Below are 72,089 nucleotides of genomic sequence, written 5' to 3'. Positions count from 1 at the left end.
TCGCCTTTAGGTTCAGATAATCTAGCTCTAGGTTCAGATAACCTAGTAATAGCAAGACAAAATAAATAAGATTAAGAACCAATATTTTACTTTGTCAGTGGCACTGTACTGGACTCTCAGTTGTCCTTGGGTTGGGCTCCCATAGTCGTCCATAGGTTTAGATAACGTAGTAACCCTACTAGATTCGGAACTTGCTACCTCGGGCCTAGTTAGGGATGCGCGCATAGCAAGTACAGTTGTCAGGCCCATCAGCAGCATGATTATTATTTTTATCTACTTATGAAAATAGTTTTCAAACTTCACAAACCAGATATGTGAATATAGCTTAGCTTCAGTTTAGTTTTCTTATTGATATAGCAAATAGCTTTATGTTCAGTCTTTGATTGCCATGACTCGTATGCCCATATGCCACATTTTAGAATTTTCAGCATGATCATTAGCATGTATTTCGAATAGCATCTTTTGAAAGCATGATTTCTTCGAATGCATGTTTTGTGAGGTAGATGGTTCTTACTAAGCTCCCAAGCTTATAGTTTCCTTTTTCTTATACTGCATATAAAGGTAAAGGGAAGATGGATTAGAGGAGGCTGGAGGGCAATGCGATCAGATGTGTGTGAGAAGGAACTTGGAATAAAGATTCTTGGAGACTAGCAAGTCTAAAGACTTAGTATTTCTTATAGTGTTACTTTTCTGCACTTTTAGATGTTTAAGTGTCTTGAACTATGAAAGTATGCTTAGATTATTAGTTGTCCTGATATTAGATAGCTAACCATGAGTAATGACATGCCTAGTAGTGGTATTAAGCTTTTAGTTGATTTCTGAAGGTCCTGTACGAGTTCGGGTGGGATTTCTGCAGAAATCAGAAACCCCAATCGATCAGCCGATCGATTGAGGAGTTCTCAATCGATCAACCAATCGATTGGAAGAAATCCCCGCGTATAGAACGCTATTGAATCGATCATCCGATCGATTGGGAAGCGATTTGCTGCGTACAGAAAGCTGATGAATCGATCAGCTGATCGATCGGCCATGGATCGATCAGCCGATCGATCGGGAATTTAATTTCTGCGAACAGAGAGCCGTTGAATCGATCACTGGATCGATTGGTCAGCCTGGATCGATCAGTCGATCGATCCAGATGGGAGTTCCACGCACAGTAGCATGCGGGATCGATCCGTGGATCGATTGAGATGTTTCAATCGATTGGGAGAGCCTGTTTTTGGCTGGAGAGCTCTATTTTCAGTCCCTGGAGCACATGGAGAGTTTAGATTCCATTCCTTAGTATCTGTACAACAATGAAAAGGTAATTTAACATGAGTTACAGATTTTAATGGTCTTTAGCAGGGTGAGATTTTGTTTAGTACAGCTTTCCGCACTTTATAGTCCAGTTTAGCATAATGTGTGTAACGCCCGACCTTACAACCTAGTCAGTAGAAGGCGAGGCATTACAGGACAGCGACTATAGAGACAATTTCTGTTTCTAGCTTGGAAGTTTACGAATGTTCTCCTTCTTTGATGACGTATACTCCTTCCATGGATTGACTCTGTTGAGTTGACCATACTTCTTGATTGTTCTTTTTCTGTCATATTCAGATGGTTTCAACATAGCACTTTCGAGAGACTTATTGATTTCCTCAAACCTCTCCAACTTCATTGCCCAAAAAAAAATTAATTTTCTGGTGATAAGGTGAAGTCACTACTTGTAGAGCACTAAGAGTTGATCATCCTAATAGACTATATTATAAGAAGAAAGGATGTACACTACAATAAAGATAGCTAGAATAGTCTTCCTCAGTGGTATTTCTCTGAGAGAAAGAGGTAATTTAATTTGACCGAGTGGTCATACTTCTTGTCCAGAAAACTCAAACTAAGAGGTAGAGACAGATTGAAGATCATCAATTTTGAGCTCCATTTGCTCCAAAACAAGCGAATAAAAAATATTAACCAAGCTACCTACATCCACAAATACTCTGTCAATATTATAATTAGCCACTAAAACACATTACCAAAGCATCATTGTGGGGAATGATGATGTCTTTTAAGTCAATGGGACCCAACCCCAAGATGGGCCCAATTTCAACTTTAGGGGTGTAAACAATCATACATTCTTCTCAACTATATCTCTTACGAGATTGGTTGGAATCACATCGGCAGTACCTCTAGAAATCATATTAATCATTCCTTGAATAGGTGGATAATCTTGAATTACTCCTACTTGTGGTGGTGTTTACAACTTATTTTGAAGAGGGGAACAGGAGGTTGAGGACCCAGACGATTTTGTCTCGGGGGATGAGGAGGTTGTCCTTGTCGAGGAGGGGTTGGAGCTATCAAGATGTTTCTCATATGAGGATAAACTTCAATGATTCATTCTAACTCATGCTTCAAGCCTTTACAATTGCGAGTAACATGCCCAAATTCTTGATGAAATTCACAAAAAGCTGAGGAGGGTTGTCTTTAGAGGCATAGTTTGTAGAATCGTGATCCTACACAGAATCGATTTAGGATCAAGATCGGATCATAGAATCGTACAATCCTACCAAAACCCCTTAAAATCTTATCATACATGATTAATAATTAGAAAAAAAATACCTAAAATACTCATTTATATATAAATAGATAACTAATTTTGTATATATATGCAATCATTTACATTCAACACCTCAGATTACATTACATGTATAAATTTAAATTAACTTATAATTTAACTATCATTCTCGCATAGTAATAATATTTATATTTTCATATCATAAAATGAAAGGATATAAAATTTTTATTAACACAATAATAATAACACATTCAATGTCAAAAATATTTTCTTGGTTTAAAAGATAATTCAATTTAAAGGCCAACAAAGTACCTAACTTATATAACATAAGCTATTGAATCATTTGATTCAAATTGCAACGCCGAAAATAATCTTCTAAAGACTAGTTGATACACACAATAATAGATAATTGTTGGTTGCTACTCGGAAAACCTAACGGTTCCACTGTACAAAAATTTTGTACAAAGGTCTGAATCTTTTCCTAGCTACCATGTGTTCTTTTAAATTAAACTTAGATCGCCTGCGGAACTTAACACGTTTGATCCTAAGTTTAATTTATTTGTTCTTTTAGGTTTAGAATTAGATCTCCTGCGGAACTTAACATGTTCGATCCAAATCACCTAGGTCACGATGATAATTAAATATCTATTTCCAAAATTGGCTTCCAGTACTGCATGGCGAGGCACATGGCCTTCTTGGATATGGGAGCAACCACCACCGACTAGATAAAGCCTTTTAAGGAAATTAAATATTTAACCTTCCCATAGTAACCCTAAGTTAACCTCTAAGAACAATCAAATTACAAGGAAAATAAAAAACAAAAGAACACAATTTCGAAAACTAATTCAAAAAACTAGAATCGCATGCCTCTTGTATTTGGTATTTTTACATGGAGATAAAACTAACATGATGCGGAAAACAATATTAGTTATACCTTACTTAGTAGATAATGACCTCTTGATCTTCTACCGTATTCCTCTTATAATCTCGGACGTTGTGTGGGCAACGATCTTACGAGACGAGGACCACCTAGCACCTTCTTCTTCCTCCTTCAAGTTTCGGCCAAGCAAGACTTCCAAAGGATGAAGATCTTTTTCCACCAACCAAGCTCCAAGGGATGCAAGCTTTCTCTCCTTCTTCTCCAAGCTAGGATCCGGCCACCACTTGATCTCCAAGAGAGAAGAGAGTTTCGGCCACAAGGATGGAGAGAAGAGAAAGGGAAGAGCCGGCCACACCAAGGAAGAAAAGAGGGAGAAAAATAATAGAGGTTGTTCACCTTGAAGACACCCAAAACCCCCTCTTTTATAATCCTTAGCTTTGGCAAATAAGGAAATTTAATTACAATAAAATTTCCTTAACTTTCCTTGACATGAATTAATTAAGAAAAATTAAATAAAATTTCCTAATTAACCATGACATGACCGGCCACCTCATGGAAGAACAAATAAGACAATTTTCAATCAACCAATTAAAATTCCTTATTTGTCTTCGGAAATTTTAAAAAATAAAATTTCCCTTTAAAATCCCTTCATGGTGTTAGAGTGTATACTAAAAGCCTAGCTTTTGGTATAAACATTTATCTAGAAATAAGAATCACATTGGTCAAATGTCTACATTTATGATAAATGTAGTTGTTCAATTAATTTATATTGTAGATAACATGGTGTGTGGTGTCACACACAGAGGATCATGTTATCAGTACCTTATAAATTATAAACAGTAGCTCACGACCATAATGGAAAGGAACAAACCATTGGAAGGTCGTAGTGTAATTAGGTATTAGTTTATCTTAACTATATAATTACACTAGTACACTTAGAGTGTATTGAGTAGGACCATTAGAGGTCGTTTCTTTTATACTGACTTTATAAAGAAACAAAGACCTCAGTTATTATGGAAGTGTGCGCTCTTAATCCTAATATAATAACAAGCACATATATTTGATATTTATTTCTTTAATTTATCAATGGGTGAGATTTAGTTCGATGAATCAATAAGCCCGATAAGTTGGGAAATGATATCACTTACAGTGTGTGTTGTTGATTATAGAAGAAAACTGTGTCCTAGTGATCTAGGTTGAGAATGTCCCTAAGAGGAGCTCATAAGGATTGTCATGTTAAACCCTGCAGGTGGACTTAGTCCGACATGACAATGAAGTTGAGTGGTACTACTCTTGGAGCTAGATATTAATTAAGTGAGTTGTTAGTAACTTACTTAATTAGTGGACATTTGTTATCTTAAACACAGGGAGACTAACACACTCATAATAAAGAAGGAGCCCAAAATGTAATTTGGGATTGGTGCGGTAGTTCAATAATAGTTCTTTAGTGGAATGAATTATTATTGATGAAATTAAGTTGTGTGTTCGGGGCGAACACGGGATGCTTAATTTCATCGGGAGACCAAAACCAATTCCTCCTCTCGGTCCCTATCGTAGCCTCTAGTATATAGAGATTTATACCCACCGCATACCCACCTTCTTACCCATCCAATGGGGCCGGCCAAGCTAGCTTGGAACCCAAGCTAGGGCCGGCCAAGACCAAGTGGATGAGTCATGTAGGTGGCCGGCCAAAGCATGGGTCCCAAGCTTAGGTGGCCGGCCACTAGAATATTAAAAAGGATTTTATTAAAATTATTTCTTATGTGGATATCATGGTTTTAAAAGAGAGTTTAAAATTTAAATTTTCTTTTATAGCTTTCTACAAAAGATTAAGAGAAGAGATTAATCTCTTTCCTTATTTGTAGTTTAAAAGGATGGTTTTAATTTTTGGTAAAACTTTCCTTATTTGTAAATCATCTACATGTTTAAAAGAGAGTTTAAAATTTGAAATCTTTCCTTATTTGTTGATTAAAGGAGGATTTTAAATTGTATGATAACTTTCTTTTTTAACCATGTTCATGATTTAAAAGAAAGTTTAAAATTAATAATTCTCTTTTATTAGTTTCTACAAAAGATTAAGAAAAGATTTGATATCTTTCCTTATTTGTAGATTAAGAGAGATTTTAATTTTTAGAGATAACTTTCTTTTTATCCACATGTTTAAAAGAAAGATTTTAATTTATTAAATTTCCTTTTTATTAACCACCATGAAGGGAAAAATTATTTGAGAAATTTTTATAAATTTCCGAAAGCAAATTAGGAAGTTTTAATTCTTGTGTGAATTAAAATTTCCTTGATTAAAGGGATTAAGGTGGCCGGCCATTACAAATAGAAAAGAAAAATTATTTTAATTAAATAAATTTTCCTTTTAATGGCAAAAGAATTAAGGAAGTTTTTATTAAATTTTCCTTATTTGCCAAGACCAAGGATTATAAAAGAGGGGGTAGAGGAGGCTTCAAGGTGAATGTCTCTATTTATTTTTCTCCCTCTTTTCTTCTTTGGGTGTGGCCGGCCCTTTCTTTTCTTTCCTCTCCTTTGTGTGGCCGAAACTTTCTCATGGTGGAGTTAGCTTTGGTGGCCGGATCTAATAAGGAGAAGGAGAGAAAAGAAGCCTCTTTTCTAGCATCCCTTGGAGCATGGTGGTGGTGGCCGAACCTCTTCATCCTAGAAGAAGTTTTGATGGCCGAAACTTGCAAGGAAGAAGAAGGTGCTTGGTGGTTCTCATCTCGGAAGATCGTTGCCCACACAACGTCCGAGGTTAGAAGAGGAATACGGTAGAAGATCAAGAGGTCTTTCTAAAAGGTATAACTAGTAATTTTTCTTTCCGCATCATACTAGTTATTTTTGGAAATAATACTAAATACAAGAGGCATACGATTCTAGAGTTTCGAATTTGTTTTCGATATAGTGTTCTTTTGTTTTTCTTTCCCTTGTGATTTGATTGTTCTTTTCGGTTAACCTAAAGTTATTTTAGGAAATTAAATATTAGCTTTCCATAAAAGGTTTTGTCTAGTCGGTGGTGGTTGCTCCCATATCCAAGAAGGCCGTGTGCCTCGCCACGTCAGTACTGGGAACCAATTATGGAAATTAATATTTAATGGAATTAATAACTTAAGGTGATTTGGGTCGAACGTGTTAAGTTCCGCAGGAGACCCAAGTCAAAACCTAAAAGAACGAATAGATTAAGTTTTGGATCAAACGTGTTAAGTTCCGCAGGCGATCCAAAATTTAATTTAAAAGAACACATGGTAGCTAGGAAAAGGTTCAGACCTTTGTACAAAATTTTTGTACAGTGGAACCTCTAGGCTTTCCGAGTAGCAACCAACAATTGGTATCAGAGCTAGGGTTTTGCCTCTGTGTATTTGGTATTAGTTTAATTATGCACATGTCATACATAATTTAGGCAGGATAATAGTAGGATGTGCTAACTTTGTGGATGCAGGATCCAACTATTATGGCTTATAGTTTTATGTGTGTGATTGGACCCTTGGACATGTCAAGGGCATTTATATGTGTGTGCATGATTGTATTATAAAATACAGTAGGAGCTGTATTTAGTTTTATTAGGATTTTATTTTTGATCTAGATACATGTACATTCCTTTTATGGAATATAAGATCAAAATTGTAAAATTCTATTTATGTCGCGGATCGAATCTTGCAAAGCGTGGAACCTTCTAAGGACCAGAGGCGCAGCGGAACAAGGAGCAAGATGGATGCGACAGCAACACCCGGTGGCGGTGGCCAAATATGGCAGCAACTTGGGATGACAACACATAGAGGATAACTAGAGATAAAAGCCATAATAGTTGAAAATTAGATTTTCTATTTATTGCTTTTATATTGTGCTTGTGTGCATGTTAGTTTACAAGTTTAGTAGGCTAGCATAGTTAAAATTCCTCATTAATAAATAACTAAGTGGGAGAGGATTTTAAGTAAATCCCATGGTCTCCATTACTGGTTTGTAAGTGATGCAAACAAGCTTGCGTTGGCTCGAGTGCCTTCCTCCATAACGGATGAGCTAGTTTGCGGATCACTAGAACAGACTTTCATTTTGGATGACTATAGGAAGTTAATTAAGAGCGTGTGATCTTCCCCAGCAAAGGGCATAATCTTATTAATGGACTTAGTGTCAAGTAATGGTATACACTTAGACACATCTAATAGTATCCTCCCATCGGCTATTATTATTTGTGTGACCAAATGAAACCAACTATTAATTTGTCATAAAACTAGGTTGACAAGATAATAAAATTAAAGGGTTAAAACCCTCTTACAAATGATTGATTTTGATACGTCCACACTAACGTGGCATACAAAATTAACGGTGTTTGAGATAATTTTATTTGTCATAAAGTTACGTTGACAAGATAGTTAATGGGTAAAACCCTCCTCTTACAAATGTTGATTTTGTATACGTCCACACTAACGTGGCATGCAAAATTTACGGTGTTTTGAGGTGTTGGTAAATTTAAATAGTATTGTTAGAGGAATCAATATTATTTTAAATTTAGAAGTCTTGACCAAATATTTGATTAAAGATAGATCAACTATTAATTTTATTCGTCATAAAGTTACGTTGACGAGATAATAAAATTAAATGATAAAATTTCCTCTTTGAATTTGTATACGTCCACACTAACGTGGCATACAAAATTCATGGGGATTTTTAAGGAGTTGGTCTTAACCAAATATTTTTGTGATTCTTAGGATGATGGTCAATCCCTAGCTGATATACTTTAGGATAGACTTAGTGGTCCCAATTATAATTGATTGGAAATAGGATTTGGACATTAAGGTAGACTGTCCTCTTAGAACTAAGAACAATATAGGTGTATTTTATTCATTAGTTGAAACATGTTTAGTGGTGTTATCTACCAGAACCTGGAGTGTAGATACATATGTCATTAATCATGTCCGCAATTCATTGCAGGGTTCCAGGAAACCCGACAACTAAATGAAAATAAAAACACCGTCCACATGGGCACTACTGTAAAAGTGGCAGTTGTTGCAGTGGGAGATGTTTATCTTTTGATAAAAATAAAACATGGATTTTTAAGTAATTGTCTTTACGCACCAAGTTTAGAAAGAACTAGTTTTTAGTTTCTAAACTATTCAAAGAACATGATATTCTGTCTCTTTTAATAACAAAGTTGTTATTAAGAAAAAGAGGGAAGTTATCTGTTCTGGTACGTTGGTTGGCAATTTATAAATCCAATAACTCTCACGATGCAACAAATGGAAATTAGTAACACATCTTCTAACTTTAAGAGAAAGTAACCTTCGGAAATGAACCAATTATATCTTTGGCATCTAAGGCTAGGTTATATTAACTTGAGTATGATTCATTGGTAGCTGATGAACTTTTGGGTTCATTAGTAGTGGAAATCTTTCCAACCTGCGAGTCTTACTTGGAAGGAAAAATAACCAAGAAGCTTTCAAGTCTAAGGGGTATGGAGTCAAAGATATGTTGAAATTGGTTCATTCTGATTTGTGTGATCCTATGACTATCCAAGCAAGAGGTTGTTTCAAATATTTCATCTATTTTATAGACAACTATTTGATATACGGATACATTTACTTGATGTGCCACAAGTCTAAGTGCTTTGATTAGTTCAAAGAGTATGAGGCTGATGTGGAGAAATGTCAAGGTAAAAGTATCAAGACACTACGGTGAGATCGTAGTGGCAAGTACCTCTTGGGAGAATTTAGGAGTCACTTATCAGAAGTAGGGATTCAATCCCAACTAACTACACCTAGGTATATCCCAACAGAATGGTGTAGAAAAAGGAAGGTATAGGACTCTTATGGAAATAAGTAGATTGATGATAAGTTATTTAGAAAATTACCAAATTCATTTTAAGGATATACTCTGGAAACGGAAGTGAACATAGTACCTTCCAAATTTATAACTCTCTACTCATATAGAATTGCTGAATAAGCGTAAGCCTATTTTGAAGCATATTCGGATTCAGGTAGTCCAGCACATATGCTGAAGAGAGACAATGATAAGTTGGACAGGAATTCACTTGTTTGTGAGTTATCCTAGAGAAATGAAAGTAGGTTTATAGTCTTAAAAATCAGAAGGTTATTATTAGCATCAATGATCGATTTTTAGAAAAGAACTATGTAATAAACCTCATGTCCATAAGAAAATTTGTTCTTAAGGAAATAATAAAAGACATGTCTAATCTAGTACCAACTGTACAAGATGAGATACCACAAGGAAACTGCAACACGTATCACAAATGATACACAATTGAAGAAAGTGCCTCATCGTAGTGGGAGGGTTGTTAGGCAACCTAAAAAGATTTATGTTTTGGGAGAGTTTTTTGGACTCGATCCCTGGAGGACATGAATCTGATCTCCGGACATATGACGAAGCACTCCAAGTAAAGATGCAATATCTTGGCAAAGAGTAATGAATAACAGAATTAGAATATATGCATTCTAATAAAATCTGGAAGCTTATAGAACCACCAAATGGTATAAAAGCATTTGGGTGTAAAAAGGTATATATTAGGAAAAGAGGGATAGACAGGAAGGTAGAAACTCTCAAAGCAAGGCTAGATGAAAAAGGAAACTTTTTCACTGGTAGTCATGCTTAAGTCTATCCGGATTCTTTTATCTATTTGGCAAGTGGATGTCAAGACAGCATTCCTTAATGGAAGTCTTGAAGAAAACATCCATATAAAGCAACCAGAAGGGTTCATTGCAAAGGGCTAAGAGCACTTTGTGTGTAAGCTCAATCAGTCTATGGACTGAGGCAAAGCTTCAAGGTCTTGGAACATCCGGTTTATCAAAGTAATCCAGATCTATGGATTTAGTAACCGGATAAGTGTTTTGGATACAAGAGATGTGTTGGATGCGTGGTGGTATTTCTTGTACTATACTTAGATAACATTTTGGTAGTTGGAAACAATATCAAAATGTTGTGTAAGGGTATGATTGTCCAAACAATTCGATATAAAGGACTTGGGAGAATGTATATATTCTTGAGATCAAAGTAATAAGGGATCGCAAGAAAAGAATATTTTACTTATCCCAAGCTTCATACATCAGAAAAATCCCTGCTCGTTTTAAGCATACAAAACTCCAAGAAAGGTTTCTTACCTTTTCAGGATGGAGTAACTTTATCTAAAGATGTGTCTCTGTAGACTTCAAAGGAGATAAAGGAAATAAAGGCAGTTTTTTATGCTACGGGTGTTGGAAGCCTAATGTATGCTATGCACGAGATCAGAAATCTGTTTTGCCAAGGGCATAGTTAGCAGATATCAAAGTAACCCTGGACAAGGACAGTGGACTGCAGTAAAGCATATATTGTAGTACCTTAGAGGCACTAGAGATTATATGCTAGCTTACAAGGCAGTTAATTTAGTCCTTGTGGGTTGCATGGATTTTGACTTCCAATCGGATAGGGACAATAATAAGTCAACCTCGGGGTTTTGTGTTTACTTTAGGAGGTAAAATCATAACTATGGAAGAGTGATAAGCATAGGTGTTTTTCTGGACTCCACCATAGAAGCTTAGTATATGACAAGCCTCTGAGGTAGCCATAAAAGCTGAATGACTCAATAACCTCAAGATAGACTTAGATATGATTTCTGGTTTGTCCAAAAATTATTACAATTTATTGTAATAATGTTGGTGCAGTAGCAAACTCGAAGAAACCATAAGTCTATAAGGCAAGTAAACACAATAGAGCGCAAGTACCACCCAATACGAGGAATCGTATAAACGAGGAGAAGTTGTTGCCGCCTAGATTGCATCAGGTGATGACCTATAAATCCTTTCACTAAGGTCCTTAAGGCAAGAGCTTTTGATGGGCATGTTGAAGGGATGGGAATCAGATGTATGGCAGCCGATATGACAGCTTAGTCTTTTAGTATAAGTGGGAGATTGTTAGAGTGTATACTAAAAGCCTAGCTTTTGGTATAAATATTTATCTAGAAATAAGAATCACATTGGTCAAATGTCTACATTTATGATAAATGTAGTTGTTCAATTAATTTATATTGTAGATAACATGGTGTGTGGTGTCACACACAGAGGATCATGTTATCAGTACCTTATAAATTATAAACAGTAGCTCACGACCATAATGGAAAGGAACAAACCATTGGAAGGTCGTAGTGTAATTAGGTATTAGTTTATCTTAACTATATAATTACACTAGTACACTTAGAGTGTATTGAGTAGGACCATTATGTTGAAATGTATACTGAAAGCCTAAGCTTTGTAAACATTTATAAAGAATCACATTTGGTCTAATTGTCTACATTTGTTTGTAGTTGTTCATTTAATTTATATTGTAGATAACATAGTATGTGGTGTCACATACAGAAGATGATGTTATCAGTACCTTATAAATTATAAACAGTAGCTCACGACCAAAATGGAAAAGGAACAAACCATTAGAAGGTCGTAGTGTAATTAGGTATTAGTTTATCTTGACTATATAATTACACTAGTACACTCAGAGTGTATTGAGTAGGACTATTTGAGGTCGTTTCTTTTATACTGACTTTATAAAGGAACAAAGACCTCAGTTATTATGGAAGTGTGTGCTCTTAATCCTAATATAATAACAAGCACATATATTTGATATTTATTTCTTTAATTTATCAATGGGTGAGATTTAGTTCGTTGAATCAATAAACCCGATAAGTTGGGAAATGGTATCACTTATAGTGTGTGTTGTTGATTATAGAAGGAAACTGTGTCCTAGAGATACTAGGTTGATAATGTCCTCAAGAGGAGCTCATAAAGATTGTCATGTTAAACCCTGCAGGTGGACTTAGTCCGGCATGACAATAAGGTTGAGTGGTACTACTCTTGGACTTAGATATTAATTAAATGAGTTGTCGGTAACTCACTTAATTAGTGGACATTCGATATCTTAAACACGGGAGACTAACTCACTCATAATAAGAAGGAGCCCAAAATAATTGATTGGTGCGTAGTTCAATGATAGTTCTCTAGTGGAATGAATTATCATTGATAAAATTAAGTTGTGTGTTAAGCGAACACGGGATGCTTAATTTTATCGGAGACCAAAACCAATTCCTCCTCTCGGTCCCTATCGTAGCCTCTTATTTATAGAGTTCAATACCCACCTATACCCACCTTCTATACCCACCAATAAGGGGCCGGCCAAGCTAGCTTGGGAACCAAGCTAGGGCCGACCTAGGGTGGTCGGCCCTAGCTTGAACCCAAGCTAGTAGGGCCGGCCAAAATAAATTAAAAAAGAAATTTAATTTTAATTTTTATTATAATGTGGAAGATATAATTTAAAGAGAATTAGAATTAAAATATCTCTCTTGTAAAAGATTTACAAAAGATTAAAGAAAGAGATTAGATCTCTTTCCTTATTTGTAGATTGGAGAGATGTTTTATTTTCTCTTTAAAATTATTCACATGTTAATAAAATTAAAATTATAGATATTTCCTTTTATTAACCATGAAGAGATTTTAAAGAGAAATTTTATTTTTAAAATTTTGAAACAAATTAGAAGTTTTAATTGTTGATTAAAACTTGTCCTCTTTTGTTTTCCAATGATATGGCCGGCCACTTGAAATTGATTTGGGAAATTTTATTTTATTTCTCTCAATTAAATCAAGTCAAGGAAATTAAGGAAAATTTATTGTAATTAAATTTCCTAATTTGCCTAGGCCAAGGAATATAAAAGAAGGGGTGAGGGTGCCTTCATGGGAAACAACCTCTATTGTTTTCTCTCCCTTTTTCCTTGGTGTTGTGGCCGGCCATTACCCTCTTCCTCTTGTGGTGGCCGAATACTTCATCTCTCTTGGAGTTCTTGTGGTGGCCGGATACTACTTGGAGAAGAAGAAGAAGAAGGAGAGAAAGTTAGCATCTCTTGGAGCTTGGTTAGTATTTTGATTTTCTTCTTTGGTAAAGTTCTTCCTTTGTGGCCGAACCTTGCTTGGAGGAGAAGAAGGTGGTTGGTGGTTTCTCATCTTGGTAGATCGTTGCCCACACAACGTCCGAGGTTAGAAGAGGAATACGGTAGAAGATCAAGAGGTTTTTCTACAAGGTATAATTAGTAATTTTTATTTCCGCATCATGCTAGTTATTTATGGAAATAATACCAAATACAAGAGGCTTATGATCTAGTATTTCGAATATGTTTTTCGATGTTGTGTTCTTTTGTTTTCTTTCTTTTCTTTGTGATTTGATTGTTCTCTTTGGTTAACCTAAAGTTATTTTAGGAAATTAAATATTAGCTTTCTATTAAAGGTTTTGTCTAGTCGGTGGTGGTTGCTCCCATATCCAAGAAGGCCATGTGCCTCGCCACGTCAGTACTGGGAACCTTTTATGGAAATTAGTATTTAATGGAATTAATAACTTAAGGAGACTTGGGTCGAACGTGTTAAGTTCCGCAGGAGATCCAAGTTAAAACCTAAAAGAACAAATATATTAAGTTTTGGATCAAACGTGTTAAGTTCCGCAGGCGATCCAAAATTTAATTTAAAAGAACACATGGTAGCTAGGAAAAAGGTTCAGACCTTTGTACAAAATTTTTGTACAGTGGAACCTCTAGGTTTTCCGAGTAGCAACCAACACATTAGAGGTCGTTTCTTTTATACTGACTTTATAAAGAAACAAAGACCTCAGTTATTATGGAAGTGTGTGCTCTTAATCCTAATATAATAACAAGCACATATATTTGATATTTATTTCTTTAATTTATCAATGGGTGAGATTTAGTTCGATGAATCAATAAGCCCGATAAGTTGGGAGATGATATCACTTATAGTGTGTGTTATTGATTATAGAAGGAAACTGTGTCCTAGTGATCTAGGTTGAGAATGTCCCCAAGAGGAGCTCATAAGGATTGTCATGTTAAACCCTGCAGGTGGACTTAGTCCGACATGACAATGAAGTTGAGTGGTACTACTCTTGGAGCTAGATATTAATTAAGTGAGTTGTCAGTAACTTACTTAATTAGTGGGCATTTGTTATCTTAAACACAGGGAGACTAACATACTCATAATAAAGAAGGAGCCCAAAATGTAATTTGGGATTGGTGCGGTAGTTTAATAATAGTTCTTTAGTGGAATGAATTATTATTGATGAAATTAAGTTGTGTGTTCGGGGCGAACACGGGATGCTTAATTTCATCGGGAGACCAAAACCAATTCCTCCTCTCGGTCCCTATCGTAGCCTCTAGTATATAGAGATTTATACCCACCGCATACCCACCTTCTTACCCATCCAATGGGGCCGGCCAAGCTAGCTTGGAACCCAAGCTAGGGCCGGCCAAGACCAAGTGGATGAGCCATGTAGGTGGCCGGCCAAAGCATGGTTCCCAAGCTTAGGTGGCCGGCCACTAGAATATTAAAAAGGATTTTTATTAAAATTATTTCTTATGTGGATATCATGGTTTTAAAAGAGAGTTTAAAAATTAAAAATTTTCTTTTATAGCTTTCTACAAAAGATTAAGAGAAGAGATTAATCTCTTTCCTTATTTGTAGTTTAAAAGGATGGTTTTAATTTTTGGTAAAACTTTCCTTATTTGTAAATCATCTACATGTTTAAAATAGAGTTTAAAATTTGAAATCTTTCCTTATTTGTTGATTAAAGGAGGATTTTAAATTGTAAGAAAACTTTCCTTTTTAACCATGTTCATGATTTAAAAGAAAGTTTAAAAATTAATAATTCTCTTTTATTAGTTTCTACAAAAGATTAAGAAAAGATTTGATATCTTTCCTTATTTGTAGATTAAGAGAGATTTTAATTTTTTAGAGATAACTTTCTTTTTATCTACATGTTTAAAAGAAAGATTTTAATTTATTAAATTTCCTTTTTATTAACCACCATGAAGGGAAAAATTATTTGAGAAATTTTTATAAATTTCCGAAAGCAAATTAGGAAGTTTTAATTCTTGTGTGAATTAAAATTTCCTTGATTAAAGGGATTAAGGTGGCCGGCCATTACAAATAGAAAAGAAAAATTATTTTTAATTAAATAAATTTTCCTTTTTAATGGCAAAAGAATTAAGGAAGTTTTTTATTAAATTTTCCTTATTTGCCAAGACCAAGGATTATAAAAGAGGGGGTAGAGGAGGCTTCAAGGTGAATGTCTCTATTTATTTTTCTCCCTCTTTTCTTCTTTAGGTGTGGCCGGCCCTTTCTTTTCTTTCCTCTCCTTTGTGTGCCGAAACTTTCTCATGGTGGAGTTAGCTTTGGTGGCCGGATCTAAGAAGGAGAAGAAGGAGAGAAAAGAAGTCTCTTTTCTAGCATCCCTTGGAGCATGGTGGTGGTGGCCGAACCTCTTCATCCTAGAAGAAGTTTTGATGGCCGAAACTTGCAAGGAAGAAGAAGGTGCTTGGTGGTCCTCATCTCGGAAGATCGTTGCCCACACAACGTCCGAGGTTAGAAGAGGAATACGGTAGAAGATCAAGAGGTCTTTCTAAAAGGTATAACTAGTAATTTTTCTTTCCGCATCATACTAGTTATTTTTGGAAATAATACTAAATACAAGAGGCATACGATTCTAGAGTTTCGAATTTGTTTTCGATATAGTGTTCTTTTGTTTTTCTTTCCCTTGTGATTTGATTGTTCTTTTCGGTTAACCTAAAGTTATTTTAGGAAATTAAATATTAGCTTTCCATAAAAGGTTTTGTCTAGTCGGTGGTGGTTGCTCCCATATCCAAGAAGGTCGTGTGCCTCGCCACGTCAGTACTGGAAACCAATTATGGAAATTAATATTTAATGGAATTAATAACTTAAGGTGATTTGGGTCGAACGTGTTAAGTTCTGTAGGAGACCCAAGTCAAAACCTAAAAGAACGAATATATTAAGTTTTGGATCAAACGTGTTAAGTTCCGCAGGCGATCCAAAATTTAATTTAAAAGAACACATGGTAGCTAGGAAAAGGTTCAGACCTTTGTATAAAATTTTTATATAGTGGAACCTCTAGGCTTTCCGAGTAGCAACCAACACATGGTTGATAAAAAGAAATTTCTATAATTTTAATTTTTCATCATGTGAATAATTTACAAAGAAGAAAAATAAAATATCTTTCCAATCTACAAATAAGGAAAGAGATTTAATCTCTTTTCTTAATCTTTTGTAGAAACTTATAAAAGAGATATTTTAATTTTTAATCTCTCTTTTAAATTATATCTTCCACATAAGAAAATTTTAAAATTAAAATTCTTTTCTAATTTAATAGGGCCGGCCACCTAAGCTTGGGTTCAAGCTAGGACCAACCACCCATGGATCAAGGTTTGGCCGCCCCTAGTTTGGTCCTCAAGCTAGCTTGGGCGGCCCCTACAACATGGGTATGAAGGTGGGTATAGTACTCTATAACTAAGAGGCTACGATAGGGACCGAGAGGAGAAATTGGTTTTGGTCTCCCGATAAAATTAAGCATCCCGTGTTCGCCCCGAACACACAACTTAATTTTATCAATAATAATTCATTCCACTAGAGAACTATTATTGAACTACCGCATCAATCCCAAATTACATTTTTGGGCTCCTTCTTATTATGAGTGTGTTAGTCTCCTTGTGTTTAAGATGTCGAATGTCCACTAATTAAGTGAGTTACTGATAACTCATTTAATTAATATTTTAGTCCAAGAGTAGTACCACTCAACCTTATCGTCATGTCGGACTAAGTCCACCTGCAGGGTTTAACATGACAATCCTTATGAGCTCCTCTTGGGGATATTATCAACCTAGATCACTAGGACACAGTTTCCTTCTATAATCAACAACACACACTATAAGTGATATCATTTCCCAACTTATCGGGCTTATTGATTTATCGAACTAAATCTCACCTATTGATAAATTAAAGAAATAAATATCAAATATATGTACTTATTATTATATTAGGATTAAGAACACACACTTCCATAATAACTGAGGTCTTGTTCCTTTATAAAGTCAGTATAAAAGAAACGACCTCTGATAGTCCTACTCAATATACTCTAAGTGTACTAGTGTAATTATATAGTTAAGATAAACTAATACCTAATTACACTACGACCTTCCAATGGTTTGTTCCTTTCCATTTTGGTCGTGAGCTACTGTTTATAATTTATAAGGTACTAATAACATTATCTTTTGTATGTGACACCACATACTATGTTATCTACAATATAATATGTTATCTACAATATAAATTAATTGAACAACTATAAACAAATGTAGATAATTTGACCAAATGTGATTATTTATTCAAAATAAATGTTTTACAAAAGCTTAGACTTTCAGTATACACTCTAACAATAATATGCATCCAAAAACTCATCATTTTAGGGAAAAAAATGACAGAATATTATTGATAAAAAAACTAACTCAAAATAATTAAACATATGTTTAAATCATTTAAAACTCTAATAAGATAAAAAAAAGATAAAATCTTCTGGACATCCGAAATGGATTTCAATGATATTTTTTGGGTTTGAAATAGGGTGGTTAAGGATAAATTTTAAAATTAAAGATCTCTGAACGAGCTTTGATTTGATATATTATAGGCCTCGTGGTTCAATCTGAAACAAAAGTTATGACCTCTCAAAGCTTCCATCGATCCTACTCTGATTCTGCTCCGATCCTATTCTGCTCCTACTAATTCTATTTTGATCATACCGATCCTGCTGTGATCCTACTGTAAAAATCGATTCTACACAATCCTGGATCAATTTTGGATTTTCAGATCGTAGGATCGTATGATCCTACGATCCAGATCATGATTTTACAAACTATGTTTGGAGGCCTCATTCTGAACATACGGGCCTTAGTAGTTGGTGTTCATCACAAATTTGCATATCCCTTTCTTTAGGATGTCGTAAAGAGAGATTATATGGTTGATACCTTAGAGGATCATGTTACATAGGTCAAGGATCGAGTTGATGTTCATTAGTCTCAACTGGTTGACCTTTGCGGTGTTCTTGTCGGGTTTGTTATGCTTCTTCCACATTAATGTATTTTTACGCTTTTTCTAAGAGTATCGAAATCAACTAGGGTCTTTTTGACAAGGACCAAAAGAAATCATCCTCCCTGAGTCCTTAGGCAAAGGTGCCCATCAAGATCTCAAGGACTGCAGAAAAATTTCCCTTGCCCCCGAGTATACCATTAAATATATTAACACAACATTTCTCGAGGTTTTTGCTTGAGATTGAACAAACTAAGTGGGATAGGCACATACCTTTTGAAACTAGATAAATGCGCAAGAATAATATAGTTAAATCATCAAAAGAAGATATTGATCTTGCACATAACATGTTAAACCATTATTGCCACTAAAGTGACGAGGAAGACGCGACATTTTACTCTGTGTATATCAATGGAGCAAAACATTCTTAAAACGAGATAAATGGTCCTCCGGATATGATAAGCCATTATACTTTGAAATATGTGGGGGTTGGAAGTGTTGAGGTAGATCTTCATTCAATATGTCCTCAGAAAAAGGGATTTGCCGAGCAACCGCCCTCATATAGCAAAAGGTCTTACCAATTCGTCCACCAATAATATATTATCTAGACTATGAGTGATTGGTGGAGGTATGATAGATGTATCATTGATTGGCTTCTTACTTGGTCGATTTCGAGAAGTATCTTCCCTAGAGTTATGTACAACAAGGGTAACTATCGGTGGTACATTCACAATAACAACTTCATTCCCTTCTAGCACTCGAGGAGCTTCTTATCGTAGGGCTTCATTTAAAATTGTCGCCACCAAATGAGATATCCTTTTTCAGAACATTGGGTCTCAACCGCCCCCATTAATTCTTAACAACGAGGGCTAAGATGATCCTACCGAATGTTCTGGTTGCTATTCCATTATCATTTTCCAGATCGAGTCATAGTAACTTTTTGTAGGAATTTCTCATAAACATTGCCAATTTGATGATCTCTTTTTCCATCAGCTCAGGTTTTCTCCACTCCCGAAAGCTGGATCGACTTATCAACTCATGAGATCCAACTCCCTAAGAGATAGCACAAGTTAGGGCTTGGGTCAGTTTGCTAGCGCAGCCACTCCAATGCTAAAGTTTATCACCAATAAGAGAAGAAGAAGAAGAAGAAGAAAGCTTAGTGGAAAAGAGTTGTCTCTACTTGTAGGAATAAGAGAACCAATGTACATGTAACTTACCTTATCTAGTATTTATATAGTCATCAAAAAAACATCTCCACGCCAGATGTTTCACACTCTTTCACTTCTTCTCTGTGTGAGTGAGTGAAGACGAGGTTTCTAATAATCCGTTACTTGGTTCTCCATTCGTTAATCGTCATGTATCTGGAAGAAGGGATCAAGTGAATTAGATTTGACACTCACTACTCAATTCTCCATTCACGTATTAGGGGAAAGGAATCAATGGAACCAAATCTAACACCCACTACTTGTTTTTATTCATCAATCTCAAAGTATGGGGAGGCAGGAATCAAGGGAACCAGATTTGACATTCACTATTTACTTCTCTATTCATTGATTGCCATGTACTGGGGAAGAAATCAAGGTAACTAGTTAGATCTGACACTCACTACTTTTTTCCATTCATTGATCACCATGTACTGGGGAAGAAATCAAGGGAACCAGATCAGATGCACACTACTTGCTTCTCCACTCTTTTATAGCCACGTATTCTTAACTAGAAATTTCGGAGCCTATGATGCTCAACAAAAGATATCTTTGATACTTGGTGGAACTTAGCTATATGACTTAGCGGAACATAGCTATATTGCTCGACAAGACTTAATCATTTTGCTCGGCATAACTTAATTATATATGACTCGATGGAACTTGGCTATGTGGCTCGGTGGAACTTAGATATATTGCTCGGCGGAACTTAGTCATATTATTTGACAAAACTTGATTATATGGCTAGGCAGGATTTTATTATGTGGCTCAACAGAACTTAGATATATTGCTTAGCGGAACTTAACTATATTGTTCGATAGAATTTGACCATATTACTAGTTGGAACTTAGATATATGACTCAACGGAATTTAATCATATATTTCAAGCAATCTATATCTTATTAGATGTCCCTTTTTTAAATCGGACGGAGTATAAATGAATGAAGTTGGACTTCCTTTTCCGTATTATTTAGGAAATCTAGATCTATAATTCATTAATTCATTAGGGTATAATGAGAATTGATATACACATTTTTAGAATTATAAAAATTAAATACACATGGATAATACTGAAACTACACGTTCAGTAAAATGTTATTTAATTCTCAATAGGCTACAAGCACAATGAGTGGCTAAAGACACCTCCAATGTTTATTTATTACTAATTTCGTCAATGGATGCCTAAAATTCTTAACAAGGTGTTAAAATAATTAGATTGAAGTGTAATTAAACGCGCTTTTGATTGGAACAAGATTTGGACAAATCTGTCCCACGGGGTTATCCGAAGTGGTTGGGTGTAGAAATTTGTCCAATAAGAATGTGGGTTCGAATCGCGGCGATAGTAAGGGCGTAAATCCCTTATTCCTGTGTCCCTCAGCCCATTGCGCCCTTAACCATTTCGGCTACAGTGATTAACCCCCCTCATGATCATATTGGCAAGGTCTACAGAGACACTGAGGACGAATGTTATCGCCTTTTGCCCAAAGATTTGGACAAATCTACATCAACAAGACCGAATCTTACTCGCCACGCTGGGCAACTCCACTTATTCTACTGCTTCGAAGTCGATAGAAGGGCCCCGGCCCCCCATCCCGATCCACGTTACGGCATCCGACGGCCTGCATCTCGCATTCCGGGTCCATCCGACGGCCAGTGGCTCACAGGCGCGCCCGCGGGCTTCTAGGGTTTTCCATCGAGCGCTCGGCGATAAAAGCGCGGCCCGGGCAGCGAGAGCTCGACGCGGTGCAGTGCGTGGCTGCCCCTCCAAACCCTCTTCGTCTTTTTATTCCCCCGCTTCGATTTCGATCACCTCTATCCCAAAAAAATCTGAAAAACCCCTAATTTTTGCAGAGTCCTCTTTCGGTACCTCGGTCCCTGTTACGTTACCTATCCACGAAAAGAGCTAACAAAAAAATTAAAGAGGAAGGTTTGATTGTTGTTATCTATCTATTTATATCGGTTGTCTGTGATCAGGAAGAGAAAAAGGTGAAAAAGGTCGCATTTTGGCGTGAGCGATGGCGCAGGCTACGATGCAGCAGCAACAGCAACCGCCAAATGGGACTGTCAGTACCGGCGGCGCCGGCGGGGGGAATCAGTTCCCGACGACTTCTCTGTACGTGGGGGACCTACAGGCGAACGTGTCGGACGCGCAGGTGTTCGATATGTTCAGCCAGATCGGTCCTGTGGTGTCAGTTCGGGTGTGCCGCGATGTGGATACTCGCCGATCGCTTGGCTATGCTTATGTTAACTACAGCAACCCTGCTGATGGTGAGTCTAATTGTCTTTTTGCTCGTGTTTTAGATAATGGCTTTTCTTGGTTATTTGTTTAAAGAGTACTTGATGCGCTTTTGTGATATTTTCAATATAATGTCCATTCTTCTTAGTTCTGTTACTAATGTTATTATTTGTCATGCCATTTTCTCTATTCTGTGTATGTTTTGTTTGTGTTGAATTGTAGCATAGATTCCAACTGAGACAAGGTTACTTGTACCTTTGTCTCTTCTGACTGTTGCTCTACATGAAATGACAACAGAAAGGGATATGAATGACGACTAATTACTGAAAATTTAAAATTATCATGGTAGGTAATGTAAATGAAGAAAAAAAATGTTGACGCATTTTTGTATGGGAGATATGCTTCTACACTATTTATGCTGAAGAATTTTATTATCTCTATGTCTGTAAAGTAGCTGACCTATACAACAACACTGATAGGTCAATTTTACAGCCCGGTTCCTCATTCTATTTGGATTGCTGTTACTGCTGTCTTTTTTAATCTCATGGGTTCTCGATTTCTTCAAGTTTACACATAATATCTGAGAAATTTGACAATGGAGCACATGGGCACTGTCAAATCCTTGTCAAACGGCCAGCTGGGTTTAGAAATCCATGAACTATGATGTGTGCCAGTATGAGCATGTATCCTAACAAACTTTCTAGCTATGGTTACCATGTGTATTGTTGGATGATTAACTCTTACCACTAGGTGTAATCCTATGATTATGGAAAAGCAATAAGGTAGATAAAGAATTCTTAGATTAAATATCCAAACTCCTTGGCTGTGGTATCCAAAAGTTTGATGGTATGATTCATTAACTTAATGCCTCTATATTTTAGATAATGTTGTATGCCATCTTTGTTCTTATAAGTAGACACCAAAATGATGGCTAACAACTACCCAAATAGTTGCACAATGTTACCTTGATTTTAGATCTAATTGGAACCATATCAACCATTATTGGATTTTAACTAATTGAACACGTACAATTGCATAAATTTTAGTGCTGTGCATGTTAAATACCCTGCATCAAATTGTACACTTAGTTTAATCTTGTAATATCTGGTAACTAGTATAATATCTGCACGGCGCACAGGAGAGAAGAACTATTTCATCAGTAAACAACAAGCACAATTCTTTCAATCGATCACTACAAAATTATCAATAACTCACAATTATTTCCCACCATCTTCTGATCCAAAATATATTTACAAATTTAAGAATATTAAGTATAAGCAATTAATTAACTGTCCTGTTATAAGAGAATAGAATAAATATAATTCAATTGCTTCTAATAGCAGAAAAATCTATTTATATATTAATCTAATGTATTTTGTTTTTTGTGATACTCAATTGGGAACTTAGCAGTTGCTTCATTATTCAATTCTTTTTTGTCACATTGTTTTTTCCTTGTGTTTGTTCATCAAAAGTGGTGCCTTCTCTGTCATTAGGAACAATGATAATCATCTCATTATCACTTTCTCTTTGAGTATAGATACAGAAAGCTAAATGGAAAACATACCTGAAAATCAAATATTTACAAGAAAAAATTAAATTTTTATATCACATTTGTTCCTAGTAGCTAAATGGATTAAAAAATCACCGCAATGAAACATGCAATCAACAATTGTTCTCTGTTCCTGGTAGTTGTCCACGAAGCCTTCTGGGCCAATGCCAATCCTTTAAGCAGGCTGTCTTCATTTTCCCATATCTCAATGTGCAAACTTGATTGGTCTCCAACTCCTCCCTGTGCCATGTCAATTTTTTGTCTGTGGATGCACCACTACTTTTGCTCCTCAAGGTTGTTTTTCTTCTTCAAACTGCCATTGCTTACATAGAGCACCCCTTTTGCTTGATCTTCTGTGGATTTTGGGCTTCTCCTCAATAGAAGAATTTACTAGTGCGTGAAAGGAATTGGAGAAAAGGGATCTCTTTCTCTTGATCTTTTCAATGGAGCTCATTCTCCTTTGCACTTGGAGCATCATTCATGGTCACCTTCTATCTCCTAGGTGACCCTTCTTCAGACTGGTTTATAGCAGTCCTTGAGTCAGTGGGGATCCAGCAATGACTGCGGATCTTGAGGATGGATTAATCACAGTGGAGCTCCACACTGAGTAGCTGATGTTCTGATGATGCTGTAGCCTGGGTTGGCATGGTGGAACATGGAGAGAGAGTGTTCTGTGGGTGGTAGAGATTGTGTAGTTGGGCGTTTGGGGAGGATATCACCACACACCAGACAGTAAATGTTCAATCTGATAGAGTGTGCATGGGATGTAGGACAATAGCATCCTCTGTGTCTTTGTCTCTGTCAGCAAGCTGTGTTCCTTGGGCCTGCTGCTTGTTCTGAAGGAGAGTGCTTAAGTGAGGTAAATTCGAAGGCAGAGGGAGCTGGCCAGCGGCTTCACCGGAGTGGAGTGGGGATCGACATCTGAGATTGTGAGGAAGAAGATAAATAGCAAGAGGAGCAAGATAAAGCTCAGCCGATGAATTGAAAGGAACATGGAGAGAGAGAATTAAAGCAATACAGATGTTTTTATCCAATTAAAGCTGTGAGCATGGAGTGTTCTTCACTGATAAGGCTGGAAATCTGGGATGAAAAAAAGGAATAGATACATTGCCATGTATAAATTCAAAACTTTTGTAAAACGAAAGGAGAAGCAGGCTTCATGTTCTGTTTTATTATTAACTGATAGATTGGTAAACATCGGTATTGATATTAGACCATCATTGGATAAGTTCCTACTATCTGAACTACTGGCAGTGTACTTGAATTTAGACCCTTCATTAAAATTTGGAATGTGCACTCTGGAGTATTTTATTCCACTCCGGGATGTGCACTTGTTATAAACAAAGATATTATTTGCACTTCTTAACAAGTTGCAAACTTTTACAGATTTTTTGTTTTAGTATCTTTATAGTGGTTTGTTTTAAAAAAAGATGATAACTCGTACTAATTCTAGACTTTCTGGTACTGATTTTCTTGAATTTTTCCTGAATTTGCTTTAAAGATCGATATTCATAGTTATTGGCATTTTTTTACATTTTAGCTTCTAAGAAGCCCGAATCCTCAAATGCAAATTTTACAACGATGTGTTTGCCTTTGTTTGGTCAATTTTATTATTATTATTATTTTTTAAAAGGATTTCATTTATTGTGATATTCGTTTGAATGATAACTGAATTTTTCATTTATGACTTGGAAAAGTTCAGATGTTTTAACACATTATCTTTCTTTTTTTACCTAAGTTGATACACAAAATTTCAACGCAAGTGTAAATCTGTTTGATCTGATTCTTGTTTTGATTGATAGCTACAACGGCGATGAACGTGCTGAACTTTGCCCTTCTTAACAATAAGCCTATTCGCATTATGTATTCAAATCGTGACCCTAGCATCCGCCGAAGTGGGGCAGCAAATATATTCATAAAAGTAATGTGCCATTTTCTGTTTTTTTTAAAAGCTTTATTGTGTACAATTTGTCTTTTTTTTTGTGCTTTCCCATATATTCACACATTTTGGCACATATTTAACATGTTCTTTTTTACTTATCAGAATCTAGATAAAACAATAAACAACAAAGCACTACATGAAATCTTTTCGACATTCGGAAATATTCTTTCATGCAAGGTTGCTACAGATGCATCTGGCCAGTCAAAAGGATATGGTTTTGTTCAATTTGATCAAGAAGAATCAGCACAGACTGCAATTAGTAAGTTAAATGGCATGTTAGTTAATGATAAACTAGTTTTTGTTGGACCATTCCTCCGGAAGCATGAAAGGGAAAACCTTTTAGATAAGACAAAATTTTCTAATGTCTATGTCAAAAACCTCTCTGAGTCAACTACAAAGGAAGATCTCGAAACTATCTTTGGCAAGTATGGGAAAATTACTAGTGCTGTTGTTATGACCGATGGGGAGGAAAAATCAAGGTGCTTTGGCTTTGTAAATTTTGAGGATTCAGATGCTGCTGCTCAAGCGGTTCAAGAACTCAATGGACAGAAATTTGATGAAAAAGAGTGGTATGTTGGAAAGGCACTGAAGAAATATGAAAGGGAAATAGAACTAAAGGAAAAATTTGACCAGAGTGCAAAAGAAACAGTAGACAAATACCAAGGGCTCAACTTATATCTAAAGAATTTGGATGATAGTATTGGAGATGATAAGCTGAGAGATTTGTTTTCTGGTTTTGGTGCAATTACTTCTTGCAAGGTATTATGTGCTATCTCTATTGGGAAATTTGTGTGTCTATAAATGTGTTAGGACCTTCTCATTGTTATATTTGATATATCATTGAATCATAGGTTATGCGGGAACCAAATGGTGCAAGTAAAGGTTCTGGATTTGTGGCTTTCTCAACTCCAGAAGAAGCATCTCATGCAGTAAGATCTTTATGTCTCCCATGTTCTCTATCTCTCAGTACCTAACAAATATGAATGATAGTTATAGCATTTGGTTGCTTTGTTTTTTAATACAGCTTGCAGATATGAATGGAAAGATGGTTTGCGGGAAGCCACTCTATGTTGCACTTGCACAGCGTAAAGAAGACAGAAGAGCTAGGCTGCAGGTATTATGAACTCTATGAATTCTTGTCAATGGTAATAAACAAGTTTGTGAAGGCATCTACTTCTGCTGCAGTCTTTGACAAATGTCTGAACATGGTGTCATAGATTCTAATCTACCATGGTCCTTGACTTGGCTTCATATTATTCTTATGATCCTTTTATCCTCATAACTTCTTTTAGGTTTTTTGTGAGGATTATAACTAAAACCATTAGTGACACTACTAGAAAACTATGTGAATTTTCGTATATTGCTTATTAGAAACCAAATCCTAGTTGGAGGAAATCTTTATTTTATATTTTCAGTTATGCATTAAGCAATTTTTGCTTTTTTATTTTATAAGCATGTTATGTTCTCTGAGCTTGGTATCCATCCTAATAGTGTTCCATTATTTCCAGGGATTTATCTGACTTGCTAATTTTACTAAATGCGTTGCTCTTTGAGCAATATAGTCACTTGTTTTGCCTTACCCTGGACTATACATGCTTTTCATGTCGCCTAATTTACAGGCACAGTTTTCACAAGTACGACCTGTAGCAATGACTCCTACTGTTGGTCAGCGTGTCCCCATGTACCCTCCTGGTGCTCCTGGTCTTGGGCAGCAAATATTTTACGGTCAAGCACCTCCTGCCCTTATGCCACCACAGGTATATCTATTGTTATGTAATTCAAATTTTTTTCATTTGATTTTTGTTCTTCCATATCAATTATATTCAAGAATTAGATACATCTGTTTGTTATCCACAGTTACATAACATAACACTACTTATTTGTGATAAATGTCATCGTTATCTATTATGATATTATATGTGGTAATGCTCAAGATCAAGAAATGAAATGTCGTGCCGCCCGGCATAGATTGTTTTTACGTTTCGCCATGCGGGCGAAACCGACACACCGTGCACAATGATTTCAGCATGCATCACTAACGTCCGCGACATCAAACGCGACAAAAGAGCGGTGAGGTATGATTTTCCCCTATTTGCAAATGATTCGGCGTCTCCGTCTAGGATGCTTCGTAGGCAGCGTTGGAGGTGTTGCGAGATGCCTCCAACGGTGCCGGAGGAGTCGCGGGATGCCTCCGGCCACGTTGAAAGTGTCGCTGGAGCGATATTGCTTTTAAAATTAAAATTTTGATTTAATTAATTTAAACAATTCCCAAGTATATGTGATATTTTGAACTGACTTTTATAAACCATAATTAAATTATCCCAATAAAATATATTTAAAATTATTTTTTTAAATAAATTTTATTAATTAATATTTTGAAAATTTATAATAATTCTGATTTATATTCTAATATATTTTTATTATTTTAAATTTCATTTAAAAATTATAATAACTCTGATTTATATTTTTTATTATTTTAAATTTCATTTAGAAATTTTAAAAAATATATAATAATTCAGATTTATATTTTAAAAAAATTCTAATAAATTAAATTTATATTCTGTTTAATTGGTATTTTTTTACTATTTAAAATTTATATTATTTAAATTAATCAAATGAATAAATAATTAATTTATATAATTATTATATATTAAGTAACATCTTTTTGTTAATTTATATATTTATCGTAGATAATATTTTTTTTATCTTAGGATTAATTTGCAATCTGGATCCATGAATATTAACATACTTAGTTTTTTTTTTACTTTTAGGATTCTTACTTTCTGAACATATGAAATTATATATTTTTGTTTAAGAATGTCTCTATTTGATCTATTAAGAAATATTACTTGTCCTTTAAGTTTTGATAAAGGTATGCTGTCAAGTTTATGATTTTTAATAAAACACATAATCTTGTGCACTTTTGATCATTCTAAATTGAGAAAGTTAAATTAATATTCTTAGGAGATTGTTTCAAATTTACTTTATAAAAATACCGAAATTGTATCGGCATGATATGATACCAAAACTGTATTGTTCTGATCTGGGATTGAAACCTCGGCATGGGTCGAAATTTTAAGCCTTGCTCAAGATTAGTGGTGGGGCTCTTTTAGATGTTCATGCGTTTTAATGTCAATTTAAAGTTTATATTTGGTCAAAGTTTCAAACTCTCTACAGAGCCTAATACTTGTATGTTACTATATGGTTTGTAATAGGACTCCATAATGGATCTATTATTTTTTTGTATGCTCGATGGACAACTAATGCTTTTCTTTGTTCTAGGAGGTGCTCTTTAATGAAAAGTTGGGAAAAATTTTTTGTGCTGTGGAAATGTCCAACTACATATGAAATTAAAATACTGTCACTGATATGATGGTTTGTGTGGAGATATTTGTTGTTTTGATTGCATATGAGGCCCGGAGGGAGAAGGGCATTGTAGATATACCTTGATATTGGAAGGATATAAGTTTTAGTGGCAAAATTCCTAAGGGTGCTTTAGGTTTCATTTTTTTCCCATTGGGTGTCCTATGTTTTGTATTTTCCCTAAGTATGCACCACCCACATGTGAAAATCCCTAAATTCCCTTTAAACCAATCTAAATTCACAAGTTTCCTAAACTTGCCTGCATTAGCCTGTTTGCTTGCTTAATATTGTTGTAGCCATGTAATCCCCTCAAAATAATATTTCTTTTCACAAATCCTAGCTTAAAATTTGAAATTTTTTTTATCTCCTAGCCGTCGATGGACTTCTCTCCTTTTTTTTCTCCTATCAACACTGTTATTTTTCTCCATGTATTTGTGATTTCATTTTTTTCTTCGATATTATCTATTCATGCTTGTTGTCATTTATTTAGAAACATGTTTTTCTTTTGTTTAAATGTCATTTTCAATGTCTCCCTTTGTTGATATATATATATATATAATTCAATAGAGTAATTGAATTGATATTGTGCTCTCATCTGGTATTAGAGCACTAGAAGACCATCATGTAGCAGTGTTGAACAAAATTACTGTATGAATCTAAATTTGTTCTGAAATAAGCTAATAGTTGTGTTCCGTGTACTTTCCAAATTCCCATTGTGCCTTTTTTTGTATGAGTTATTTAGGTCCATCTAGTAGTCTGACCAAATTTGTCAAATTTCACAAACGAACTCTTTGTTGTTACTTTATTTTCTAACTTCTCATTTATATACTGTTTTGAGTACCACAAGATCATCTAGTAGTAGTTTCGACCAAATTGCTAGATTGGCTAAACATTTCGAATTTGAAAGTTGATCTTTTTCAGTTGAGTTCCTCAAAGGCTCCATAGAACACAACAAAGGATCATTTTTGGAGATTGACCAACATGCAAACTTGTTAGATAACTTTATAAGACTTAAACAACATGAATGTGTCATGAAATGATTCTAAAGTCTTTAGAAATCAAATGACAAAAATGAAAGTATAAAATGACTGCAGAGGCTTAGAGAACACAACAAAGTTTTTTTTAATCATGCAGTTTAGGTTTATCTAACAGATTTTGTACAAACTGTTAGATTATCTTAGAGGACACAAACAACAAGAATTAGTGCATAGAATAACTCGAGGCTTCTAGGAACACAATGGAGGTATTATTTTTTAAACGTGATTTGGCTAGTTCAGATTCATCTAGGGTTAAACAACAAAAATTAAAGCATAGAATGTCAGGGAATACAATAAAGGGCTTATTTTTTAAAATGAGTTAGTTTAGGTCCATATAACAAATTTGACTAAAAATGTTAGATAATCTTCTAGGACTCAACAGAAATGAGAACATAGAATGATTTTGAAGGCTCTTATGAAATAATAAATTGCTCATTTTTAAAAAATTCAACTTCTTTAGATTTATCCATGTTCAAATAACATAAATGAGCATATAGAATAACTCCGTGGGTTTCAGGCAATACAGCAAAGGGATTTGAAATTTGACCAGAATACATCTGTTTTGGTTAAAATTGCTAGATGGATTTTCAGGACTTAGATGAGAAATATATAAAAAAGGCTGCTCGTGCACGAAGCTCTCACCATGCGGGGTCCAGGAAAGGATTCATTGTAGTCATTCAGGACTCAAATGAGAAATATGAGATCATAAAATGATTTTAAAGGCTTTAGGGAACATAATAATGATTCATTTTTGAAAAATAGGAATTTAGGTTATCAATCAGTGTTTGCCAACATTGGTAGATGGCCTTCAAAGACTCAAATAATTAAAGTAAGAGCACAGAATGATTTCAAAGTCTTTATAGAACATAATAGAAATCTTTTTTGAAAGTGACTAACTTATTGCTATTTAGCATGTTTAGATAAAACTGCTAGATAGATGGCCTTTTAGATTCAAACAATAAAAATTAGAGAATATAATCACTCACACTAAAATCTTACAAATTTTATGCTTTCAAGGTGGTTCCCTTGTAGATTGGCCCAATTTAAACTCATTGTGGGCCTGAGAGAATCTCATCTGTTGGCAGTTAGATCTGCAAGGGTTTTCGAGAATAGTAGTTATTGATGGGGCTTGGTGAACGGCTTGTCAGATTTTTATTTGGCATACAGCTGACATGTTTAGGGTGGTTTAGAGGACATTTGTGCTTTTCAGATGTGGATGGAGTGCCTTTTAGGCAAAAACCCAAGTGTGGGGCACTTGCTAGGGAATAATGAAACCCATGGGAACACTTTGGTAATTATGCCTTATTTTTATTTGTAGTTGCAGTGATGTGCTGTTATGAAAGTGACACTCTAATCATATTGTTGTCTCGCATTTGCATTTTGTTCCTTAAAATTTTCCAAGTGCTGTTTTAGCCCTATCCTTTTCAAGCCCTGTCACCGAATGATGTTTGTTACAAATAATTTTAGTGATCTTGATGATATGTGAGTCCTTAATGGGAAAAAGGATAATAGAGATGTACACTTCTTATTGGCTATTGGATGGGTCTGAACTTAATTTTGTGTTTGTGAAAATATGACTGTAATACTTGAATCATATTATTTCTTATGGTATTTTTGCCATATAATCTTGTAGTATGGGACATTTCATTTTATTACTGTAAATATTAACATGATGGTTTTGTTTACAGCCTGGATTTGGTTTCCAGCAACAACTTATACCTGGAATGCGGCCTGCAGGAGCACATATGCCCAATTTCTTTGTGCCCCTTGTCCAACATGGTCAGCAGGTGCACCGTCCTGGTAGCAGACGTACTGGAGCAGGACCAGTGCAACAAACTCAGCAGCCAATACCCTTAATGCAGCAACAGGTCAGTAAATATTCTAAAGGCTTCAGGAATTGAAATTCCAAGTTTTGTGACAACTTGAAATTTTTTGTTCATTAAGTAATGTAAAATAGAGTTCACTGATCATATTATTGTGGGAAGTAATGCAAGCAATGAAATTAGTTTCTTAACTTGACTTGATGATTTAGTGGAAATCCTAATTACTGGAAGAATGGGAAATAGACATTGTTAAATGTTTGCACTTCAGTCGAGCTCAAATACATGCTCACATAATGAACATATACTTGCAGCACTAAGCTAGCTGATATGTGCACTACAGCATTTCTTATGCTTTGCATTAAAATCTTTTGGCTCCAATGTTGATCTACCAGATGCTTCCGAGGGGACGAGTTCAACGTTATCCAACAGGTCGCAACATGCCTGATGTTCCTATGCCTGGTGTTGTTGGCGGCATGCTCTCACCTTATGATATGGGAGGTTTGCCTATGCGAGATGTCGGCATGTCGCAACCTGCTCCCATTGGAACATTGGCTTCTGCTCTTGCAAATGCTGCTCCTGAGCATCAAAGGATGGTAAGTCTTTTCAATTCATAACAAATCTATTCTGACATAGTAGATGTTGGATCTGGTGGAACTTTCAAACTCAGTTGTGTTCTTCTGTGATTTAATTAAGTTCCATGAAAGAATATTCTACTGTTATTTATTGGTCATATACAGATGCTCGGCGAGAACTTGTATCCACTTGTGGAGAGCATTGAACATGATCACGCAGCCAAAGTTACCGGTATGCTACTGGAGATGGACCAAACTGAGGTGCTGCACCTGCTGGAATCTCCAGATGCTCTGAGGGCTAAAGTCGCAGAGGCAATGGAAGTTCTGAGGAGCGTCACACAGCAGCAGGGCAATGCGCCAGCCGATCAGCTGGCTGCACTATCACTCAACGATGGTATCCTCTCATGAGGTGATGGGCTGGGACAGATTTGACTGGAGACTTTTTGGTTGTGACAAACAGTTATAGTGGAGTTTGCTTGGCTTTTTGTTTACAACTCTGTTTGAATTTGGTTTCAAGATCATTAACCATGCTATTGTTAACTTAACTGTGTCAGTAGAATTAATGTTGGATTTCAGGTTTTCTTATTAAGTTTGTGTTCCTCGACCTCTGCCTCTTGCAGATGCTTGCCTTCTCTTTTTCTTCTAGACGATTTAATGTTTTGAGTCCGCCACTTTGTTATCTTAGGTTTTTCGCTGGATCTTATGAAAAAACACTGACACGGTAGTATACCTACGCAGGTTTTTTTAGCAGTATGAGGATGTTTAATGTACAAAAAGCCCTTGGCCGTGCTGAGTCAGTGGTAGATGCATGCTTGCAGTGTGATTCTTCTAGGTTGTGAATCACGATGTTGATGTTTGAGTTCATTGCTGAAGCTCATGTTTATGCGCAATTTTCTTGTTACGGTTGAATGAGAAAACTTGTGCTTAGAGAAGCATGATGAGATCTGTCTGTGGCTACGCTAGCAAATTTGCTGGTAGATTATGGATGAAGTTCCCATGGAATCATATGTCAATTTTGCCTTTATTGGCATGTTCAAATTACTCAGGTGCATAATTAATGATTGATATTTATATTAGTATCCTGTTTTAATATGATCTATCAAATTAAGTTAGGTCTTGTTATATTTTGATCTTGTGTTTAAGTATGCATGAACTTATGAGCACAGGAAGTCGAGCGAAAGACGCTGCTAGCGAAAAGGACGGCACGGAGAGAGTCGACGGGCTTAGTGTATTCGAGGAACGAGGTGTCGCGGAAGAGTACGTTGGTGGATAAGAAAGAAGCGCACGGCAGTTCCGAGGGACGAGAAGTCGAAACGGAAGAACACTCGAGAATGCTAGAAAATGGATTCGGGTGAGTCCTATTCCGGATGGTCGAAATCACCTCAGCGAGCGGAGTTGAAACGGAAGACCCGGAGGAAAAGTCAACTGGAGGTTGATTGTGCTCTCGATGCCCGGAGCTATTCCGAGTGCTCGGACCGCCCGGATCCAGAGCGCCCCAGGCGTGCGCCTTGGTTGAGTTGGAATAGCTCAGTCCGGGCGCCCAAACCAGAAATTTTATCGAAATGTAAGCTGTCGTGATTCGTTGTGATGGGGATAAAATTTTATCCCTCTCTAGACGCCTATAACCCTTCCAGGCACCCCGATCAGGGCTATAAATATAGCTCTGATCCCATAAACTAAAACAACACTTGTAATCGATTCTAATTGAGTTTACCTTTGTAATTGTGAGCTTTAACTGCTGTAAGAGGCTCTCTGCCTGAATAAGATATTAGTGAACTTTCAAACGTCTTGGATTAGTAATCTCCTGATTGCAAACCAAGTAAATTGCTATGCCTCTTTTTCTTATCTATTAATCAGTTTCTTTTTATACAAGCGCTTTATTTCTAAAGTTATGAGAAATGTGTTTGTTTTTATTGTGTAGGGCTATTCACCCCCCTCTAGCCGGCAGCCAAGAGACCAACAATTGGTATCAGAGAAAGGACACTTCAAGAGAACTAACCACCGATCAAAGCATAAGAGATGACCGAACTGAGCATCTATCCACTAAAGTTCGAGGGGAATTCATGAACTGGAAGAAAAAGATGGAGATATTCTTTAAGACAGATTTTGATTTATTACTAATTATAAAATTTAGTTTTAAGCGCCAGAGGACAAAAAAGAATACCAATAGACGAAAAAAGAGCAAGTTGACTTCGTGACAAACGGTCAAGCGGAATTTCATTTGCTTAGCTTTTTACCACCTTAAGAAGTCAATCGGATCAGAGCCTACGAGTCAGCCAAGGAGCTCTGGGAGAAATTCCTAGAACTACATGAAAGGACCTCAGAGGCAAAACTAGCGAGATGAGATTTACTCCGGAACGAGATTAGCAACCTCTGATTAGAAGAAGACGAAATTATTGCACACCTTCACTCAAGGATCAAGGAATTCATCACCAGACTCATGAATCTCGGAGAAAAAGTAACCAACCGAAATTTGCTAAGGTACATGCTTAATGCCTTTCTTAGGACTTCTGAATGGATATCCTTAGGCATATTACATCTCTAAGGATCTAGAGGTAAGTACTTTAGAAGAGTTATTTTCTATATTTGAAGTTCATAAAACTAGATGTGCAGATCTGAAGAAGGAACTCAAGCACAACATTACCTTAAAGGCAAAAATGGATGAACCATAATCCGAAACTTCCCTCGATGATGACGAAACGGTGTTCATGGTAAGGAAATTTAAAAAGTTATTTAAAACTAATAAATTTAATCAAGTGCAAGATAAAAGAAGAAGAAATGTAAGATATTACTACTATAATGAAGAAGGGCATGTGAAAGGCAAGGACAAGGATAAGAGCAAGGACAAAAGACCAGTCCAGATAAAGCATCAAAATCTAAATGCGACGTAGGATGAAACGTCGTCCGAGTTAAAGGTCGAAGCCATTACCGGACTTGCACTAATGGCAAGTTACCAAGAAGATGAAGATGAAGCAAGCTCATCCAAAATGAATATCAAAAGCATCGATGAAGGAGGAGCAACATCATAAGGAAGCAACACTTTACGAGGAGCTTCAGATTACGAAATCAACCAAGTAAGTCAAGTATGATCTCTATCTCCTGATAAGTTATTTCAGTTTATAAAAATATTATCTAAAAATATCTGTAAATTAGAAAAAGAAAATGAAGAGTTAAAATTAACCTTAGCAACATCTTGTCGACTAGAGGATTTTGATAAGATAAAAATTTAAAATAGAAATAGAAAATCTAAAGAATTCTGCATGTTTGAATATAGCTATTTCTAACTTCAAAATTATCAAGGACTAAACTGGCAGTTTAGATATCATAAGGGTCAAATCAAAAAATTATTAACAAAATATATCCCTAAGAAACTTTTGATTAACGAAGTTAGAAGGAACCTATATTGGGTTCCAAAATCATGCTTAAATTGAAAAATCATTATACATGTTTTATTTTTAATTTGATTTCATATTCTTGCTTAGAATTATCAAATAAATTATTCTGCATAATTTCTGTTATAAATTAATTAAAATTAATTTTTTCAAGAAATAAAATTGCATTATTCATCTATAGAAAAAATTTCAATTTTTTTCTCCATTATATTATTTTCTATGAATTTTTTAACAAAATCATATTCTTCAATTTAAAAATATCTTGAGTGCCACTTTTTTTTTGTAAAATTTATTTTTTTGTGAAACTTTTTCCTTTTTTCTATCTAAGGAAATTTTTCTTAAATTTTTTAACTGTTGGTGAATTTTTTATGAATTATTTATCCAAATACAAAATTTTAACATTAAAATTTTTTGAAATTTTTAATTATTTAAAATTTATTTTTTCTAGAAAATTACTTACTATTATACATTCTCAGAAAATATTTCACGATTTTTCGAAGTTAATAACTATTTTTAATTATTTTTTAAAAAATATGTATTTATGCCAAAAATAATTTATTTTCGCTTAAAATAATTTTAATTTTTTGTGAAAAATTTATTATCTACTTTAAATATGTTAGTTCAACCGTTATAAAACTTTTAGAAATTTTCAAGTCTAAATATATTTTTTAAATTATTTTTTTTAGATATTAGTCCACATTTTTTTATCCCTTGGACACTACTTTTTCAAAGTTATATTCTTGCATTACCCTTATTTTTAATGTGATGAAAGGTGAAGAATTAAAATTTATATTTGATTTATTCTAACTTAACTTGGATTGTTCACATCAAAAATAGGGAGATTATTAATACCTGTGATAATTTTAATGTGATCAACCAAGTCAAGTTAGATCCTGTTATGTTTTGATGTCCTTGTGTCTAAGTGTGCAGGAACTTAGGAGCACAAGAAGTCAAGCGAAAAATGCAGCTAGCGAGAAGGATAACATGAGAGAAAGTTGACGGGCTCGATGTGTTCTAGGGATGAGATACTATGAAAAAATATACTAATGGATGAGAAAGAAGCACATAGTGGTTCCGAGAGACGACAATAAAAACATAAGATCTAGCTTTGTCACTACGTTCCGAGAAACGACAATAAAAACATAAGATCTAGCTTTGTCACTACGTTCCGAGAAACGACAATAAAAACATAAGATCTAGCTTTGTTAAGATGTTTGCATCTCAAGTGTTTCTTCACAATACACCACAATTATAATTATGAATTTACTTTTACGATAATTATTTTCATATTGCTCATGGGCAAGTACATCTGGCTTCATACTGCATTATATTGCATTCTTGTATGATTGAAGAATAATTTCAAGTTTTCAAAATGCAAAACAAACTGCACAACTTCTTTCGTACTTTTGATTTGGGTGAAGTGGATTGCGTCACACTAACTAATGTTAAGAAATTTTAGAGAATGTTTCATATTGTAGCATTTAAAATGTTTTAAAAAGTTATGATGATTTGGCTAATATTAAAGTGTTTTTGATGTAGAATCTAATCACTATTACTGCAGAATATTTCTTTTTCACTATCAGCTAGCAATGAAGGTTTATAAAGTAATTTTCTTTGATGGATCAGCAACAAATTTGTGTCACCTTTTCCGTTTAACTCAATTCTTATAATGATTTGATAATATCAACTTTGGTATATGAATCTCATATAACTTCAAATATACATCAAGAGTAGGCAACTGTGATATTTTAATGCAATTTTCAAATCAATTTCTTCCAAGGCATGGAACCCAACAAGTTAAAACTACAAGAATATCAATTATTTTAACAGTGGCCTAATGGTTTGCTCCTGAGAATGATCAAGCTAATTTAACAAGAGGCAATCCGAAAGTAAGATGAGAATTGAAAGAAAAAAAACGATTACATTATGTGCATATTGTATCAATTTGTCTGAGAAATCAAACCAGTCAACAATTTGTTATACTTGCGCATGTTTTGCATGAACTCCATGTCGTATCCCAAGGTACAATAAGTAGAACACCACCAATACTCTCCCTGAACAAGATGATAAATTTAGATCAACAACGGAGCATAAACTTTGAAGTCAGTCAAATAGCTACCTGGGAGAGATTGCAATTCAAACATACATCAGATTTCTGGGTTCTGATCCATATCATAAACAACCTTTACATTACATAAACAACATAATCAATTCTGCCATTGAATCTTTCTTTTGCAACGTACAAGTAAAGACAACAGACAAGGAAAAGCTACTGCAGAAATCCCTCTGCTGCTCGTAGGACCTACCCCCTAATACTCCTTTTTAGGACTAGACCACTGCGGATGAAAAAGGGAAAATAGAAGTTAGTGTTATGTAATCAAGGGGCAGACACACTAAAGTAGGGATCATCTTAGATACTGCTGCATACCTCTGTTAGAGGAAAAGGGTTAAATTTTGTGCTTCTAATAGAATCCATCACCTCTGTGGTTGATCTGAATTAGAGGTTCCAGAAGGGGGTGTGATGGACATACTACTTGCTGATCCATTCTCAGCGGGTGGATTGACACCCCATTTCCCTTCTGATTCTAGTGGCTCTAATACATATACTCCACCATCTGTCATGCCCAAGGCAAATTGATTTGGTTCTGATGGATGAGCAGCAACCACTAGTGGATATACAGTTGAGCTGTCAAAAAGAAATTAGAAAAAAAAGACATGAATCCTCCATAGTAAATCTCAAGTAGCACACTTCAGTCTAAGTATTGAACAACAATCATATGTGGCAGACTACAGTAGAAGGTATTGAGAAAGCAAAAATTTGACTCCTACAATGTGGTTATTTACATAACTAGCAAATTTTTCTATGATGCTGAAGAACTACAGGAACAACTGCAAGTTCACATTCAGTTACTGCTTGATAATGGTTATCACAAAGGTCCATGTCTAGCCTTGCATCCATTGTGCAAATTGCTGATGAGAGATTGAACAGTAGAAAACAAACATAGATTCTTTAACATACCTGGAATTTCCAACAAGATAAGCAGCTGGAAGGATTCGACATCGTAGAGTGAGATTGGTGGCATTGAATATACATATTGTGGCATCTAAGAAACTAGCATATATCAACTGACTATCGCAAGAGAATGTCGCATGTGAAATGGGTGCAGAACCTTCACGAGGAGACCACTGAAAGAGAAAGGTTCACTGTTATTGAATATATCATGACCTATAATTCACAATGTAATGCAAATACCTGCTTCACACTTTCTAATTTAGTAGTTTCATATAAAGCAATATGGGTCTCATGCACGGCTAGGAAGTGTATCTGATCCTGATGGAACTGAACACGCGTGTCTGAGATTGCTGCTGATGTACGCCCAGAAGGAATTTGCAAAAGTCTGCTTCTCTGTTTTTCCCACCCATCAGTTCCAAACACACAAAGCTGCAAGGAAAAAAGGAACATTTACATTTGAAGATGAGAAAGCCTATGGCATGCCAGCTCCTTAGTGCTGTACTAAAACCCTATCAAACACAAGTGCAGAATTACCAAATTGTACGCAGTATGTATTATTATTGTTTATAGTAAGACAAGAACAGTGAATAACCTGCGCATCAGCTCCAGATGACACCAACACATTCAGAACACTTGAAAAGGCAAGACCTGTAATTCTCTTAGAGTGGCCCCTAATTTTGCTCTTGACCTGCATAAGAATAATTCTGTAGGTTATAAAATTCATTACATAACTATCACATGCTGCTGCCATAGGAAAGTACCTCATCAACACGGACATTATAGATCTGAATAGTGGAATCTTCCATTCCTATAGCAATTATATTATTGTCTTGTGGATGAAATGCAAGAAAAGTAGCTGCAGGTGGAGGTGCCATGAATGTTGTCATAGTCTGCCATGAAGTACAAAATTGTCAAATCCAGAATATAACATGACCTGTGTTTTGTTATATGATATACAGCTAACCTTAAATGTCATCATGTTAAATAGGGATATCTTCCCTCCTGATGCTGACATAACATAAGAATCATTCTTTGAAAGTGCAAAGCAGTGGACTGCTTCTTCGGGATTTGTATCAGTTATTTCATTAGTCATCAATATGCCACTTGGTGGTTGCCACAACTGAGGAGCAACACCTGTTGTTGCCTACAATAGCATATAATTAGCAAACTGAGAACGACTTTTTATAGTGACATAGAAAAGATGGTACTTTGTTGAAGTATTTGTCATATCTTCACCTTTCCACTTGAATGACGTTCATTACGAGGCCACTTCCAGAGAAGGTGAATTGCATTTGAAGCTAAAGCCAAAATGGCAACCCCAGAATTGGTGTAAATTAGTCTTGAAATCTGTAATATAAAGTTCTAGTAAGGACTTTCAAATAATGTTCTTTCTTCCCTAGTATCCAATCACGTAGATCTTCAGTGAAGATTGAAATTGATCTAACAGGTTTATTAGAGCAGTCAGAATAGATGAGAAATAGAAACAACATTAGCTTCATTAGCCTACCAGATTATCTCATTTAATATACAACTTCAACTGAGCAACTATTTCACTAAGCACATGAAATGTAAACAAATTGCGCACATAGATACTAAAACACCTTTCCTTCAAATCAGAGAAAAGCAACAGAAAATATAATTGATTGTGAAATAATTCAAAAATGTCCAGACTCTCTTCTGGACATTTTTCTCAAGCAGACGCAAATAGGAGATATGGACATAGGTTGCTGACTTACTAGTTTTCAGTTCTACAAAGAAACCAAAGTATGTTGACAATATTTGGTGATTATATAATAGATCCACAAGAAAAAGTTTTTCACACATGGAACTCCACCTAACAGCAGTCAAATCCAGGATTATTGAACATAATATTTACTTGTTTGATCCCAAGAAAAGATTCATGATGTTGACCCTATGTCCAATCAGATATTTGTTAGAAAAATATAACCAATGAAAAGAAGATAACAAAGTTTAAGTACAAACATCATACGCATCTTTCACATTGGTGCAATTTTCAATATATTATAACTACAAGAATGTCAAACTATTCACTTGTATTGATATATTATCATATCAAACAGTATTTTCTTGTTTTTTATAATATTCGCCTATATACACATTCAATATACAACACAATCGCTATACAATGTTACACATGAAATTGTAAACTATAGAGATCTAACCTTGCTTGTCCTAAGACTATCTGGAAGCCTTAAAGATCGGCATTGAGCTGGTTCATTGACTTCAGTAAGCTTCCAGATCTTTGATTTTTCCATTGATTCATCAGCAATTCTTGGTTTGACATCAACCATGTTTCTGACATCACCATTCTATCAATTTCAAAACAATGTTAGAACAGGAATTTAAAAATTGGACAAGATGAAAATAAATTATACTATAGTTTAGAATGAAAACCAAAATTCAGAGACCATTCCAGCTAATGCCATTGGTGGGGCAGTTCTATCAGTTATGCCAGAAGTAGTTGCAACAGCAGCAGCAGACAATGGGCTTACAATAGGCTATATCAGGAAACAAAACATCAACTAATTCATCTCGTTTTATGCAATAAGGCAAGTAGTTAGCCCTAATTCACGAAAAGGTACCTTAGTTGCAGTCTCTGAAACAGCCCTAGAAGCATCAAAGGAGCGGTTTTCAAGTGTGCGTAAAAGGCGGATTCCATCACCATTTGCCAAAATTTTAATTCCATTATCATGAGTGGAAACAGCCAATAGTGTTCCTTCCTTGTTGAATCTCATCCTTGGACTTGCCTAAGTTGAAAGTTGATACATAAGACTTCTTCTAATAAGAGTTTATCATAAGAAGCCAAACAAAGAACAGAGATTACTGGTAGGCCACCATCAGCATCAACAGTAGTTAGAAGATTGATATTATCCATATCCCAGAATTTGATAAGAAATTCGTCACCAGCAGCCAGAAACCGGTTTCTAGTAGTATCAAATTGCACAACTCCCAAAGAACGTTTCCGGAAACCTTGGTAGGTCCTCTTCACGGCTCCTTCACTTTCATTCCACTCAACAATGAATGTCTCCCCTTCTTTACTTGTCCCACATGAAAAGAGCCTAAAAAATGAGGAAATGCCTAAATGGTGAGGATGATAGAACCAATACATGTTAGCTTGTCCCAAAAGGCCCAAGAGACTTGGAAATGTACCTTGAGCCATCTGCACTATAAGACATTGTAGTGCACCAGTGTCCTGGAGCATCATAATCCACTCTGGATCCCAAATTGTCATACAACCATGCCTTTATTTTTCCATCCAATGCTGTTGAAAAGATGAACTGCAAGTAAAAGAAGCAAAAGGTTAACAATCCTTGAAAATTCAACAAGGAAAAAGCTAAGATGATAAGTAATTCCAGCGTTAAGATCAATTTCACAGAAAATTAAAGTCTAAGCAATTTAACCACCTGAATGTTTTCTTTGTGATGTGGACAAACAGAGTAAACAGGTGACTCGTGACCTTCAAAGGTGTACTGTTTTGTACCACTAGTTGCATCCCACACCTAATGTACCACAAACTTAGATAAAAGCATCAAGAAAGAAAGAACAAATACTGCACAAATTCACAGTTCTATACCCACCCTAATTGTTTTGTCATCTCCACAGGTGATTATAGCAAGCTGCTTATTGGGATGAGCAAATGCAATATCATTGACACCACCAACATGAGCATCAATCTGTTATTTGAATATCAAAAGTCACAAAAAAGGTTAAACGGAGCAAGCAATTAATTATAAAATGCATCTAATGATCTCCAAACCTCCAAGTGCTGTCTAATATCATCACCACCATGGTAAGAATATATTTGAACAATGTGCCTTGAGTAAGCAACACCTACACAATAATTTAGAGATATTACAATAAGCATCATCAAGTCTTATTTGTTTTGCTGTACAAAATTAGCTTACCAAACAAGGCGCCATCAGGACTCCATATGATGCGATTAACTGACACAGCAGGATCCTTAACCAAAGAAGTCTGGGAAGTACAGAGATATTAAAAAGAACATCACAAACCGAACAAAACAGCAATTCATAACATCAATGAAGAGAAATCAGACCTGCAGGGACATGGAGCAAGTACCAAGCTCCCAAACCTTGAAGTTTTTAAGAATTAATCTGTCCCTAGTGCCAACATCCCATAATGCAATCTCACCAACATTTGTACCGACTATGAAATGCCAACCAAAAAAAAACCAAATCAAAGGGCAATGAACATTAAGTGCTAAAGCCTCAAAAGAAAATAAGCATGGAAACAGTAATTTACTGAAAAGAAATACCGAGAAGAATAGTTTGCTGGATTGGATGAAAATCCATGCTCATAGGGTTTGATCCTTGGCTCAGTGTTCGCATAACTGTTTTTGGCAAGTCCTCCAGCGAAAATGTAGCCTGGTTATGGTTCTGAGGATAGGAAACTGGCAGTATATTGACAGGCAGATTTACCTGAATTATGTAGTCCAAAATTAGAGAAAGGATCACCAAGCAACCAACAGAACCTATCACAGGTCCAGAACCAAAAAAGAAATTTTCATAGAACAGAAACATTGAGCAGACCTCGTCAGATATCCCAAGGGGCCTTGTTCTTTTCGATACATGGTCAGAATCTGCAGATGCATAATCAATTGGAGGGTTGGCAGTTGGAGGTGTCCTTGGATGTTTTAAAATTGCAACTGCATTCAAGAACAAAACATTTCTTAAGTTATCACCACTAATCTTCTGGCACTAGCAATCACAGTGCAGCACACTACCAGGATTTGTAGGTGCATTGAGACCAATAGGTCCACCAGAGACAGCCGGATGGGTTACAGCTGAAGGATTAGACATCCAACCCGCAAGAGGTGTAGGAACAGGTGCTGGAGCAGGTTGAAAAGGCTGGAAAGAAACAAGTCAGTAATAAAACTTAATTCTCATAGTGAATAGCACTTATATTAAACATAGGAAAATTACCCCATGAGCACCCAATGGAGGAAAACCTCCTGCTTTGGGCATGGTTCCAAGCAGTGGATTGTTTACTGGTGATGGAGCAAGAGCACCATTCGGTTGCCCACATGAATGATCAACAAAAAGGGTTTTTATATCTGGATTTGGCCTAGGATTTTTGCACAGCTGATGCTGCCAGTTTAAACTGCCAATCATAAATTATTAGTGAATCAAATACTCATCAACACATACCAGATACTCCAGAGTTGAAAGTTAAAACCAACGCAACAGGCAACTGAAAACCAAAAAACACTCTCTTAAATAGTTAAATGCACCATATCAAGCTCATGTTCATGATTTCATAGTGTGCACTACCTAGACCAACATTTATTATCTAGATATCTCATCCAGTAGCTAACCATGCTACTCTTTGATAAATCTGTATTTGATAATGGAGAAGCTTCTAAGAGATTAAAAGTTAAAATAACTATCATATTCATAATATATTTTGAATTATTTAAACATGAACATAGAAATAAATCATAAGGAACATATATAATCATTTTCTTGTACACACATACACCAAACATTATTATGTTGATTTTTGCATACTAGGGTTGAGCAAAAGTTCAGTTAAACCGAACAAACCGACTGAACTGACCAAATTTAAAATTTTGGTTAGGTTATTTCGGAATTTCAGTTTTATTTAAAAAAATCAAATAAACTAAATAAACCAAAATAGAAAAAACTAATCGGTAAATTCCATAAGTGAACCTATAAATCCCTAACTAATCGGTAAATCTCCCATAAATTTGGTTAATTTATTAGTTTGGTTTGTTTGATTTTTATTGGAAAATTTGGTCGGTTCGGTTAATTCGGAAAAATTTAGTTTATTCGGTTTTGGTTAATTCGGTTTGGTTTTAACCGAATACTCAACCCAACGCCCAAGTAATGATGAAAATGACAGAAACACACAATTAGGTTGAAAATTTTCCAACTCCAAAAACTAGAAAACTTCAATTTACAAATAGGAGGATTTATAACATGCTTAACATTTTGATTTTGATGCGACAAGTGGCATCCATTGAGAAACACAAAGAAAACTTTTTTTACAATTAATAAAGAAAATGGCAGAAAAATAAAAAATTATGTACAATCTCAAATTGCTTGTAATCCAACATGTTAAGATTACAATACTCTAGAGAGAATTAATCATCAGAGTACTTTTAAGATTGTAAATAGTACTTACTAAATTGTGAATAGATATAACAAACTTATCAACGTGAAGATGAAGCACTTTGAGATTGACCAAATTGAGGATTCATACCTCTGGTTAATTAAGGTGCGTAACCGAGAATTTTTTAGGTTTGGGAACTGTAGTTTATCTCGAAAGAGGGGATTTGCTTCAATTAGCTTCTTGAGTTCAACAAGCATGATTGTCCTTGCTGATTTTGTATCCCCATACTTTGAAAGTTGTTCATTTTCCCTGAAAAATATGTTTAGCACATCAGAAACAAGAAAGTCTCAGTAAAAGTTTATGCTAGTTGAATATAAAAGGTTCAAAGTTCAAACCTGAAGTTCTCTAGAGTTAGAAGCTGAGTAATTTCCTTAAATAGCTCCTCATTAAATGAGGCAAAGACCTTCAAATCTTTCACAAGGATTTCAACTGCCTTAGACCGGTCATGTCTAGGATGGAAAAAAATAATTTTCGAAGGAAAAATAAGTTTGGAGATTAATTTCTCAGAAATATCAAATCAAAAGAACCAAAACCGGAGCCTACTTGTCCAATGCTTCAAGATACTTTTGCTTCCGTATTTCGAAGAAAATCTTCATGGAGTACCGATTGTCATCAACCTTAGTGAAGCCAGAGAGATATTTCTCTACATTATCCCAATTCCCATTATGCACCTCATCCTCAAAATACTTCATATTGAAATAGAAGCCAGACTCTTGTTCAAGCCTGCACCCAAAACCGCACAAAGATTGAAAAGAAGTCACATAATGGCACACAGAAAGGCTACTCAAACAACCAAATAACAGAAGTTTTTTTAAAACAAAACCAACTTGTGAACTGTTTCCTTGAACTTCTCCTCATCGAGGAACTGCAGGATCAGAAACACCAGCTCTCTACTGAGTGATGACATCGCGTTCGACTAGCCTCTTCCTCCAAACCCTAATCGTAACAAAAAAAAATCAAATACAGCAATCAGATCTACTCAACAACGCCATAAAACACAAAAAGATCCATCTTTGGAGATAATCCGCCGGTCCAATTCAAGATGGAAGTCAGAGTTAAGCATCTCAACAGGTCAAAAGTGGAACGAGAAGCGAGAATGACCAAGGAACAAGTATACGCCACCAAAACCTTCATTCGCTGCAAACAAGATCTAAGAGCGGCAACGGAGAGAAGCACCGGACTTCTAGGGTTCCAGCAGAACGGCGGAAGCACTCCAAAAAACTTCCAATTGAGGATGAAGGAGAGCAAATAAGAGTACAAGAAGGAAAGAGGAAAGGGGGAAATTGTGCGGGCAGAAGAAATGAAGCTGAGACTTTCACGCGACGATTCTAACGCCAAAAAAAGGCGGAAAGAAGCGGGCGACGATCCGAGCTCACCTCCGAGTCGAAGAAGATATAGGGAGACGGCGGCGACAACGATCGATCCGAGCAAAGCGACGACCACCAATAATTTAGAAGGCAATCCCGCTCCTTAACCGGCAAGAAAGAGAAGGGGAAAAGAAGAAATAAGCAATCTATATCCACTGTCGACGCAGCAGGGTCGTATTTAAAGGCAAGGGAAAGACAAGTTGATATTCAGATCTACTTATCAAATTGATAAGACGCTGCGCTTATTAGTACGACAGATAAGCTCGGTTTTTATGAAGTTTTTTTTTTCATTTAAGACATTGATAAGCCCATTAAGTGAGTGGGCCCCACATGGTGCATTTGCGGATAATTAACTGCAGCGGAGTCCGCGAGCTTTGAAGTGGCAACAGCTGGGATCGTGGGATTTGATGATTCGGTTCGGACAGACTGTATCTCGAACCGCCAATAGCCAGAGGACGAGTGAGCTTTAGGTGCCGCAACGGATGCTGGGATCATAATGGCATCCACGTTCCTGCCATGGCTGGTGCACGTGACCAGGAGAATCTGGCACGGAGATTGTCGGCTGACATGGTGATTGCTAAAAATGATAGGAAATTTTCAAAATTTCAAAGCAGAAGAAATTATGGAAATAAAAAAGTTTAGATTATCCCTTTTTCATTACACTCTATTTATTTTTATTTTTTTCTTTTCCTTTATAATATTTAAAAAATAAAAATTATTTTCTAAATTTAAAAAATATTATTTATAAATATAAAATTTTGAATATAAAAAAAAATTAATTATCCTATCTAAATTTTAAGATAAAATCTAGTAAAAGTAAGTAACATGATTCTCTTAGATTTATTAGAAAATTCATCCCTATTTGTGATTTTTTTTTCAAACCTTTTCATGGTAAAATTTTATCAATAAAATAATTTTAACAAAAATAAAAAAAATGATGATTCCATTTTTATTTTTAAATTAAGTTTTTTGTTTATTTTAGCATAGAAAAGAATATTATAAACAAAAGACTTTTTTAATAATTAAAAAAAATATTTTGATGATATGGACAAGAAAGAGCACTTTTTAATTTTTGCCATTTACTTTGTCTTATTTATCAATTTAAAGAATAATACTCTTGAAAAAATTAAACTTCAGAATTGTCTGATATTTATTTTGTTGGGCAGATATAGGAAAGAAAAAACTAAAATAATAATAATAAGGACAAAAGCATTTAATTCTATTCAATTCATCTTATTTAATCTTCATTTAAATTGGACAAAAATGGAAGGATTGCCTTTTGATTTTTGTGCAAAACAAAAACAAAAAAGTAGTGCAATTAATATATTTTTTACTTTATTTTCCTTAAACTTTTCTAGAATATTTGCGAGGATTTATAACACTGATATTTGATTAATTAATTGCTTTTGTCCCCACATGAGAATGAACTGCAGCCATATGTTCCTGATCGAGATAAAACCGAGGTCACATCGGCATCAAGTCAATGATGTGATTTTAATTATTTCTAATGAATTAATTAAACACTTAAAACATTTTGATAGAAATTAACAGGCCTTTATTTTCAGAATCTTATTGTGAAAAGACTCGTACACTGAAGTCGTACGTCAATTATACTTTTCTTTATCTTAATTATTAAAATTAAATTAGTGAACATATTTTTGTTGTACCTAGAAAACAACTTTAAAATAACCAAAATGATATTCATTTCCTAGGCTTTCTTGGACTCACAGCCCACTATCTATTAGAAAAAAATTCTCATAAAATTCACGAAAGTTGAGTCTCGACCATTAGATTTCTATAAGATCCACACGTAGAGGTCTAAACACTGTGTCATAATCCCCGGACAATCAAAATAATATTATTGACCGAACATGTAAGGGTATTAGATTTTTTATTATATTTATTTTATATAGACTATTTAGTTTTTTTTTAATTTAGGTATTAAATTTTTACAATCTAATTAATTTTAATTTTAGAGGGGATCGATATGATTTTATAAAAAAATTATCACCAACTATCATGATAAATTAAGAAACGTAAATGTATCCTAACAGATGCCCCAAGTCACAAGTAATTTGAATTTTTAAGTGTAATGTATCCTTTGTGAGATTCGAATCCTCGTTATTTAGAGAGCTTATTTATCATTATTTCTGTAAATCCCTAACTAATCGGTAAATCTTCCATAAATTTGGTTAATTTATTAGTTTGGTTTGTTTGATTTTTATTGAAAAATTTGATCGATTCAGTTAATTTGGAAAAATTAACTTTATTCGATTTTGGTTAATTCGATTTGATTTTAATCGAATACTCAGCTCAATGCCCAAATAATGATGAAAATGATAGAAACACAATTAGGTTGAAAATTTTCCAACTCCAAAAACTAGAAAAATAAGAGGATTTATAACATGCTTAACATTTTGATTTCGATGCGACAAGTGGCATCCATTGAGAAACATAAAGAAAACTTTTTTTACAATTAATAAAGAAAATGGCAAAAAAATAAAAAATTATGTACAATCTCAAATTGCTTGTAATCCAACATGTTAAGATTACAATACTCTAGAGAGAATTAATCAGTACTTTTAAGATTGTAAATAGTACTTCCTAAATTGTTAATAGATATAACAAACTTATCAACGTGAAGATGAAGCACTTTGAGATTGACCAAATTGAGGATTCATACCTCTAGTTAATTAAGGTGCGTAACCGAGAATTTTTTAGGTTTGGGAACTGATCCCCATACTTTGAAAGTTGCTCATTTTCCCTGAAAAATATGTTTAGCACATCAGAAACAAGAAAGTATCAGTAAAAGCTTATGCTAGTTGAATATAAAAGGTTCAAAGTTCAAACATGATGTTCTCTAGAGTTAGAAGCTGAGTAATTTCCTTAAATAGCTCCTCATTATATTTATTTTATATAAACTATTTAGTTTTTTTTTAATTTAGGTATTAAATTTTTACAATCTAATTAATTTTAGAGATGATCGATATGATTTTATAAAAAAATTATCACCAATTATCATGATAAATTAAGAAACGCAAATGTATCCTAACAGATGCCCCAAGTCATAAGTAATTTGAACTTTTAAGTGTAATGTGTCCTTTGTGAGATTCGAATCCTATTTATTTAGGGAGCTTATTTACCATCATTTCTGTAAAAAGGTTATACGTTGACCCCAAATGTCTAACATGACTGACCACATAATTATTTATATAAAGATAAATAAAAAAACTGAACAAACCATTAAATAGTATGGTATTCTCCATCGGCTTCATTGGAAATTGATCTTCTTATCTGTTTCTATTTATGTCTAGAAAATTTCTATCTATATCTAGGGAAAATTAGATTATTCATTTCTAAAATAATAAAAATCAACTGTCCATCCCATAAAACAGAAGGTAAAACTCTTAAGAGTGTGTTTGATTTTAATTATCATATATAATTTTAGTTATGTGATTATAAAGGTTATCAAGAATAAAACATAATCTAATATTATTTTGTTCAGCCTAATTAATATAATAAATATTTAGTTTTTTAGAGGCTTTAGTGTATAATCTAGTGTAACATTTTACCGTATTACTCTTGGTAGGAAAATACAATAAAATCTTGTTATTTTAATTTATATAAATTAAAATATTAAAATAAATATATAATAATAATAATAGTGATAAATAAAAATAAATAAAATTGGATAATATTTTTATTTTAAACTTGTTTGGATAATTTTATTAGGATTTAAATTAAATCTATTTAGTTTATCCAAATTATAGTTAGGAGTTAATTGATTTAATTTACTGAAGTAAAAAAAAAAAAAATCGGTCTTCTTTCTCCCAATCTCCCACTCTGCTGACAGTCACCCGTTGACCGTCTTCCGTACACTACTGCCGGTCAACAGTCGTCCACTGCCCACCGCTCGTTGCTATCATCCGGCGATCTACTGTCACCTTTGGCAATGTCTGTTGCTGCCCGCCAACCACGCCCATGGATCGTTATCATCTCCTACAACACTTACTAGCGCTCGTCGTCGCTTGCTGCCATCTCTGTGCTCGGATCCGATGACTGTGATGATTATTTTGAATTTTTTTTTGTTTTTGCTTAACCTCCCTAATCGAGAAAAACTAAGACAATATAAGGTATTCTGATTCTAAATTTGATGCCCCAATTGTTGACATTGGCTGATGTTTCAAAATTAAAAAAAAAAAATCAGAATCAAGAAAAACTCAAAAGAAAATATAATTATCGTGGATAATCATTAATGGATAATAAGTATAATCAAAATTACTCATGATAACCTTGAACCAAGTTGAGGCAGTAGTAAAATTGATGTTAAGTGACTCTGTGATCACGGATTTAATTTGCAAAAAATCTTACAATATAAAGTAAGACCACCTACGCGGACCAATATAATTTGCTTTTTTTTAATTCACGAGAATTTATCCACCGGCTAACCATAATATGGAAAATTATTTATTGCTCGTGAATAAACATATGGTATTAATTAGTTGAACTTCAAAACACTTCCTTTTGTTTTTTGCAACACATATGCCCTACTTATTTCTTATTTGAGAGACAGATTTAACGACTGAGGTTCCTTCAATACGGATTTTTTTGGATTTATTTCATTTAAAAAGGAATGACTTTTATTGGACAAAACAACCGAGACTTAGCTTAATTTAAAATTACCAGAATTAAATTCAAGTCAACAAGGTCAACACAAATTAAATTATTTTCGGAATGCAATTTGGATCTTAGATTTGCACCGTCATCTACGTATCCACATATAAAAGAGAACTTTTTCTCATATATTTATTCACATTTTCAATATATGTGAATCAATATAAATTAATCATCATATCATAAAACTCTCAATATGGGATTAAAATCTCATTCCCAATAAAATCTCTTTACTCTTCCTCTCTTCTCCGTTCACTTTTATTCAACAATTTTTTCATCATTTTTCTTATATATTTATTATAAAATAATAATAGACGAAGAGATTGGATCAATTATTTAAAAATTATTATATCCGTTCAAATCCGACGGAAATGACTCTCCTTCAATCGCATCTCAGTCCCAACCACACAAGCTAAGAGTGACCATGACCGCCCTCCACGGTTGCTTCCTGCGACTCTACACGGGTGGCACTGCGTGGCCGGCGCCTAGCATGATCGCCTTGCGCGGCGACGTTGCACAAGGCGGCACTGCACGGGCTGCCCACGCGGCAACAAGCCACGAACAGCCACAGGCACGGCTAACTCGGCATTGCGCAGCTCTGGACGATCACTCTTTTTCTCATCCTTTCCGTAAGCTTTTCATAAGGATTTTTTTCAGTTCCCATCACTTAAACAACTTGCTCAGTCCACACCTTCAACTAACATGGCCTTAGAGATACAAAACAATTTGCAGTTGACACGTGGAATCAGTTTGTGCACAAATCTGAAGTCCTATAAATAAAACCTAGAAGAGTAAAGGTGACCCCACCAGATACCATCAAACCGTTCAAGACAGGCGATAGTGTGCACGATCTTTTAAGATAAGATAGTATGATTGTGAAAACATGATTATGTCCATCTCGTGATACCAAGGGGAATAAATTTTAGGATTAATTTATTTTACAGGTGATTGCCAAATACTTAGGAGACGGTCGATTTTTTTAAACATGTGTTCATAGGAAATTAATCTTTCATCTATTATTATAAATTTGTTATCATTTAACTAATTAAGTATCTCATAGGGCCTGATTTATTTCATTCATTTTATTATAATATCGACTGATCTTGTCTGAAATTTGAATTAGACGAAGATCGGATGAATTGTTACTGGTGTTGACGGAGAGACCCTTATCGTATGTGCCCAAGAGAACGGATTCTCACGTGGCATTGATGGACAGCGGTAACTAAGCTAGCGGTACTTGAGCTCTGTGCACACTCAAAAAAGCACACGGATCGTTAGAGGACAGAAACCAGGAAAAAAGTCTTTGGAACAGGTCTTTCGACGCTCAAATCAGGTATTTTTTCCTAGAATAAAAGTGTACGAAGGAAAAAGACCTGTAGAAAACAAGTACGAATGTGCGAGAGAGCGTACCTGCTCAAGGGAGAGGACCTCCCTTTTTATATGACCGTTTGTACCTCTGGAACCTGATCGATGTCAGAGAATGTCGGGTGTCAGGACTTGTCGGGTGATGGAGGACACGTGGCACCCTCCCATGGACACGTGACACCCTTCCATGTTGGTTAGTCCTAAGAAAACGTATCGGTTTCACTGTACAAAAATTTTTTGTACAAGTGTCGAACTTTTCCTTAAATAACCTATTGTGTTCTTTAGAAGTTAAATTAGGAATTGCAGAGGGAACTTAACATCATTGATTCCAAATTTAACTTATCTGTTCTTAATGGTTTAGATTTGAATCGCAAACGAAACTTAACACTATTGATTCAAATCTACCTAAGTTATTAATTCCATAAATATTAATTTTCAAAATCGGCTTCCAGGACTGCATGGCGAGGCACATGGCCTTCTTGGATATGGGAGCAACCATCACCGCTTAGACAAAGCCTTTTAAGGAAAGCTAATATTTATTTCCTTAAATAACTCTAGGTTAACCAAAAAGAACAATTGAATCACAAATTCGAAAAAGAAGAAAACACAAACTCAAAAAATAAATTCAAAAAACTAGATATAATTGCCTCTTGTATTTAGAATTCTTACAAAGAAAATAACTAGTATGATGCGGAAGAAAATTACTATTATACCTTCTCTTTGTAAGCTAATGACCTCGAGATCTTCTGCCGTATTCCTCGCCTCGCCTTGGACGTCGTGTGGGCGACGATCCTCCAAGATGAGCACCGCCCAAAAGAGCTTCTCTTCCTTGTAATATTCGGCCACCACCACCACAATAGAAAAGAGAGCAAAGGGAGAAGAGAGGGAGAGAGGGGTCGGCCACCAAGAGATCACCAACCAAAAGAATAAGAGTTGTGTCTCATGAAGCCCCACACCCCTTCTTTTATATTACTTGCCCGAGACAAATAAGGAAAAACTTTTACAATTTTCCTTTTCCCTTTTTATTTTCCTTTTCTTTCCTCTTGATTGAATCAATCATCAAATCAATGGTTGTGATCAATCCTATTTGGTTTAGAATTGGGTTTGCCCAGCCCCTTGCTTAGGCACCAAGCAAGGTGGTCGGCCACCATATTTAGGAAAGAAAAAAATATTTTTTTTATAAAATTTTACAAGAAGAAAAATCTCTTATAAAATTTTACAAGCTCTCTTTCCTAGAGTTAAAAAAGGAAAGTTTTAAAAAAATTAAAACCATGTTTTAAAATTTAAAACTTCTCTTATAAAATTTCCTTTTTTAACATGATGATAGAAAATTTTAATTTTAAAACTTATCTTCCTCCTTTTTTCTTAAACCATGAGGATGGTTAAAAAAGGAAAGTTTTAACACTTTTAAAACTCTCTATTAAAACATGTGGCCAAATTCAAATAAGGAAAGTTTTTAAAATTAAAATCTCTCTTTTAAAACTTATAGTTTTCTACAAAGAGAAGATTTTAAAAATTCAAAAACAACCCTCCTTGTTTGAATATTGTGGTCGACCCCTTTATGCTTGGTCACCAAGCAAAGGGTCTACCCCTATAAAGAGGATGTAGTTAGCCCTTGCTTGGTCACCAAGCATTGGACCGACCCACTTCTTGGACACCAAGAAGAGCCTTACATTTGGATGGACTTGAGGCTATAGTGAGACTACGACAGGGACCTAGAGGAGAAATTGGTTTTGGCCTTCCGATGAGCTTGAGTATCCCGCGTGCTCGCCCCGAACGCACAACTCAAGTTCATCGATAATAACTCATTCCACTAGAGAGTTATTACCACACTACCGCACCAATCCCAAATTACATTATGGGTTCCTTCTTATCATGAGTGTGTTAGTCTCCCTGTGTTTAAGAGTACGAATACCCACTAATTAAGTAAGTTACTGACAACTCACTTAATTAATATCTAGCTCCAAGAGTAGTACCACTCAACTTCATTGTCATGTCGGACTAAGTCCACCTGCAGAGTTTAACATGACAATTCTTATGAGCTTCTCTTGGGGACATTCTCAACCTAAATAACTAGAACACAGATTCCTTCTATAATCAACAACACACACTATAAGTAATATCATTTCCCAACTTATCGGGCATATTGATTTATCGAGCTAAACCTCACCCTTTGATAAGTTAAAGAAATAAATATTAAATATATGTGCTTGTTATTATATTAAGATTAAGAGCACACACTTCCATAATAACTAAGGTCTAGTTCTTTTACTAAGTCAATACAAAAAGAACTTACCTAAATGATCCTACTCAATACACTTAAAGTGTATCAGTGTAATTTATTAGTCAAGATAAACTAATACTTAATTACACTACGACAATTCTGATGGTTTGTTCCTTTCCATCTTAATCGTGAGCAACTGTTTATAATTTATAGAGAACCGACAACATGATCTTCTGTGTGTGACACCACACTCTATGTTATCTACTATATAAATTAATTGAACAATAACATTTAACAAATAAATGCAAATATTGACCAATGTGATTCTTTTATTTCAAAAATAAATGTTTACAAAAGCTAGGCTTTTAGTATACACTCCAACAGACCGCAGACTATTGGAATATTCCCTGACATACAACAATTATTCTTTGACAGGCGGTTATGATTTCTTGACCTTGTTGTTGCCTAGTGCCTTCTGTCTCGCCCGAGTTTAACTAGGGGCAACTCAAGATGATCTTTCAAGTATAACATCGAGCTTGAGTCTTGATGAGAAGGGCGAGCTGTGGCGACAGCCCCATCTTCCCATTTGGATTGCTAAAGAGTCGACTGGAGTTGGCATACTGAGAGCATCATGCCTAGATATGTAGACGGAGCTGAGAAAACTCGATTAGTCGGAGCAGGTCAAACATTACCCTCGGTTGCACATCATGTCTCAGATCTGGGATCCTGATCTGTAAGCACCTAACCGGGAATCATGCGGCTAATGACGTTAGACGGTCCCACTTCTTCTTTCCCTAACTGCTAAATGTCATGTCATCTTGATTATTGACTGTCACGTCCCCTTAACTTTTGATTGTCAAGTCCTTCTGATTGTTGATTGTCACGTCCCCTTGACTTCTGACTGCCACGTCCTCCTGACTGCTGACTGTCACGTCCCCTTGACTTCTGACTGCCACATTCCCATGACTTTTGACCGTCACATCCTCATGACTTATGACTGTCACGTCTCCTTGATTTCTAACTGTCACGTCCCCTTGACTTTTAACTACCACATCCCCTTGACTTCTGACTGTCACGTCTCCTTGAATTCTGACTGCCTGACCTTATCGGACCCCGTATCACAAGTCAAATTGATCCTATCTGGAATCCGAGTCAGACGAAGGTCGAATGAGCTGTTACTAGTGTTGATGGAGAGGCGACAAGGACACCCTTATCGTATGTGCCCAAGAGAACGGAGCCCCATGTGGCGCTGACAGATGACGGTAACTAGGTCGGCGGTACTTGAGTTCTGCGCACACTCAAACAAGTACACAGAATGTCAAAGGTCAAAAACCAGGGAGAAAGTCCCAGAGCAGACCCTCTAACGCTCCAGTTAGGTATTTTTTCCCAGAAGAAAAATGTATGAAGGAAAAAAAAGAACTCTAGAAGACAAGTGGGAATGTCCGGGAGAGCGTACCTGCTCAAGGGAAAGGATCTCCCGTTTATATGACCGTGTGTACCTCTGGAACCTGATTGATGTCAGAGAATGTCGGGTGTCAGGACTTGTCGGGTGTGGAGGACATGTGGCACCCTCCCATGGACCGGAAGAAAGTTCCATTCGCAGATGACCGCAAGCCATTGGAATATTCCCTGACATACAACAATTATTCTTTGACAGACGATTATGATTTCCGGACCTTGTTGTCGCCTAGTGCCTTCTGTCTCGCCCGAGTTTGACTAGGGGAAACTCAAGATGATCTTTCAAGTATAACATCGAGCTTGAGTCTTGATGAGAAAGATGAGCTGTGGCGACAACCCCATCTTCCTTTTTGGATTGCTAAAGAGCCAACTGGAGTTGGCCTACTGAGAGTATCAAGCCTAGATATGTAGACCGAGCTGAGAAAACCCGACTAGTCGGAGCAGGTCAGGCATTAACCCCGGTTGCACATCATGTCTCAGATTTGGCATCCTAATCTGTAAGCACTCGACCGGAAATCATGCGGCTGATGACGTCAAACGGTCCCACTGTCTCTTTTCCTAATTGCTGACTGTCACGTCCTCTTGACTAATGACTATCACGTCTCCTTGACTTCTGACTACCACGTCCCCTTGACTTTTGATTGTCACATTCCCTTGACTTCTGACTGCTATGTCCTCTTAACTTCTGACTGTCACGTCTCCTTGACTTTTGACTGTCACATGCCCTTGACTTCTGACTGTCACGTCTCCTTGACTTCTGACTGTCTGACCTGATCAGACCCTACCATTATGCACCATTTCACAGGCCAAATTAATCCTGTCTGGAATTTGAGTTAGACGAAAGTCGGATGAGCTGTTACTGGTGTTGACGGAGAGGCGACTAGGAAACGCTTATCGTATGTGCCAAGAGAATGGACCCCCACCTGGCGCTGACGGACGACGGTAACTAAGCCGATGGTACTTGAGCTCTGCGCGTATTCAAACAAACACACGGAACGTTAGAGGCCAGAAACCAGGGAAAAAGTCCCCGGAGCAGGCCCTCCGACACTCAAGTCAGGTACTTTTTCCCAGAAGAAAAGTATATGAAGGAAAAAAAAAGAACTGCAGATGACAAGTGGGAATGTGTGAGAGAGCGTACTTGCTCAAGGGAGAGGACCTCCCTTTTTATATGACCGTGTGTACCTCTGGAGCCTGACGGATGTCAGAGAATGTCGGGTGTCATGACCTATCGGATGATGGAGGACACGTGGCACCCTCCCATGGACTGGAAGAAGGTTTCATTCACAGATGACTGCAAGTCATTGGAATATTCCCTAATATACAGTAGTTATTCTCTAACAGACGATTACGATTCCCTGACCTTGTTGCCGCCAAGTGCCTTCTATCTCGCCCGGATTTGACTAGGGGCAGTTCAGGATGATCTTTCAAGTATAACACCGAACTCAAATTTTGATGAGAAGGACGAGCTGTGGCGAGAGCCCCATCTTCCCGTTTGGATTGCTAAAGAGCCGACCGGGAGTTGGCCTACTGAGAGCATCAGGCCTAGATATGTAGATCGAGCTGAGAAAATCCGACCAGTCGGAGCAGGTCAGGCATTACCCCAGTTACACATATTGTCTCCGATCTGACATCCTGATCTGTAAGCACCTGACCTGGAATCATGCGGCTGATGATGTCAAACGACCCCACTTCTTCTTTACCTAATTGTTGACTGTCACATCCACTTGACTACTGACTGTCACGCCCTCCTAACTACTGATTTGACACGTCCCCTTGACTTTTGACTGTCACATACCCTTGACTTCTGACTGTCACGTCCCTTTGACTTCTAACTGTCACACTCCCTTGACTTCTGACTGCCACATCTCCTTGACTTCTGACTCACTGGTTTTATCAAACCCTACCATTATGTACCGTATCACCGACGATGAGAAATATTCTAGATGAGCGATAATTTTGCTTCACGGTAATACTAAGATAGAATAGATAAGCTCCCTGGCACAATGAAGCAGGAATACATTTCAACGAAATATCATAGTACCATAGTTGGAAACCTAATAGAATAAGGGTAGATTTTCATTTTCGATGGTGGAAGTTGGTTACTGAATGAATTATCACGAGTACTTTCGGATTTATCCGATGTACAAACTAGGGGAGGGCTGCTAAGATTATATATATATATATGAAAACAGAGCTAAGATTAGTTAGACTTTTAAGAGTGCTTTCAATTTCTAAGATTAGTTGGACTTTTAAGAGTGCTTTCAATTTATTGAATAGACGAATTCAAAAAAAGATGTCTTAAAAATAAGATTAATCGGACAAATTTTAAACACTTGAAATGTTAACAAAATAAATAGGAACTCAACTAAAATAGGATTGAATATAAGGTTAACTCTATTTGGATAGAGGAACGATTCTTGTTGCGATAACCCTCCGCGACACAGTTGGCAGCCCACGTGGCCAACTCCACCTCAACCCTCTCTCTCCACTTCATTCGCGATTCAAGTCCCCTCGCGTCAAAAGTCGCGTGCCCTAACTCTCTTCTCCTCCCCCTCGCGAAGCAGCAGCGACTGCTTCATTCCCCTCGCGTCAAAATCCTCGGCGTGCCCTAACTCACTCCTCCCCCTCAAGAAGCAGCAACGACCCCTTCTCCCCCCTTAGAATTTCTCCTCCTCCCCTCTCACGAAGCAACAACCTCCATCCTCATTTCTCCGCGACAACCCCTCCTACCTCATCTCTCTGCGATTATGACCTCCTTTTTCCTCCGCGACTGACCTCCCTCCGTGAAAGACGAGTGAGTTTTTGCCTAACCTAATCTTGGGTGCTACTAATTTCTGAATCTTGGCTTGTAGTTGTGCATTGCAACCCTCATCTCTGTTCTTGGCAAGTAGGAATGTAGGATCTTTGGGTTGAGTGAAATCATATAAGAATGGACATGAAAAATTCATTACATACTAGATATTGAATTTTAATGGCATTGGAAACTTTTTGCAAGATGATGGCATTGGATAGTGGATATAACTTTTTGCTAGCATTGGAAACTTTTTACAAAGCTGTCATTTTGGGAACTCAATTCTAGATTCACTCATGCTATGAACTACTCTTACTACCTACATTATGTCGTGGAGGAATTTTTTTTCTTTGACCTACTTGTTTGTTTGTGTTCTAAAATAATATATTAGCATTTGGTCAATGCTTGTTTACAATTACTATCTTGTCTCTGCTTTTGGATATGTTGCTTCTTGGTGGAAGGATCTCTTTAAGTGATTAAATTGAGGAGTTTGTTTTCCCCTTTCTTGATACCTACTTTTTCCTTTATAATTCAAATTGTCTAGTTATAAGAGTGTTGATTCATATAATTTAGCTCCCAGCTCCCTATAAGGGTGTTGATTCATATAATTTAGCTCCCAGCTCCCAACAAGAGTGTTGATTCAAATTGCCTAGTAAATGTAGGATCTTTCATGCTTTTTTAATATATCTATGTTTTTTGTCTAATTTCTGATCCTGTTATCTGTTTTGTTCTATCTTTGTTTTGTATTTTTTTCTCTTCTATTTTTTGTTTTATTTTTGCTTAGATTGTTTCAGTTCTTGTCCCTTTTTCTGTTTATTTCAAAGGCTCTGTTATCTGTCTTTTTCAGGGTCTGATTTCTTATTTTTTTTCATGATATCATCAAGTTTTAGTAGTATCGATAATACGAGATTTCAACCTGTAACATATAGAGACTGTGGACGAAATACATTGGTGTGTGTTTCTAAATCAACTAAGAATCCCGGAAGACAGTATTACAAATGTGTGCAACATAGATGGCAACAGTGGGTGCCGACCGATAATAGTTCAGTTGACAAAAGTGAAATTGAATGTATTGTTGCTCAAGGACATAATCTGAGGATAATCAATGTACCGAAATTCATCTGGATATTAGTGGGCTTGAACTTGATTCTCTTAGCCATAATTCTGATTTTGGTGTTAGTTTATCTAAATAGGTTGTTTTAAATTGTGTTGATGTTGTAATGTAACTGCTGTACGTTTGGATTTGGAGCCATAATGTTAGTGTTGAAATTATGGGAGCATTTTATTATTGATTAAATATTATTATTGAATTCATTTTGTTAATTCATCTTGTTAATTAGTGCCAAGTATTATTGGATTGCCAAGATAAAGAGAAATGAATGCACAACTACATTTGTCCATGATGTAGAATTTTGCTGCTTCTGCTGCTTTGAGCCCTGCGAGTGCTGCTTGCCAGATGAACGTTCCTCTAAAAATTTTCAGTTACATGAAAATGTAATTTATGGTAGTTTAGAATTAGCTAAAGTTTATCCTCCAGAAAAGTTTACTTATAGAACAAAATTGTTATTTTTCATATTCACTAATAAGCAAATGTAATTAGCATTGAAAAGATAAAACCAAAATTGAAATCACCCACAACAGTGGGAGCAAATTTTAGAGATAGAGAAAAATCTAACAAACCATAGTAAAGGCAAAAAAAAAAAAAACTCCTGAAGACGTATTATGTTATGCAATAGAGATCGAACTTTGAAGGCCACAAATATTTAGATCGAGTAAAACTGCAAAGTTAAGCTGCACATACCTGATGGATCCTAATAATCCTCTGATCCTGTTCGAACCAAGAGTCAACGAACGCTGGGGATGCGGCGCTCCCTGCTGGATCCTCGAGTGCTCCGGTGAACCTGCAGCAAAACCGAGCCGGGAGGGGTGTCCCGGCGACTGCCCTCCGACGCTCAAGTCAGGTAAGCTACGATGAACAAAGTGGCTTCCAAAATCTCAGAATACGTACCTCTCCGGCGAAACCTGAGGTTCTTTATATAGAGCTATGAAGGGTCTGGGCACACGTACCTAGGTGCATAAGTGTCTTCTGTCTTTTCCTAGGTATGCGGCTGTCAGAAAGCTTACCTGTCCTTTCCTAGGTATGTGGCTGTCAGAAAACTTACCTGACCCATATCGCTACAGTCAAAGCATGCCCTCGATGGGACAACAGAATCCCCTGTCACGAGATTTGGAGCATGACACACACGTGAAACCTACCGGTTGTCAGAGGAGAAATCCTCGGGTCTTTTTCCTTGCTCCAAAACTTGTCGTCCGAGCGGACATCTCCCTAAACATCCGACCGGACATACGCAATGGTTTACCTGTGCTTGGTGGAGGCGAATAAACAGGGGCGCTTTATGACTGTGACCGGTCAAAAGGTCAGCTCGGTCCGTGACCTTTTTAACCGAGCGTCGGAACCCCGATTTGACAGGGTCTTCCAACTATAAGTGCGAGCCGGCCGGACCCTTCCGGGTATTCGATTCCATCGGGCGGCCGGCAGTCCGGTCGGGTCGGCCGTCTACGGTCGTCCGTCCGGTCGGACCACACTCTCCTCGGATGAGCGGCTGCTCCGGTGACTTTAACTTGGCGTTGACTTTGGGGGGGCCGCTCTTACTACCGGATCACTTGCCTCCCCTTCAAGTCTAGTCGAGGGAGGCGAATAGTCCGACTGACTGGACTGTGAGTCTAGCCGAACGGCTCCTCAACGCCAATACTATCCGCTCGGTCAGCCGTAGAAATATCCTTGAATGAATCAATGATGGCCTTCACCGGATCTCCTCGCGTTTTGCGCCAATCTTCGCCATCAAGGCCGATCATACCTTCATTAAATGCTCCGAATGATTGACTGCCACGTGGAGCAAGGCCACCAGAGTACGGAGGCGGTTGCATGATATTGTGATGTGATCGAAGCAGTTCGAAATAAACGGCTAGATGTGTGCTTTGATTCCCGTGACCTGGATCCAACGGTGGAGACCGCCCGACCCTCACCCTATAAACTCTTCGTTTCCTTTTCACCTTCACACGCCTCCATTACCTCTACTGCTGTTCTCTGCGCTTTGGAGCTCCGGCGATCTTGTTGCTGCCCTCTGACGCTCTCCGGCGCCTCTCCTCGATCCATCTCCCTCCAGTAAGGTTTTAGAGCTTTCCTCCTTCCTTTTCGGTATCGAATTCGCCTTTCTTCCCCTAGCTCCAGTCTTTGAAATTCCATTTCTTCGTCTTTGAGACTTCCTTTTTGCTTTCTTCTATCTGGATCATGGCCAATTCTTCTCACCTCGAAGAACAATCCCTGGGCCCATGGTATACCACCATGCGGTCCCATTTCAAACAACGGGATTTTGATATTTTGGCTGACAATTTTGAAATTCCCGAGGATTTCGAAGTTCGCCTAGCTGGTCCCGCCGCTCGGCCACACCGACCGCCGCGCGGCGGTTTCTGTGTCTTCCGCAATCAATTTACCGCCGGTCTGCGGTTCCCCGTGCATCCTTTCATAGTAGACGTTTGTAATTATTTTGGCGTGTCGCTCGGAAGTTTAGTACCAAATACCTTCCGTCTCCTCTGCGGTGTTGTCGTTTTGTTTAAGATCCATAACATTCCCCTCCGCCCGGAGGTCTTTTTTTATTTCTATTATCCTAAACAAGCAGAGCCGGGCACCTTTATGTTCCAAGCTCGGCCCGGTCTGGTCTTCTTCAATAAACTACCCACTTCCAATAAACATTGGAAGGACTATTATTTCTACATCCGCATGCCCAGTCAGCCAAACTTCCCGACCCAGTGGCAGGTCAGTCTACCTCCTACTCCCGAGTTGAAGAAATTCAAGACCCGACCGGATTATCTTCACGCCGCAAATGTACTAGCCGGTCTGCGGCTTGACATCAACAAACTTCTTCACGAGGGAGTGATGTACATTTTTGGGCTGAGTCCTATACGGACCCCACTTCCGACCGGCTTCGGTAAGAATTTTGCTTGGGCACTTGCTTTAATTGCTAACTGATTTCTTCTTCTTTTCATGCAGCTGAAATCGTCATGGAAGGCAGCGGCGCTGGAGGCCGCGGCGGCCAAGGAAATGGAGGCGCTGGGCATTCAGCCGGTCGGTTCACATGAAGGAGAGAGCGGCACCCAGGCTGAATCGGCCGTTCCGACCTCTCAACAGCAGGCGGCCAGCGGAGCTGCCCCCTCCAGGGAACCAACGGCCACCGAGGAAGGATCCATTCGGGAGGAGGAACAGCCACTGCCTAAGAGGCGCCGGGTGGAGACTCCGCTGCGCTCGGCTACCTCCGCGGTCCAACCCCCCGACCGGGCCGCTGCGACTGCTAAAGGCAAGGCGCCAGTGCCCGAGACCATCTCGTCCGATCGGACGCCTTCTGACTGGGACGAGCTGCCTACTCCGGTTGAGGCTACTCCGGTCGACACTCTCCCCCCTGCTCGCCGTTCAGTCCAACGCTCGACCATCCATTCGCGAATTTCTGCGCCAGCTTCTGATCCCGGTCGGGCGATCCCTGGTCACGGCCGCACAATACGAGTTACTCTTCATCTTCCAACTGAAGAGTTGCTACCAGAAGCCGACCGGCCCACCGCGCCCGAGCACACCATTACTTTGAAAGGGCCTCTCGCCGAGATGTGGGCCGACGCTCGGGCGCGAGTAGCAATGATCCCTCTCCAGAACTTAGCCAACAGCCATATGCAAGCGGCTACGGGGGTAAGTTTGTTGCTTTTTGAAGTTTTGTCTGAATATTTCCGCCCGGCTTTTAACAAATGCGTCTTGCTTCAGAGATGGGTGGAAGAGATAGCAGTTTCCAGCCGCCTGGCTATGGCGGACGAGGAGATAAGGCAACTGAGGGCGGCTGGCGGTCCGAGCGGCTCCCAAGGCCCTTCCTACTCCGAGCTGCAAAAAGAGCTGAAGAAAGCTCAAACTCTGCTGGCTGCTGAGCAGAAGAAAACAGCTGACCAGGTCCACGCCCTAGCCGAGTCCGAGCGACAAGTCAAGTCGCTTGACACGAAGATAACTCTGGCCACCACTCGGAAGAACACAGCCATCTCCGATCTGGAGAAGAAAAACGTAGAGGCCCGGGGCCTGGAGTTGAAGATAAAGGAGCTGACGGAGCAGCTCGACCGGGAGAAGGCAGGCCGCTCGGCCGATGCGGAGAAGATTGAAAGTCTGAATGAGGCCCTCACAAGCTCCCAGGCGACCTTCAAAGAATACCAGGATGCTGAGCCGAGCCGAGTCGCCGCTCTCCGACAAAGCCACATCCGATCGCCCGAGTTCTCGGAGAAAATTTGCGAGCGGATGTACTCGGCTTTCGACTTGGCCATGACGGCTACTATGACCTATCTGAAGTCGAAGGGCCTTCTTCCGGCGTCCACCAATATTCCGGCCGGCGATCAAATGGAGCTCTTGAGCAACATTCCGAGGGACCTCTACGACTACATTGAGTAATTCTTGTAATTTCGCCGCTCGGCTGAACATGAATCTTTTTTTGTACTTAGGCCACTCGGCCTAAGGTTTTTAATTTTAATGAAATGTTTTCCTTTCGTGTATTTTATCTTATTGCACTGTCCACTTGCTAATACCGGTGCTGTCCGCTCGTCCGCTATCACCCCTTTGGCCTTCGAGGTGCATTCTTGAAGTATTTTCCCCAGCCCTTCCGTGCGACCGAATATCATTCTGTGTTGCTAGCAAGACTCGCTCGTTATAGGCCGACCAGAACCTTTTATACCTCGAGTCTGAGCGGAACTTAGCGTCGGGTTAACAATATCGGCTGCGGGTGATTGCCGTGTCGACGATATTCCTCTCCGATTATTTTTAGACACCAGCGCGGCTCTCGATCTTTAACGACGGAGCTCGTCGGCGGGATGTTTATAGCCGGTCGGCGCGGCTCTCGATCTTTAACGACGGAGCTCGTCGGCGCGGATGTTTATAGCCGGTCGGCGCGGCTCTCGATCTTTAACGACGGAGCTCGTCGGCGCGGATGTTTATAGCCGGTCGGCGCGGCTCTCGATCTTTAACGACGGAGCTCGTCGGCGCGGATGTGTATAGCCGGTCGGCGCGGCTCGATCTTTAACGACGGAGCTCGTCGGAGCGGATGTTTATAGCCGGTCGGCGCGGCTCTCGATCTTTAACGACGGAGCTCGTCGGCGCGGATGTTTATAGCCGGTCGGCACGGCTCTCGATCTTTAACGACGGAGCTCGTCGGCGCGGATAGCCGGTCGGCGCGGCTCTCGATCTTTAACGACGGAGCTCGTCGGCGTGGATGTTTATAGCCGGTCGGCGCGGCTCTCGATCTTTAACGACGGAGCTCGTCGGCGCGGATGTTTATAGCCGGTCGGCGCGGCTCTCGATCTTTAACGACGGAGCTCGTCGGCTTTAAGGCCAACTCCTTGCCAGGTCGAGCGACCTTGGCCTTCCTTTCAGCAGAGAATACTCGATGTGCTTTCCTCTTTCTACTTCCTGCATCGCAAGTACATAGGCGGCCGAGAAGTATATAAATTTGTATTTAGCGCAACTTTCGCCCGACTTGGAGAACGCACGCTTAGCCGAACGGCTCAGGATCTGCTTCATCGAGCACTTTGGCTCGGCTAATTTCCCTCCGTCCAGACGGTACGGGGCCTTCGATACTCACGCGCTCGGTTCGACCCTTTTACCTCCGGCCGAGCGGCGCGGGGCCTTCTTTCCTTGATGCCGATGCCTTATATTCGTTCTTTTGACTTTTCATCTCTGCATTTCAAGTATTCAGTCGAAAGACGTACACAGGATGATTTACATAGGCACACCTTTCACCCCGCCCGGTAAGGCTGGAGGTGGTTTGCGCTCCACGGCCTATCTAGCTGCCGACCGTCCTCGTCTTCCAAATAATACGCGCCCGAGCGGAGCTTCTCGGTGATTTTGAAGGGACCCTTCCACGGAGCTTCAAGCTTGCCGACGTCGCCTACCGGCTTGACTTTCTTCCAGACAAGGTCGCCGACCTGGAATGATCGGGGAACGACGCGCCGGTTGTAGTTTTGCTTCATTCGTTGACGGTACGCCATCAGCCGAACGGATGCTTTGGCACGCTCTTCGTCAACCATATCCAGCTCCATATTCCTCCGCTCGGCGTTGACTTCATCATAACACTGGACCCGGACGGACTCTACGCCGACTTCAACTGGAATGACCGCTTCACCGCCGTACACCAGATGAAAAGGTGTAACGCCCGTTCCTTCTTTAGGAGTCGTCCGGATGGCCCATAAAATACCCGGCACTTCATCCGGCCAACTTCCTCCCATGTGGTCGAGCCGAGCGCGCAGAATACGGAGAATTTCCCGGTTGGCTACTTCGGCTTGACCGTTGCTTTGGGGGTAAGCCACGGACGTGAAGTGTTGCTCGATGCCGTAGCTTTTGCACCAATCTTCCAGCACCTTCCCTGTGAATTGCCGCCCATTGTCGGAAACCAATCGGCGAGGGATACCGAACCTACAGATGATGTGTTGCCATATGAATTTTTTGACCATCTGTTCGGTGATCCTGGCTAGTGGCTCGGCTTCTACCCATTTGGAGAAATAATCGACCGCTACCAGCAAAAATTTCCTTTGCCCGGTCGCCATTGGAAATGGACCCACAATATCCATTCCCCATTGATCGAACGGGCATGAAACGGTTGATGCTTTCATCTCCTCTGCCGGTCGGTGAGAGAAATTGTGATACTTCTGGCATGAAAGGCACGTAGATACTGTCCGAGCGGAGTCCATTTGTAAGGTCGGCCAAAAGTATCCAGCTAGCAAAATCTTCTTGGCTAGTGATCGTCCGCCCGGATGTCCTCCGCACGATCCTTGATGTACCTCCTCGAGGATGTAAGCCGAATCTTCCGAGCTCACACATTTCAACAATGGGAGAGAGAAAGCCTTCTTGTAGAGCTGATCGTCGATAAGGGTGAACCGACCGGCCCTCCTCCTGAGCAGCTGGGCTTCCTCCCGATCGGCCGGTGTGACTCCTGAGCGAAGGAACTCTATAATGGGTGTCCTCCAGTCGCTGGGAAACGTAAGGCTTTCCATCCGGTCGACGTGCGCTACCAGCAATACTTTCTCAATAGGTTGCTGAATGGTGACTAACTTGCTAGCTTGGCCAAGTCATCTGCTGCATGGTTCTCCGTTCGGGCAATTTTTTGAATAAGGACCTCTCGGAAAGTGGCTCTGAGTTTTTCAAAGGCTTCAGCGTAGAGCTTAAGCCGAGCGTTGTTAATTTCAAAGGTACCAGAAAGTTGCTGAGCGGCCAACTGTGAATCCGAATAGAGAGTCACCCGACCGGCACCCACATGTCGGGCTGCCTGTAATCCGGCTATGAGGGCCTCATATTCTGCTTCGTTGTTGGTAGCTTTGTAATCCAGCCGGACGGATAGGTGCGTCTTCTCTTCTTGAGGTGAGAGCAGCAATATTCCAATCCCACTTCCGAGCCGAGTGGAGGACCCATCCACATATATTCTCCACATAGCTTCCGGCTCTGGCCTTTGCACTTCGGTCACAAAATCAGCCAAGGATTGGGCTTTGATCGCCGAGCAGGGATATTGGATGTCAAATTCACTTAATTTCGTCCACTTGATGAGCCGTTCGGACGCTTCGGATTTAACAGTACTCTTCCGAGTGGACTGCTCGTCCGGGACAATGATGGTGTGAGCCAAGAAACAAGGCGCCGGGCGGCTAGAACCAAAGCAAAGGCCAACTTCTCGAGCCCGGTGTAGCGATTCAGCATCTTTTAAAATGTGACTTAGAAAATACACCGGCTTCTTCGCTTGCCCTCACAAGTGCTGAGCCTACAGGATACTCGATTGACGACAAATAAATATAAAGTGACTCACCCCTAACACTGGCAGAGAATTAAGATATGTCTTCAATTCTCCGAACGCTCGATCGCATTCTTCATCCCACTAGAACTTAGTAGCCTTGCGCAGAATCTTGAAGAATGGAAGGCTCCGGTCGGCGGTTTTGGAGATGAATCTGGACAAAGCAGTTATCCGACCGGTCAACCTTTGCACTTCTCTTGTATTTCTTGGGGGCGGCATGTCTTGCAGGGCCTTCACCTTGCTGGGATTTGCTTCGATTCCCCGCTCGGTCACTATGTACCCCAAGAAACGCCCTCCTTTAGCTCCGAACAGGCACTTCTGGGGATTTAGCTTGATTCCATATTTGCGCAGCGTTCGGAAGGTTTCTTCCATATCCTTGAAAAGATCGGCCGCTCGGGCGGATTTAATAAGAATGTCGTCCACATAGACTTCCAAATTCCGCCCGATTTGCTCCCTGAACACCTTGTTCATCAAGCGTTGATAGGTGGCCCCAGCATTCTTTAATCCGAACGGCATCACATTGTAGCAATACGTGCCGTCGGCAGTCACAAAGCTAACCTTTTCTTGATCTTCGCGAGCGAGCGGTACCTGATGATAGCCTTGGTATGCGTCGAGCATGCAAATCAATTCACAACCGGCTGTAGAGTCCACCAGCTGATCTATCCGGGGCAAGGGATAAAAATCCTTGGGGCATGCTTTGTTTAAGTCCCGAAAGTCGATGCAGACTCTCCACTTGCCGCCCGGCTTGGAGACCAATACCACGTTGGCCAGCCAGCTCGGGAACTGCACCTCGCGTATGTGGCCGGCCTCCAGAAGTTTTTCTACTTCAACCCGGATGATGGTATTCTGCTCGGCGCTGAAGTCCCTTTTTCTCTGCTTCACTGGCCGAGCGTCCGGTCGGACATGCAACTCATGCTGCGCTAGGTTCGGCGAAATTCCGGGCAACTCATGTGTCGACCAGACGAAAACATCATGATTTCGTTGGAGGCATTGGATCAGCTCCTCCTTCTGCTCCTCCTCCAGATCAGAAGCGATAAAAGTCGTGGCCTCCGATCGGGTCGGATGGATCTGAACTTCCTCCTTTTCATCGTAAATTAAAGCAGGAGGTTTCTCGGTTATGGCGTGTACCTCAATTCGGGGCGCCTTCCGAGCGGAGCAAGCCTCTGCTCGGACCATCTCTATATAGCACCGCCGAGCTGCTAGCTGATCTCCACGTACTTCTCCTACTTTGTCCTCCACGGGGAACTTTATCTTCTGGTGGAAAGTTGAGACAACTGCTCGGAATTCCCCGAGCGCCGGTCGTCCCAAAATAACGTTGTAGGACTAGGGAGAGTCGACCACCACGAAGTTTATTGTCCTAGTTCTCCTGAGCGGCTCCTCTCCCAGTGAGGTAGCCAGCCGGATCTGTCCGACCGGCTGAACTTCGTTGCCCGTAAACCTGTAGAGCGGGGTCGGCACGATCAATTTGCAGCTGATCGAACGCCTTCTTGAATATGATGTTGACCGAGCTCCCTGTGTCAACAAATATGCGGTGAATAGTATAATTTGCTATTACCGCTTTAATGAGCAGAGCGTCGTCGTGGGGCACTTCTACTCCTTCCAAGTCTCCGGGACCGAAAGTGATTTCTGGTCCACTTGCCCGCTCTTGGCTACAGCCGACTGCGTGGATCTGTAGCTGCCGAACGCCCGCCTTTCTGGCTCGGTTGGAGTCTCCTCCGGTCGGCCCTCCAGCAATAACGTTGATCTCGCCCCGGGAAGTATTACTCCTGTTTTCCTCTTCCCGAGTGGACGGTCGCGACCGTTCTCTGGACGCCCGGCGATTCTCCTGTCTTGGAGATCTGTGCCGATCGGGTGTCTGTTGATGTCGCCTTTCGGTGCGGGGCCGGTCGGCTTCATGGGTCCTTTGTCTCCTGTCGATGGGAGGAGACCGTCGTTCGGCTTTCCTGGGAACAGGATTGACCACGAAGGGAAGACTTCGACAATCCCTCGTGTTGTGCGTATCCGTCTGGTGGAAGGTGCAGAACATAGGGGTCCACCTCTTCTTTGGCTTGGGCCGAGCGGCAGCCACTTCTTGTACGTGTGATCTGGCGTGGGGGGATCGAATTGCTTCGGCTCTCGGTCCCCTAGGGGGCTGCTGAGCGGCGTGCTGTTTCCGCTCGGCATGAATAGGTGCCCGTTCGGTAGGAGTTTCCTTTTTCCGGGCGGCTTGTGCTTCTTCCACGTTTATGTATTCATTGGCCCGGTGCAGCATATGATCATAATCTTGGGGCGGCTTTCGGATGAGCGACCGGAAGAAGTCCCCGTCCATAAGGCCTTGCGTGAAGGCATTCATCATCGTTTCCGATGTGGCTGTTGGGATATCCATCGCCACTTGGTTGAATCGCTGGATATAGGCTCGAAGCGATTCTCTCGACTCTTGCTTGATGGCAAACAAGCTGACACTTGTCTTCTGATAACGCCGACTGCTGGCGAAGTGGTGGAGGAAGGTCGTTCGGAAGTCCTTGAAGCTAGTGATGGATCCGTCCGGCAACCTCCGAAACCACCGTTGGGCCGATCCCGAGAGAGTTGTAAGGAAGACGCGGCACTTTACTCCATCTGTATATTGATGGAGTGTAGCTGTGTTATCAAACTTACCCAGATGATCATCCGGGTCCGTTGTTCCATTGTACTCGCCGATCGTCGGAGCCACGTAGTGCTTGGGCAGAGGGTCTTACAGAATAGCCTCCGAAAATTGGCGATTGATCCGCTCGGGGGAGGAGTCCGCTCGGGGAGCTTTCCCCTTCCTGGCATCCCGCCTTGGCATTTCATCTGAAGAAGATCCTCTATCTCTTCGGGCTGGTATGGCTTCAGGGGTGCGAAATAAGGCCCGGTGGAATGCGACGGTGGCCGGAGGTGCTTCCGCTCGGCCACCTGACGCAGATGTTGCTTGTTGCTCCGACCTCTCGGCCGCGGCTTTCTGTTTCTGCTCCACAAGTTTGGCGGCCCTCATCTCGACCAGAGCGTCGAGTTCTTTTGTTGAAAGCGCCACCATGTGTTGTCGTCCAGCCTCGTCCATTGTTCTGGTTCGAATGCAGGAGCGTTCCCACAGACGGCGCCAATTTGATCCTGTTTGAACCAAGAGTCAACGAACGCTGGGGATGCGGCGCTCCCTGCTGGATCCTCGAGTGCTCCGGTGAACCTGCAGCAAAACCGAGCCGGGAGGGGTGTCCCGGCGACGGCCCTCCGACGCTCAAGTCAAGTAAGCTACGATGAACAAAGTGGCTTCCAAAATCTCAGAATACGTACCTCTCCGGCGAAACCTGAGGTTCTTTATATAGAGCTATGAAGGGTCTGGGCACACGTACCTAGGTGCATAAGTGTCTTCTGTCTTTTCCTAGGTATGCGGCTGTCAGAAAGCTTACCTGTCCTTTCCTAGGTATATGGCTGTCAGAAAACTTACCTGACCCATATCGCTACAGTCAAAACATGCCCTCGATGGGACAACAGAATCCCCTGTCACGAGATTTGGAGCATGACACACACGTGAAACCTACCGGTTGTCAGAGGAGAAATCCTCGGGTCTTTTTCCTTGCTCCAAAACTTGTCGTCCGAGCGGACATCTCCCTAAACATCCGACCGGACATACGCAATGGTTTACCTGTGCTTGGTGGAGGCGAATAAACAGGGGCGCTTTATGACTATGACCGGTCAAAAGGTCAGCTCGGTCCGTGACCTTTTTAACTGAGCGTCGGAACCCCGATTTGACAGGGTCTTCCAACTATAAGTGCGAGCCGGCCGGACCCTTCCGGGTATTCTATTCCATCGGGCGGCAGGCAGTCCGGTCGGGCCGGCCGTCTACGGTCGTCCGTCCGGTCGGACCACACTCTCCTCGGATGAGCGGCTGCTCCAGTGACTTTAACTTGGCGTTGACTTTGCCTGAAGGGGGGGGCCGCTCTTACTACCGGATCATCCTCCATTTTGGCTAATTTGAATTTTGAAATGATTTGGATTTAACCAACCATACATAAAATGATCTTATTTGTCCAATTTATGAATATAGAAAAAACATAAATACAGAGAAAACATATATTAAACTAAGGAGCTCTTAAACTAATCAACCTTTAGTGTCACAGTTTACAGACAACCCAAATCAGAAAGGACGGGCAAAACTTTAGAAGCCTGGATACAAAATCAAAACCTTTAGTGTCACAGTTTACATACAACATATATTAATCAAGTCCAGTTTGATAACTTGGATACAAAATCAACAGTACATCAACAATTGATTTCTTGCTTCACAAACCTACAAAACTCCCAGCTAACATAGGATAAATTCAAATATCAAAAAGAAACTGCAACTTTAGAAGCAGAATCCATGTTCTTCCAAACCAGCACTTAACAAAATTCGATGTTCTTCCTTGCACTGAAAACTACCTGTAGAGAGCAATGATATCAAAGCCAATGATGGCTAAAACTGTCTTATAAAATTCTCCCTACACCAAAGCCTTATAAAATTCTACTTGCATGGAAATGGAAAACAAAGCCAATGATATTAAGCATTTTCATTAACTAACCTGAATTTTCATTCCATCTTAAACCAAAAAACAGTACCAAAAGAAAAGTTGTACTCATAGCTGCTAGATAGATTATAAACAAACTTTAAACTAGCTAAAACAATAAAAAATATACTTGTACAAAATAATAACACACAATTACTTTAGGTATATATTATATGCATCACATACCTTCTT

General features: G+C 38.5%; 2 protein-coding genes across 3 annotated transcripts; one reads left to right on the top strand and one right to left on the bottom strand.

Annotated features, from left to right (window-relative positions):
- Window positions 1-21,242: 21,242 nt before the first annotated feature.
- Window positions 21,243-32,656, top strand: LOC122038094 (polyadenylate-binding protein 2-like). Of its 2 annotated transcripts, XM_042597674.1 has the most exons (10): window positions 21,243-21,457; window positions 21,555-21,798; window positions 25,118-25,236; window positions 25,360-26,016; window positions 26,109-26,186; window positions 26,282-26,371; window positions 26,877-27,014; window positions 31,346-31,525; window positions 31,873-32,073; window positions 32,218-32,656. In XM_042597674.1, exons 2-10 carry the CDS (start codon window positions 21,561-21,563, stop codon window positions 32,458-32,460), a joined length of 1,944 nt encoding a protein of 647 aa, XP_042453608.1. In that variant the 5' UTR covers window positions 21,243-21,457; window positions 21,555-21,560; the 3' UTR covers window positions 32,461-32,656. The 2 variants fall into 2 exon arrangements, with proteins under 2 accessions (XP_042453608.1, XP_042453607.1); XM_042597673.1 differs by having other exon boundaries at window positions 21,243-21,798.
- Window positions 32,657-37,571: 4,915 nt separating this feature from the next.
- On the bottom strand, window positions 37,572-46,150 carry LOC122038093 (protein TPR3). The gene is made up of 27 exons (XM_042597672.1): window positions 46,008-46,150; window positions 45,459-45,567; window positions 45,175-45,354; window positions 44,967-45,080; window positions 44,722-44,880; window positions 43,422-43,599; window positions 43,223-43,346; window positions 43,029-43,144; window positions 42,755-42,917; window positions 42,536-42,645; window positions 42,384-42,453; window positions 42,236-42,309; window positions 42,057-42,152; window positions 41,883-41,978; window positions 41,629-41,756; window positions 41,303-41,537; window positions 41,061-41,225; window positions 40,887-40,976; window positions 40,641-40,787; window positions 39,694-39,804; window positions 39,422-39,601; window positions 39,219-39,347; window positions 39,050-39,145; window positions 38,698-38,886; window positions 38,464-38,630; window positions 37,873-38,130; window positions 37,572-37,780 (listed from the first exon to the last, which is right to left on the bottom strand). Exons 2-26 carry the CDS (start codon window positions 45,536-45,538, stop codon window positions 37,920-37,922), a joined length of 3,408 nt encoding a protein of 1,135 aa, XP_042453606.1. The 5' UTR covers window positions 45,539-45,567; window positions 46,008-46,150; the 3' UTR covers window positions 37,572-37,780; window positions 37,873-37,919.
- Between the last annotated feature and the right edge of the window lie 25,939 nt (window positions 46,151-72,089).

This window comes from Zingiber officinale, chromosome 1A, assembly GCF_018446385.1.
Source record: "Zingiber officinale cultivar Zhangliang chromosome 1A, Zo_v1.1, whole genome shotgun sequence".
Taxonomy (NCBI): domain Eukaryota; kingdom Viridiplantae; phylum Streptophyta; class Magnoliopsida; order Zingiberales; family Zingiberaceae; genus Zingiber; species Zingiber officinale.
Note: the sequence above shows the minus strand (reverse complement) of the source record. Positions and strands in the feature narration are given on the sequence as shown.

Excerpts from the sequence above, each read along its gene's own strand:
- LOC122038094 (XM_042597673.1), top strand. The coding sequence starts at position 21,546 with ATGGCGCAGGCTACGATGCAGCAGCAACAGCAACCGCCAAATGGGACT. Across the intron at positions 26,372-26,876 it reads ACAGAAGAGCTAGGCTGCAG|GCACAGTTTTCACAAGTACG; the intron begins GTATTATGAACT and ends CCTAATTTACAG. Across the intron at positions 31,526-31,872 it reads TACCCTTAATGCAGCAACAG|ATGCTTCCGAGGGGACGAGT; the intron begins GTCAGTAAATAT and ends TTGATCTACCAG.
- LOC122038093 (XM_042597672.1), bottom strand. The coding sequence starts at position 45,538 with ATGTCATCACTCAGTAGAGAGCTGGTGTTTCTGATCCTGCAGTTCCTC. Across the intron at positions 40,788-40,886 it reads CAATGGCATTAGCTGGAATG|AATGGTGATGTCAGAAACAT; the intron begins GTCTCTGAATTT and ends TGAAATTGATAG. Across the intron at positions 39,805-40,640 it reads ATAGTCTTAGGACAAGCAAG|ATTTCAAGACTAATTTACAC; the intron begins GTTAGATCTCTA and ends TTTATATTACAG.